Raw genomic sequence first — 72,089 nt, 5'->3', positions numbered from 1 at the left:
AAAATGTTCTCTAATTCCTGTAACATCCAAGCATAAAAGACGTGATTTGAAAATCTCAGTAGTTTTAGAAACAAAGGTATATAATACCTTCCTTCCTGCAGAGACATGTGAGCACAAGTATGATTGATTATATTATAGTTCTCTTTTTTTTTCTCTTTATCTCAAGTGTTGCATACCTTGGTATATTACTCTATTTGTTGCATCAGCTTCTGTAGGTGAGATTTACTTCTACCTGCAATGTCAAAATGGGTTATATGAGTTATTTCAGCTTACAAAAGTGAACCAGAAGTGGAGAAAGATTATTTCTAGGGGAAGATTTCTATCTCATTGTCTGTGTCTAAAAGCTGACTTGTTTTCCCTTAGCCATAAAAAATAGCATATTTCAGAGGGAGTCTTCCTTCAGTTTATATACTGGAAGAATATAGCATGTGAAATTGAAGCAAAACTCAAATACAGCCTCATACATATAAGACAGGCAGAATTAAGCTAATATTAGAAAGTGATATTAAGATGTTAGTTTCTTACCATCCTTGTACACCATTATGATAGTTGACTATAGCACACCAGAATTAAACAAATCCTAACCAAGAACTTAACAAATAGATAACATTTTCTGTAGGAAATTATTACAACATTTTATAAATAAGCATTTTCCATGTGATCACTTGTAGGGTTATCTTTTCTATAGATGGGTTTAATCACTCTAGAGCACTGTGTCTAATATCCATTATCATTATCCGGACCTTGTGATTTTGATGAGGAAGAATAAAATATCTAGATTTCTTCTTCTCTTTCCCTCTTCTCCTATTTCTAGTGTGAATTCTCTTCCTTTCTACAAATTCTATTAATAATGGAAGAATGACACATTGTGGATATCAAGCAAAAGGCTTCAAATCAAGAATTTCATTCTTTCAGAAACAAATGAAGTAAATCAGATTGGCTCAAGGGAGAATAACATCAGGATTTTTTTCCCTTCTCTGGCTTTCACCTTAGAGTCTGAACATGACTCTAAATATCTAATAAACCATCTCCCTCGACTAATTTTTAAAAATATATTTTATAAAATAAATGATAATTTAAAAATAAATAGTAATTTTGTGTTTGTTTTTGGCAAGCATGAAATAAGACTGCATTAACAATGTGTGAGTTGAGAGACTAAATTATATCAGAATCTTATATAATGAAAAATAGTAGTTTTTAAGATAAATAGCTTGTAGATATATGTTTAATGTAATATACTCACAAAGTCATCAATTTTCTTCCTTTCCTCTCCATGCTGATTCAACTTCAATAAGCAGTTCATGTAACTCAAATGGCTGCCTTTCTTTCAAAAATAGATTAGACCCAAAAAAGTTAGAATAAGAGAACCAGTATTGGGTGATGCATTCTTTAAAAATAGCAGTCAAATAAATATTAACCATAATTCCAAAATAATAACAATCAAATGCTCTTGAAAAGAGAAGAATGTATGCAGAATATATAAAATGTGATAGTGCCAGAACTGCTTCAAGCATTTATGATTTCTAGTACATGACAATGTTTTAATCAGGATTAATTGCTTTCAGGGAATAAATATTTTCTAGTTATATTTCATTGAAGAAATATCTTGTTCAAGTTAATGAAAGGATAACAGGTTATAATAGAAAGAATGCTACACACTCATTGTACATAGCAAAATACCTTCACAGAATATCTGTCTTTCCCACATACCTAATCCTTCAATTGTAGATTTGCATTATATATATGTTTGTAAAATAATAACCTCTCATTACCCAAGGTGAACAAATTTGAATAATTATCATATGGGGGAAGTATACTCAAAGGTAGTTAAAATTCCCAGGTGTAGTTCAAAAGGGACATGATTAGGTTAGAACCATCAAAAAGATATAAAGATGCTACATTAGAAGATAAAGGAAAAAATAACAACCCAGATTCTGAATTTCTGGGAGGCAGAACAGGAGATAAATGTCTTTTCCACTATAATCATTTGAAAAATATTTTAGCTCTGTGGGTGTCTCTATTTTAATCTAGTGAGACTTCTTTTAGATTTCTGTCCTTTAGAACTGTAAAATGGTAAATACGGATTATTTAAGCCAAATAACTTGCAGAAATACTTTACAGCAGATTTGGTTTAGTAAATTAATTCAACTATAGCCTTTTCCTAATGAAACTACAGGGACACCATGTTTCCTAGTTTCTGAGAATAAGAAAAAGTTGCCGCCAGCTTAGTACACATGTATGATGTACATACTACTAAGGGCCTGGAATTAATGAAGCCTTGAAATTCTAAATAATATCTAAATAAGAAGCTCCCTGTCTTTATTTTCACATTTGGGGATCACTAAGTACCAAAATTATGTTGAAGGCTAGGGTAAGAATATGGAAATGAAATCTGTTTGCTAATATTTTAAAGATAATTTATGTCATGTTGAGTTAGAATTTCTAAAGTAATTAAAAAAAGGTAAAACAGAAACAGAGAAATTAGAGAATCCAGTAAAGTTATAGTCATCAGAGGATGGTATAGAATATTATAGGAACACTAGATGGTGAAAAAGAAGATAACAAAAATGAGTTCCCTGGAACAATGCGAAACAAAATCTACACCACAGATTGTCATATAGCTAGAAAATAGTTTCCACTATGCTGTCTTTGATATTTTAGGTTTGTTTACACAGCAACTTTCACCTCTTAGGAAATGACCTTTATTAATACTCAAGGCTTTGCGGCTTATAACCCAGAAACAAATAATGCTTCTAAATTTAAACAAGCATGATACTAAGTGTAACCCAGGCTATAGCTAATAAATAAGAATGATCTTCGGGAATAGTCAAACAATCTTGAAATTTTTCATACCTTTCCTCTTCTCCAACATGAGAAGTTCTAGTCAAGATATGTAAAACCTTAATAAAAGATTTTTATATTTTTTATTGTTCACTCCAAAGCAAATACACTTTCCTCTTTGCAAGCCTGACTTTGGAAGAGTCACACCCTCACGATTATTTTATAAACAAATGTTTACTGCTTTGGCTTAGGTGTTTTCCTGCCTTTGGGTGTTGCTCTCTATTATTTTGGCAACTCCATAGAAAAACAAGATAAATCCATTATGCTTATATTGAATTGTTCAAAGTCAAGATGTTTTCAAACACTGTTTTCTGTTATCTTCTTCATTGCTAATTAAAGTTTCATTATTGCTCTTTAAATGCAACAAAAACGTGTTACTTTAATGTATATTCTCATTGAAACTGGTGATTAGAGGAGTATTTGTGATTGCTTTTTTAATTGTTTTCAAGTATTTTCCATATTGCCTTTGTTGTGGTCTTCTAGTCAGGAACAGAGGGTTACCCAAAAAGATCTTCCTAAGATATAAGATGTTAGGCAGAAAAAAACTAGATGTATAATTAAAGATTTTCATCTCTTAAGAGACTGCAAAGCTCAGAAGACATTTTGCTATTATTGGCATGGTTAAGATGACATGAATGTTTTGGATCTTAAACTAAGTGAAATTCATGTAAAATGTTACAGTTGTTCCAAACAATGATTATACCTTATGCTTTTTTGCTCCAATGACATGAAATTTCTGATAAGGTTGGAGGGTATATAGATTTTAGGGTAGAAGGGTTAATGTTAAAAAGCCAAGTGAAATTTCTAAAACAGTATTGCTTATCACATATCATTTAATTATACTTACGGTATATAAGTATATAAACATACAAATATGAATTGAGTGACAAATATGTGATTTACAAAATTCAATGACAACTAAATCCAGAAAAAAACTTCTCTATATTTATATAAACTAGTATGTCTATTAGGATTTAAAATTTTTAGAATAGATATTTTAACATTTATGTCAAAATATTTATTTTAATTGTTTATTTTTATTCAGTTGTGGGACTTGAAATCTGGGCCTGGAACTGTTCCTCAGCTCTTTAGCTCAAGACTAGTGCTCTACCTCTTGAGCCACTGTCAGTTTTTTGGTGGCTCATTGGAGATAAGAAGGTCATCGACTTTCCTGCCTAGGCTGGCTTTGAACCATGATTCTAAGCTTTCAGCCTCCTTAGTAGCTAGGGTTACAAGCATGAGCTACTGGCTCCTAGATACATAATTACTTTTTACATATTTCTAAAGTATTGAGTGGTAATCCCATTTATTTATATATTGTGTAATGATAAGCTCCATCATATCCATTAATTTCTGCATGTAACGTTTCTTTTTAGTGAGAATATAATAAAACGTATCTTCTGGGTGTGATGAAATATTTATTCTTAACTATAATAACTTTGTTTCTTGTGGTATACAATTAATATATTTACTTTTACTCAAGGAAGTCTGCTAATTTAAGTTAAATAAAACATGATTTGTAAAGTGAAAGTAATTTATGGTTTCATTGATTGTTTAAGAAAACAATTATGCCTTTTATTTTCAATTATATTTCTGTGGGAATGTGTGACACTCATTGATTTAACTTTAAAATTAATAACAGTTATATTATATCAAGTTGATTCAAACTTGTATTTGAAAATTGCACACTTAACACAAGTATACTTCCACTTTCCACTACCACATAATTAAAATAACAGTAAAGCAAAGATTGGTGTTAGCCATTCATGTGTATAATCCTAGAACTCAGGAGGCTGAGACCTGAATATTTTAGTTCAATGTCATTCCAAACAGATAAAATGTGAAAACTTATCTCCAATTATCCAGCAAGAAACATAAGGTGAGCATGTGACTCAAGGATAGAGTGTCATCAGCCATGAGCAAAACATACAAGGGAGACCATTAAACATCTAGTCAAGCCCTAAAAATGACATATACACACAACAACAACAAAATATACTACGATTATCAATAATGAAGACAAAATAGTAAAAAAAAGATCCTGAGAAATGTGTAAACATCTGGAAGACAGAAATCATTTGACAGAATTTTGATTCATGAGAGGGAAAAGTCACAGCCTCATTTCTACAATCTCATTGTAGTCATTTGCGTTGAAACCTGGCTACTGGGTAACATGTGAAAGAGTAGACTGGATTACCTGACATAGGAGAAATTGCCTTTGACTATGTACCATCCCACTCTGCAAAATTTAAAATCATGCTTGTTAATTTAAATAAAACTTATTGTTAGAGACTGTTTGGTCCACACAGACTGAGGTCCTTATTTTGAGGCTTCAGACAATTGCTTTTGTTTACAACCACTCCTGTTTTACCCCTCTTCCCTTGTGCAGCTATGCCTTACTTAGCTGGCACCAAGCCAAGTCTTTGAACTAGACACTCCTGCCTTAATGCCTCCCTTTCTCCAGCTACAACTCATTTCACATACTATCTCTGTCTTAGCATTAGTTGTTTTCTGATTAATCCCCATCAGAAAACACTTATATTCATGTAAACGCACTATAAATAACCTAGTTAGAAAAGGGAGAAAGGGTTTACCATTGGCTGAGGCTCTTATCTGTAGGTTTGCTCCCTAATAAATCTGTGCTACACTATCTCTTTTTTTCATTGCTTTTGAGTCTGACAAATGATTGATTTGGTTTGATGTAATCCCATTTATCCAGACTTTCTTTGGAAATTTTGACCTATTCCAAGGAGCCCTCATGTTTCCCCTAACTCTTCCTGTAAGATTCTTAAGGCATCTGGACTTACATTGAGCTCTTCAATCCATTTGGAATTGATTCTGGTGCAGGAGGATATAAAATGATCTAATTTCACTTTTCTGTGTAGAGCCAGTTAAACCAATTTTTTGAAGAGGCTGTTTTTCTTCCATCCTGTGTTTCTGGCTTCCTTATTAAAGATTATGAGCCTATAGGAATGGATTCATTTCTGGATCTTGAATTCTGTTGCATTGATGGAATTTTGTGCTTCCATGGGAAAGAATGGTATTACCCCATTCTGAAGAAATGGAAAGACTGGGGGGGGGGGGAATGCTATTAAGGGAAATAAACCAGATCCAATTAAATATATGCTCCATGGTTTTCCTCATTTCTAATAACTAGATATGCCCATAAATCTACAAGTTAATCCAATAGATAGTAAAAGACAAATAATTAAACTTGGATATGATTAACAGCACTCTAAGCATTCACATGGCAAGAACAATGGAAGCTATTCTTAGGAGAGGATCACAATGGCTCAATAACTATTTGCATATGAACAGATAAATGTTGCTTATTGCAATGAACTCTAAGAATCAATCATATATATGAAATACTTATATCTATATATAATTTTAAAAGATGTCACAAATAACTGACTTCTCTGTAAACTCAAAAGCAAATTTCTAAGCTTAGAAGATAAAATTGAGTTTTCAACACATAAAATAAAATACATAGGGGAAAAGATGGGAGAGAAAATATAAGATGAAAAGTATAATATTTAACTATTGAAGAATTCATAAACAATTTTCAAAACTATACAAGAGAGCTTGGGTACAGCTAAGTTGTAGAACGAGACTAATATATACAAAGCCATGATTTCAATCTCCAAACCTATAGGTCCAATAATAAGTTAATAAATAGTAATAATAAAATATTTACTTGAAATAAATGCTTTTATATTAGAGAGGCCTGAATCCTGAAACTGTAAACAAAGTACTGTCAATTTGTGTATCCATTGCAATGAAACCAAGAATGAAGAGAAAATATTTTCTTTTTATCCATTCCTTTCATTTTCTGTTTTCTTTTTTTCTTTTTCCTTTGGCACTACTGGTGTTTGAAATTGCTAAGGCTCTAACAACTTTAGATTATTTTTCAGGCAAAGCCTCCGTTGAGCAATGATCTCTTACCTATGGCTTCCACATCGTGAGATAACAGGAAAATTATATTATATCTAGCTTTCTTTGTTTTTGTAGTTTTTTTTTTACTAATTTTTTTGTCAAAACTGTCCATTATATCAGTCTTCTAAATCTCTGCCTCCTAATTAGCAAGGTATATTTCATCTAAAGTTTGGGAGCAAACTTGGTTTTAATGTAAACATTCAATATTGACTTCTGTTTTCTAGATATCATTAAATTATATTGAGGTTAGTATGGATCTTTATGATGTTGTAAGAACACACATAATTCCCTTCAAATCTTTTTCCAATTTATTTAAGTATTTCTATTATACATCACAAATACGACATTAATATTTCACAAGTACCTTATGGAGACTTCAGTTACTTTATTTTGTGACATATTAACCACAATATAATTTTATCAAGCCTATATGAATATACAATATTTACAGATACATTATTTAGAGAATTAATTCATGTTTACTTTTAATATTTTTTGGTAAGTACTTGGGTTCAAATTCAGAGCCTTGCATTTGCCAGGCAGGCACCTTACCACTTGAATCATGCCACATCCAGTAATTTTTGCTTTGATTGTTTTTGATATAGAATCTTGCATTTTTTTATTCCTAGGCTACCTAGATACTGAACTTCCTAGTTGTATGTCCAGTAATAGGTAGGATGACATCCACACATTGGCACATCCAGATTTTATTGATTGAGATGGAGGTCGCTTGTATGTTTTCCAGTTTGACCTTGAACTTTGACTATCCACGTTTCTATTTTCAGAGTAGCTCGGATTTGGCTTCTATTATTTACGTTTATGAAAAGTCTGAAAATATGAGAAAATCATCTAGAGGTTACTGCCATACCAGATTCTAGGTTATTCATTTGTTTGTTCTTTCACAAACTATTATGTGACAAACTGTTTTATATAGCGATATGGCACATCAATAATACAAATATATATTGCTAATGCCAATTCAAACAGCTGTGATGATCTAATTTCTATGTGTGGATTTGTTTCCTGGGAAAACATCCTGAGTACATAGGTCAAAAATTTGATATTCCTAACAAACAAAAATTTTCTTCCATTATGATCAGCAGTTTGCATGAGGGGTTCCATGCCTGTAGAGGAGACTGGTCACAGGGGAATTCCCTGCTGTAACTCTAAAATAAATCTTATCTTTTCAAACTAGCAGAATGGTAAAAATTTGTCAAAATTATTATATGGGAACTTTCTTGATCTGATAAAGAGTACTGCATTAGAATGAAAGTATTCCCAGTTGCTCTGAAATCAGGCAAGGATGTCATCCATTTTTATTCAAACACATAGGGGTTCCGGGAAGATGGCAGAGGAGAAGCTGGAGTCTAAACAAACTCTCGCATAGAAAGAAGTTTTAGAGTTCCAGTGAACAGTCCTAAGCCAGAGATCACACCAAGTATGCCATCACAGGACAGACAGTCAGGCCAGAGAGGGAAAATCCAGGCAAGGAGACACATCTGAGCTCTTGCCAGCTGCCGCTGCAGCAGCGGCAGCGGTGGCACCAGCAATTGCAGGCACCATACCTGAAACACAGAGAGTCCAGGACGAAGGAGCCAGAAGCAGCAGGCGAGCGGATTCTACTCAACACCAGCAAGAACCGACAAGGAGCAGACATCTTCATCATGCATTTCACAGACCAGAGACGACCCAGGAACCAAGTGGACTCTTATTTCTGCTTGCAAACTTTCTGAGAAGCTTTTGCCAGGCCACAAGAAGTACAGATAAAATTTTCATCCCATATTCTCCTCTCTCAGTTCTCCTGTCCTGAAAAGCTGTTTACTGAACAAAATGGAGCAATGATTGCACAGTGATATAAAGCTGAGCAAGCATTATCACACTAGTAATAACACCAGAAAGGAACAAGTAGAGGAATCATTATCTGAGTTTCACCAGTATCAAATGACCCATTGCTCCACATGTTTAATTGGGACAACTAATAGATGTTTTGCTAGCTGCCAGTGGCTCACACCAGCAATCATAGCTACTCAGGAGACTGAGGTCTGAAGATTGTCGTTTAAAATGAGCCCAAGATAGAAAGTCCATGAGATTCCTACCTCCAATTGACTACCATAAAGCTAGAAGTGGTAGTGTGGCTCAAGTGGGAGAGTACTAACCTTTAGCAAAGCAGCTCAGGGACAGCACTCAGGCCCCAAAACCAGCACACACACAAAGAAAGATGCTTCTAGTTCCTGGCCATGTTCTTTTTTATAATGCTTCTTTTGGTGAAGATTTTGTATGTCAAATAATCTCGATGCAAAGTAATAGCTATGCTGTCTTGGGCTTGTAGTCCTCTTCATCTTCTTTACCTGTACAATGAAGAAATTTCTTTGCCAAACTGGTTCAGTGGGAGAATCCAGTCATAATATTCAATGTACATGTGTGAAAATGTGACCATGTAAATGGAGGAGGTGCGATAGAGAAGACAAGATCAAAAAAGTGAAGAGAAGAATGATCAAATTGATGACATCGATCAAGATGTACTCACAAACCGACATATTAAATTAAAACTCCTTAGTACACTACTTGTGTATCATTTTATAAGTAGAAAAAAATGAAACCAGTGCTTCAGTGCAATCCACACATCTTAGGTATAGATTGTTCAAAGCTATTTCTTTTAAAGAATACAGGACAGAGAAGAGTGGAACAAATCATTTCCAGAATAAAACTGATCAACTCTACCCCAAAGTTAACATCAATAGTGATGTTGACCATACACCCTTGATTTCATGCACTGAGAACACATTTCCTCTCTTCCCCCAATCCTGGGTTTAAATTCAGGACCAAGATTCTGTCCCCCCACCCCCACGCTCATAGCTAATGCTCTAGCATTTGAGCCACAAATCCAATTCTGGCTCTTTTTGTTTAATTGGAGATGAGTCTCATGGATTTTCCTGCCCAGACTGACTTCAAATCATAATCCTCACATCTCAGGCTCGGAATATAGGTGTCAGCCATCAGTACCCAGCTTGAGAACTCACTTTTCCATTTTAATTCTCCTTTCCGAAACTTCATAGCCACAATCATGGGAGAAAAGATTCAGAGAGCTGCCACGCCTACTCCAGTGGAGTCTGCTTAGCATGGAAAACCAGCTTTCAGACCTGAGAATGGGGCTTCAGAGACCCATCTCTGCGTATTGGGACTTCACTGAAGTTTACCTCAGAGAATGGGGCTTTACAGTGACCTATCTCTGAGTATTGGGACTTCACCGAAGTCTACCTCAGAGAATAGGGCTTCAAAGAGGCCTACTCCTGGAAAAGCTGGCAAACCCCTGGGAAAGATGTGTTTCTGCTTTTCTTTTCTTTTCTTCACTGTATAAGAGTGCCTATTAATCTTTTACTGTTCTGCTGCTCATTGTACTTACTCATGCTCAACGTTCCTTTATTCAAAGCTCTTTCTTAAGAGTGTTGAAGACTCCAACATCTGATGAGTGTCTTAAAAATATGACTAAGTCACCAGAGTTAAGTGCTACCCTGAAACCCCTCTTAAGGAGGCGAGTAGACAAGTCATAAGTAAATATAAAAGTATTGGGGGTTTCATGAAGTCACTTCAGCAGGAGGAATTGTCTGTAAGAGATTTACAAGAAGGTGTAGGCGCGGCTAGAATGGAAAGAATGTATGGCAATTGCTGAGATAACTACTTAGGAGAAAGAACTTCCTGTTACTCTCTTTCATTTACTAAGAGACTTGCTAGATCTAGGCCTCAGTAACCTCACTATTAAAGAAGGAACAGGAAAGATCTTATGGGACAATTAAGGCCTCTATAGAAATAAGGTAATGGTTAGATGGTGACAAACATCGAAACCCATTATATTTCTTAGAGATAAGCCAGAAACAAGTGTCTTTCAGGTGACCAGCTGGTGACCAACCAAGAATGAAGTCCTGCAGCAAAATTGTGTAACCTTTTGCCTTTTCAGGCGACCAGCTGGTGACCACCCAAAAATTAAACCCTGCAGCAAGATTGTGTAACCATTTGCCCTTTCTTAAGGAGACTTTTGCTATAAAAGTTTGTTATCCTCTGCATTAAATCACACTCAGCATCCACTCCTAATGTGTGTTTGTCTGTTTGCCATCTCCCCCCCCCCTATTCCAGGTTCCTCCCCTTGGTATCTTCCATCATCCCGACAGAGCCGGTCCGCAGCAGAGAGCCCCCAATTGAAGAACATTCTATAAAATGCCCTGTCCCATACTCCTAAAAAGGGAGAAATGCTATCTCTCTCCCTTTGATGAAATGATAGATGTTAGATTATTATATGATATAATAGTAGATATTATTATAATGCTCTCAATATCTACTCCCATCCCCATTGATACCAGGCTTGGTTGTAGAACTTACTTTGACAAATGACATGTGAGAAGTGATGGCATGTGTCTTTTCTGAGCTTTAGCCCTTTGGTTTTCACTCTTTCCATCCCCTGGGAACCTCCAGCAATCAGTCTGGATCCCAGAATGGACACCATGCTGAGTGGAAGTAGATCTGGAATAGGCTTTGTAGCATGAGAGAGAGTAATCAAAATTGTAAGGTATTGCATCCTTGGGTCTGGTTTCCCATATTAAAATTAAGCTCACATTGAGGTCCCAGCTCTTGGTAGTCTAGGTCACTTTCTCTCTATTCCCTCCCATTCTTCCTGAATATTTCCTTCTCATTTTTCCTGAATATTTCCTCTTTCTCCCAGGTGACACCAGTTCTTGAGTCTCCTTATCCTAGAAACTGGTTTTAGGTTTAAACATTGTGGCTTTCTGTTTTACATTTTCTCTTAAGTGTTTCTTCACTTTTGTCTTTCTGGAGTTTTCAGCCAAAAGGTCCCAAGTGTGATGGATCTTCAGATAAAAACCCTCTGCCAGGTCTGAGAAGGTGGTACAGTGTTAGAGTGCTTGCTTTGCATGCATGAGGCCCTAGGTTCAATTCCTCAGCCTCATATAAGCTGGAGGCGACACTGTAAAAGCTGGAAGTGACATTGTGGCTCAAGTGGGATAGTGCTAGCCTTGAGCTGAAGAGTTGAGGGGCAGTGCCCAGGCCCAGAGTTCAAACCCCAAAACTGACCAAAAAAATTTTTAAACGAAGTAAGCCAGGCCCAAAGAAGCATAGGTCCCATGGTTTCTCTTATTTTCAATAATTAGTACATGTCTGAGACAAGCAGAAACTGTCAGATAAGTTGATGTTAGGCGAAATGAACCCCAAGATAAGAACTCAAAATTTTTTTCTTTCTTGTGATTGTTTCTGTCATATTTATAAGATGATTTCTTTGTTGCTTTGTATGTCCCTCCGCCACGGTATGCCCACTGTGTTCACTGCACTTGATGTTGGCATACTTTGTGCAGGAGAAGTGAAAAAAACAAATTATTTAAATTGGGATACAGGTGGATCCATTGCAGCAATGAGATGTGCAAGACGTTATGTTGAAAAACGAACTTTACAACTTTGGCGGGATGGGGGTCTCAGGAGGGACCGCTGGGTGGGGGCGGGAAGTTGGGAAGGGATGGGAAGGGGAATCAAAGGAGGCTGCCACAATGCTTGATAAGATATGTACTCATTACCTTGCCCATATAATTGTAACCCCTCTGTATGGTATTTACACAATTTTAAAAAATAAATTCCTCTGCCACATCTGCCTTGCTTGCTTTCACTCCCCTCATGTTGGCATACTAGGAGGCAAGAATAACATGAAGGTCCAGAAACATTTCGGATTGAAAAAGAAACCGCTGCATGGGATGTGAGCGGTGTATTACAAGAGATTGGGGGCTGAACACAGGTAGAAGGGATCACAGCTTCAGCCTCAGCTGTGTTCTGAATCATTGCCCTGTTACCAGCTGTAACCCTTTGATCCAAAATCTATGTGGCGAATTCTGCAATTCTTACTGAATCATCCACACACACAGACTTAGTTAGGCATCCAGTATGACATAAAATAAACATTTCTTAAATCAGAGAAATCTGTACCGGAGAAAATGTGCAGAAAGAACTTCATTTAATCAGGTTCACTTCATTTTTACATACTTATAATTTGACTGAGAGGACAACATCAAATTCTCTTAGCCTTCACAAAATCAAAATATCCAAGCAATACACCACTGTAATGAAAAAAATCTTTTTACTAAAGTGAGTATTTGGAATGGGAAAAATCAAATATTATAAAACTTAAAAATTGATCAAATACCAAAAGAAAAAGAAAGACATTGATCAATAATGAACTACCAATGTGTTTAGTAAATAAATGAAATGTTTGAGATTCTTATCCACATAGGAAATACATAGGAAAATAAAAAGGAAAGTCACTACGATCCCATCTTACACACCAGAATAGCTATCACCACGCAAATAAACAAACTCCTGGAGAGGTTGAAATATATCAGGAACTGTGTTTGGTGGTGTGGCATTGTAAACTAGTGCAACCCATATGGAGATCCTGATGGAAGTTTACTTGATACAAAAAAGACACATATCTTGAAGACCATTATTGCAAATTGGATCCATACTGAAAGAATATAAATCAATATGAACAAACATGTTCATGGCAGCAATATTCATAGCAACCAAACTGTGTAATCAACCTGGATGTTCCATTAAGAGAGAATAAAGAAAATGCACCTTTCATAGCTATAAACATGTTTTGGTATATAAGAGAAGTGGATGTTTCTACTATATCATTGCTAAATATTTTTGGATAGATACCTAATCCTAATTTCACTGAGTTTTGTGGTATTGTGTTTTTTCTTTAATGAAGGACTTCCTTATGGATTTCAGAGCAGTTACAATAGGATGAAAATATCATATAAAATGTGCATATTAGATAAAAATTTAAATATGTCAATGAACACATACAGATCATCATATAGAGTTTATAATTTGAGGCAATTTTAAGAAGGTAACAGTAGGGGGAAAATACAATGTTAGAAGCTTAATAACAAATATACAGATATGGAAAAATACCAAAAAAGGTGCAACTAATTAGTGCTAACAGTAACAAAACATTTTCATAAGTTTTAAAAATGAAACTATTAAAATAATACTTAATAACATCAAATAACTATGGCATGGAAGAAAATATAGCATATACATATTTTCCCAAAAATTTGTTTTATTTTATAACAAATGGATTAAAACAAAATGTAATTACATGTCTGAAGATGACACACTTTCAAGTGTCATTGATTGAATCCAGCAAAGGAAAGTAACCGACAAGTATAGGGTAAGAACAACCTGGTTTATGGAAGAAGACACTGAGTAGAACTTTGTGAGGAAAGAATGTTCTTCTTTTTCCTCATTAAAATAGGACAGCTACCTTTTGAGAGAACACTTGTAATGTATTGAGAGCAGTGGAGTTACTAATTTAGGTAGCAATTTATTACTTTTATTAACTAATCTTGTGATGTGATTCCTAAATGATGTGTGATCCTAGATTTTCTGAGCCCTTTTTTCACCCAGAGTTTCTAATTCCTCCCCATGCCAATGATTCTGCTACTCTCATTTTTTCTTCATTGTCAACTCAACTCCTGTGGCCTTTATTTGCATGAGAAAGAGCTGAAGAAATATGAGGATGGCCTGGTGTCTGAGGTAACATCCACTCCTGTTCGGAGGATCTGGGGAAGGATCACCATGTGGGCCTCATAATCAGATATTAATTGACTTCTTTGGAAATGGAGAAACTCACTCCCTCAGGCAGAATCTGTCATTCCTTGACTTTCTCTGAAGAGATTTGGTAATAGGGAAAAATTCAGAGAATGAGCTTTCTCACCACCCACCACAGCCTTTTCAAAATGAACAGGATCAAAATTAAAAGTGGCCTCAGTTCCCATAGGGCTAATCAAAAGCCAAGAGATCATACATTCCTCCTCACCAGGGACCGTCTGGTAGGAATAGAGTCTGGGCAAAGTCTAAGATGGAGATAAAAATGAGACTGGGCCTAAGGAGGACACAAAAGAATGACCCTCTCTTTGACTACAAGTGAGTTGTGTAGTGAGACATGACAACTTCCTTCATATATGAAAATTCACTAGGTGAGTTATCTCACTGTCACTTTGCAAGAGATCAGTTTCCCCAAAGGAGAAGTTGTTAAATGTTGTGACTGTCAGGTTGCTCTCTAGGCTGTTGTCTCTCCCACCCTTTCCTATGCCAGGAAATTGCTTCTTTTAGGCACTCAACTACTTGTCCTGACTCTTAGGCAGGAATACCGTAGGCTATTCTTTTGCCAACCTCTTTCATTTGAGGTAGAATAGGCCCAGGCACTGCTCATGCCAAGGGGTAAATTCAAGAAGGTGTGTATAAGCTCATATTTGTATTGAAATATAATCATATTCAAAGAATTAAAGAAATTAATAATTGAAAGATTTAGGGTTTATAGCCAATAAATTTAAGTAATTATTACTAACAAATCTAGAATCATGGATTAGGAAGAGAACAGTGAAGTAGATTCAATATAATTTGCAAAAGATACACCATAGCCATAACAAGAGATGAGAGTGTGAAGGAACTATTGGCATAGGTCAATTTACTATCTTAGGAGTGAAATTGGATAGGAGGCTTTTAGAATAATATCTAAAACAGAGGAACTTGCTTGGCACTGGTGGCTCACACTTGTGATCCTAGCTACCCTGGAGGCTGAGATCTGAGTATTATGATTCAAAGCATGTCCAGACAGAAAAAGCCAGAAGTGGTACATGGCTCAAGTGGTAGAGCACTAGCATTGAGCTCTAGGACACTACATAGGCCATGAGTTCAAGCTTCAGGATCAGAAATGCAACAACAACAAAACAATAATGATAAAAATAAATAAAAAAGGACTTAAAGATGTGTGATGGAATGAGGCTGATGTGTAACTTTTTATGGAACCTACAAGGAGACAAAATTTGGAGCAAAATGATATCTATTCATGACTAATCAAGGATGCAAAGCAAATGCCAAATTCCTCTTCTCAAAAACTTGCAAATGTCGGCCGGGTTGGTGGCTCAGTGGTAGAATGCTTGCCTGGCATGCATGAGACCTTGGGTTCTATTTCTCAGCACCACATAAGCTGAAAAAGCCAGAGGTGGAGCTATGGCTCAAGTGGTAGAACACTAACCTTGAGCTTAAGAGGTGAGGGACAGCGCCCAGGCCCAGAGTTCAGGCCCCATGAATGGCCATAAAAACAAAACAAAACAAAACAAAAAAACTAAACTAAACTTCCAAACATATCTTTTCTCATAATTGAGGAGAGGCTTCTTTTACAGGAATTCTTATCTAGCTCAAGGTGATCAGAACTTCAGTAGAATTTTCCTGTTGAGATGTAATGTGCCTAACTGTACTGAAGCTAATCATGGCTAGGAAAGTATGGACTGATACATTTGTTGTATTTTTCTTCATAAATATATAATATCCTCAGGTATTATATGAAACATATTTCATAATAAACAATATATTATACATTATATATAATATATTAAATATACTATAATATAACATATATATTAACAGACTTCCTAATTTTACAGTTAGGAATAAGCAACATATTAAAAGAAAAATGCTTGAATCTCTGAGTAATTTCTTTACCACAGGACAATTCCAAGTTTCATTCTTATTACCCAAAGAGCAACCTAGGGAAGCAATGCCCATGGAGGTGGTTCCCTGGATTTTGGAAACTGTTATTGCATATATATATATATATATATATATATATATATATATATATATATGTGTGTGTGTGTGTGTGTGTGTGTGTATATGTATATGTATATATGAAATATTGTTTTATACTAGTGAATATATCTGAAACTATAATAACAGATAAATAAGTGAACACCTATGTGCACACACACTCAATCACTTTCAAATATAAGAATTTCTTTTCTATGCTGCTATTCACCTACAGAGAGAGTACATGAGTTGCCATTGAATTGTCCTGGAAGTTCTTTATCTGGCTACTCTAGCTTCACATCCTTTGTTCTGTAAGTAGCCAGATGATATGTGTTCAACATACTTATTACAGGCTTAAGTATCCACCCTGACACACAGAGAAACTTGGATTTCAGAAATGCCACAAATAAGTGGGAGGTACACAGTACTTTTCAAAATTGAATAGATTATATATTTATTAGAAAGCTCGTAAGAAAAAATATTCAATGTAGGATGAAACACTTCTGAAACTATAGTTTAAATTAAGTATAACCGGGTGGAGGTAGCTCATGCCTGTAACATTTGCTAATCTGGAGGCTGGAATATGAGGATCACAGTTCAAAGCCAGGTTGAGAAAAGTCCCCGCGGGACACTTATCACCAATTAATCATTGAAAACTAAAATTGATTCTGTGCCTCGAAGTTGTAGAGAGCTAACCTTGAGCAAAAGTCATCAGAAGCAGTGCCCAGGCTCTGAGTTCAAATTCTGTAATAGATAAGAAATAAAATAAAAAATAAATTACATATATTTTTTTTACCAACTCTGTAAAAGGAAAATAGGATATGATACATGGCAACATAAGACTTCAAGTTACAAAGTTCCAGGGCATTTCCTCACTATTGATAACTAGGAGTAATCCATATAAAAAAAAAAAGATTAACGATTTATACCAAATTTCAAAATATGTTATACAAAGTAAATGCTATAAACATGCTTTCCGCAGTCTAGTAACATCATATTGTGTAAAGAATCTGATTAACTGATTCATGAAAACCAATACTATGCAGTTAAAAAATCCTATATCTCAGGTGTCAACTTAGCACAATACTTTGAAGCTATGATGTCTGTTTTGTATATTATCCACCCCTATCCATCCCACAATGGCAGAAAGCTCTTCCTGAGAAAGTCCAGAGACCTATCTACTGTGAGTGCCCAATGTAGACCTGTTCCCATTCTCTATTATTTGGACATGTGATGGACTGAATATCTGATAACTTGGAAAAGGCACAATTTGGGACTGGCTTCCAGTAATGATATTTTAGTTCTCTGAAAAAAAGGAAATTGAAGACAGAGGGAAAATTTACCAGATCCCTGAAAGATTTCTATCATTGTGCTAAAACTGTACCCTCCTACTGACACTTGAACAAATGTCAGTAATTGTCACACCAACCACATGTCCAAAAAATAACTTTCCAAATATTGACCGGTTTTTACTTTGGTAAATCAAGACACAATATTGTGGCCGTGTTTTACTTAAACTATTAGCTATGTTTGGCCCAGGGATAATTGACCTTACAAATTTCTTAAATTTTAGGTCATCACATACTCACTTCGTAGCCCTTAAACATTAAAAATACCTATCCATATAAGTCTGCATTACATATTTATTACTGTTTTTCTTCATTTGTCATGTTTTACATATTTGGCTATCCCAGGGCTTAGTTCTGTAATGTTCATTCTCATGGTTGTTATCACTGAATACATGTAATTATTTCTGTTTTTTCTCTCCAACTCTGTTTTTTTCTTTAATTCAAGTCCTTAATAGCATCCTGTTTACTATTCTCTCCCCTTCTTTGTAGAAAGGTTCTCACTATGAAGTGTCAAGTGGTCTGGACATTTCAAGCCTTGTCTCAGTGACAGAAATGATGGGATTAGGGACATGTTCTCTCATGACTGGCTTTTAGGAAGCTCACAATAAAGCAATACCAATATACATAAATAAACTTTTGTGAATGATGTGTATTCACTTCCTCAACTGCCAAAATTAAATTCATATATCAAAACATCAAATTACTTACATTATAATATATGCGGTTCAACTGGCATCACTAACACCTCCATAAATCAAATGCAAACTAAAAGCTCTACTTCAAAAACCAACTTCAAAGGCAGTGTTGGAAATACAAGAAGATAAACAACAAATCTAAAGTAGTGAGATCTTTAACCCAGGCAATGAGCAATGATAGCTGAAATTTTAACCAGGCTTGAAAAGTTCGGTTGACCACTAACTATGTGATTAGCGTTGCAGGGTTGACCTTGGGATCAAGATTGGAGGTAAAATTCAAAGGCAGCTAAGGTTGCCGCAGTATTGTAGCTCGATACAGTGTGACCCTCCCTGATAATGGTAAAGCATAGAGTAGAAGCTAAGTCAGTAAAATGTATAGGAAGGATTCTCCACTGAGAATAATAGCAGGGGGTGATCATCACTCTTGCTTTGAAAATGTTCAGCCCATCATTCTACTTTAAGCTCTAGCATAATTCTGATATAAAGACAATTATGACACAACAATGTGCCATTAGTGCTGAGCAGTGTGGGTGTATATTACACTAACATATGTAAAATCCTTAGAGGTATGGAATGGCCTGACCCTCACACTTCGTTCTATGTTGTTGAGTTTCATGGAGAAATGTTCATAATTAGGGAATTCACACTCATCTAAATCTGATTCAGTCAACTGAGATAAGACATTAGGGTCATTACTCCAGTGACGTGGTTTTGTAACCTATGAAAAAATTAACATTATTTCACAATGTATATATTTTTCTGAAAATTTATGCAATATCAAGTACAAAATATACAAAAAGACAATTATCCATCTCTTTATATTATTAAAAAATAAAGATACTTCTGAATTGTACTTTCTTGCTAGAAAATCACAGGATGACTGCTGATGTTTGCTATCTTTCGAGGTGCTCCTATACACTTCTGAATCTTGTTCAAGGAGGTGTTTTTCCATAGTTTGTTTTGAGGTGATCAGAATATCAATACTGTAACTAACAATAACCATGGAACAGCAAAGATGATGGGATACCTGGCCAAAAATCTCAGAAATCACAGGAAGTGATAGGAAAGAAGACACCAGAGGACCCACAGCCTCATTGCCAGCTTCTGGATCCCAAAATCCTGCTTAACATGCTTTATATTCAGTCTACTACAGGGGTGGGAGGTTGTCAGTGCGTACAGGTATGTCCACAAACTAAGGCATCAATCTAGCTTGTGGTTACAACTATTAACTTGAGGTATTGTTTGTATACATAATGATAAATCCCTTTTTGTTAGAGAGCCGAAGGGAGCAATAGTCATTACAACCATAGCACAGACATCCATCTTGTCTCCAAAGTCTTAATCTTTTAGTGTCCAACAGCTCTAACTTAAATACTCTTGAGGTAATAACTCATACCCTTGTCTTCCCTTGACTGTTTGACCTTCCCAGAGCACCGTTCTCAGCTTTTTGATTGCTGTTTGAGATGGCTTCCCAATCTATCCTTTCCAGGTCTAACAGTTTGACTGTAGATTCCATCACAAGTACTGTTACAGTCAATAGTCAGGAACCTGAAACATGAGAATTAGGAGTTGAAGAAAGCCTGGTCTAAACTGCAGAATCTTGTCTCCAAAGAAAAGAAATTCTATAAATATTAATCTACTATGAAACATACAATACATTAAATTTATATAATGGAACAAATAGATCATTGTTAATGGAAATAAAATTTTGGCAGAAGTTTTAAACACATACATATGTATATATATTTAAACTTGGAGAAATAAAATTTCAAGTGGTATTATATGCAAGTTTCAGTCTACCTGCCACCTACCTATTTACTGACATGCTTATTTCTGATTAGTCTTCACAAAACACTGTTTTCTTACATAAGTACCAAAAAAATTGCAAAACAAAAAGTACAAAAAGTGCAGTATCAAAATACAAGTGTAGTTTAATCCCTACCAAAATAATTTGGAGAAAACATGCATTAAATTAATGGCATTGAGTATTTCTCAAGAAGGAGAGTCTAGAAGAATGTGTATATTTTGTAAATTGTGTGTGTGTTTGTGTGTGTGTGTGTGTGTGTGAATGTGTGTGAGTTTTCCATAAGTAAATAATAGAGTCAGAAGTAGACATATTATTCTTGCTTAGTCTTTTTGCTCAAAACTGACACTCTATTACTTGAGCCACATCTCCACTTCTGGATTTTTTTTTTTTTTTTTTTGCCGGTTGTGGACCTGAACTCTGGGCCTAGGCGCTGTCCCTCAGCTCTTCAGCTCAAGGAGAGCACTCGACCGCTTGAGCCCACAACACCACTTCCGGCTTTTTCTGTTTATGTGGTGCTGAGGAATCGAACCCAGGGCCTCATGCTTGCAAGGCAAGCACTCTACCACTGAGCCACCTTCCCAGCCCTGGATTTTGGTTTCTTAATGGGAGAAATATCTCACAATTTTCTGCATGGGCTGTTTTAAACCAGGATCCTCAGTTTTTGACCTCTAAAGTAGCTAGGTTTTAAAACATGAGCCACTGGTGGACAGCACTATGATAACTTTTTGCATGTTTGAATACATTTTAAAGTAAGACATATATGTTACTTGTGAGAATGATGAAATAGTAATTAATGTTTAACAGAATTTAAAGCATACATAACTGAGAATGGCAAGTAGTTGAGAATTGTATGGAATAAATCAAAATTACCTCTGATAGTTTTCATCCGGTGCACATTAATGATTGCATTGTTGGACCCTAAGGCCATCAGATAGCTGAGCTCCAGCTGGCTGCTATGCTCATTATGCCTGCTAGTGCTTTTCACAAAAATGTGATGTTGTTGGATGACAAGGTTCATTTTCAAGATCAGAACCTGAAATATTTCTAATGATCTAGAAGCGGCAACATACCAGGACAAGAAATGTGATTAACAGTGATTAACAGCAAAAACCATCCAATCCAAGGAAGACAGAATAACTTTCTATATCTGAAAAGAGTATCACAAAGAATCATGGACTGAATATGATGGTCAATGTCTGTAATCTCTGAATTTGGGAGGCTGATTTAGGAGTAGGCTTGGGACCAGTCTAAATTTTAGGCCAACAGAAGGACACATAGTAAAATGCTATCTTAAAACAACAACAACAAAAGACTCAATGACTGGGAATGTAGTAGAGTGCTAGGGTAGCATGCATGAAGCACTTGATTTGATTCCTCAGTATGACATAAATAGAAAAACTGGAAGTGGTGTTGTGGGTCAATTGGTAATGTGCTAGCCTTGAGCAAAAAATGCTCAGAGAGAGTGCCTAGGCCCTGATTTCAAGCACCAGGGCTAATGAATTCTTTATACTCAATAGAAAATTGTGCTGTTGTACATTCATAATAAACTTTGTTAGGAAAAAGTAAAATAAATTAATGAAATATTATCTGGAATTGGACAGGACATAGTGAGATCTGAAAATGATTGCTGCCGATGGTTCCTTGATACAATTTATGTTACAGATACACTTGCCATATTGTGAATTTTTAAGAATACAATCGTGGGTTTTTTTTCTTTTTCAAAATAATTGTACTGCCAGGTGCTAGTGGCTCACACCTGTAATCCTAGCTACTAAGGAGGCTGAGCTTGAAGGTCTCTTTTCAAAGCTAGCACTGGTGGGAAAGTCTGTGAGACCCTTATCCCCAACTTAAGGGTGAGAAAATGTGAACTGGCACTTTTGCAAGTCTTGAGCTGAAGAACTGAGGGACAATGCCCAGGCCTAGTGTTCAAGTCCCACAACCGACAAAAAAAATACTAGTAATAATAGTAATTATGTAATTACTATTAAGGTGTTATGTATAAGGGCTACCAATTCATAATTTTTTCCTTTGCTAAAATAAATACATATCCATATACATTACCAACAGTCAGGATTTGGCCATCTACTTTCCTGCTGATCTCTGGGTGTAGAGGCAATGTGTAATACAAAACAATACAAATCAGTTCTGACTATAAATAATTTTTCTCTACACATCTTAAAAATCAATGCTGACAACATGAAATAAAAAATCCCTAAGTTTAAAACATTCTTCTAAACAAGTTAGAGAAATCCTGGTAAGAATAATTTCAGAGAGCTTGAACTAAGGGCCTGGGGTCTGTCTCTGAGGTTTATTACTCAAGGCTAGTGCTGCCACTTTGAGCCACAGTGCCACTTCCAGTTTTCTTGTGGTTAATTGAACAGAAACGACTCACCAGCTTCCCTCTCCAAATTGGCTTTGAACTAGGATCTAGAGATCTCTGCCCTCTGTGTAGCTAGGAATATAGGCATGAGTTCCTGGCGCCTGGTTAGAATAATAGCTTACCTGAGACAGAGGCCAGTTAATATTAAATGTCAATCATGTTTAACTTTGTAAAATAAAGTTAACTGAAATGCCTTCCACTAGAAATAAGGAATCAAATGTATAGGTGGGTTACAAAGTTCTTACCAGAAGCTACATATTTTCCTTTTTTTTTCTTCCAAAATTGTGTGGTTTCCGAATCATACCTTATCTTTCCTTGCGATTTCTTTAGTTTATTTCATACATGCCCACAGCTTCTTCAACTATCATTTATTTATGTGAAGAGCTTTCAAATACCTATTTTCAGTACAAACTCCTTGTATGCATCTTTCATTCATATACTCAACTGTCATAAAAACTTGAGAAACAGTATTCATCTCTTTTCATTACTGGATATTATTAATGAGTAAGTAAAATTTAGGAAAATAAAGAATAACATCAATAAATATAACATGAATTTAATAGTACTGTTAAACATAAATATAACGTTGCTATTTTCTGAGCAATTTAATAAAAACCTCAAAGAAAGAAATAAACTTATTTGAGTGCAGATATTGTGGTTTAAACTCTGATATTGTGGTTAAACCTTACCTTCTCACTTAAGCTTTTTCCCTAACTGGTGGTGCTCTATACTTGAACCACAACTCCCTTCCAAATTTATGTGGGGGATTATATACAGATAAGAAGCTTGTGGAATAAAAATCATTTATGTCCCTATCTTGGGGTTCATTTCACTTAACAGCATCTTATATGATTATATGGTACCCTGTATTAGTTACTTCAAGTAAGGGAAACCATGGGACCTATGGATATTTTGGCCTGGCTTATTTCACTTACTATATTTTTTTCACATCTTTCCAATTCCTAACAAATGGGATGATGTCATTCTTTCTGATGCAGGAATACTATCATATATATATATATATATATATATATATATATGTATACATACATATGTATGTATATACATACAGATATATACATACACATATATATGTGTACGTATATATGTATATGCATATATATACAAGAAAGTGTGGCACATATATATGTATATATACACACATAGGTATATATGTATATATTCCATACATATGTATATAAGTATATATCCATTCATCCACTGAGGTGCGTCTGAGTCCATTTGATATCTTAGCTATTGTAAATAATTCTGCAATATACATAGTTGTGCTGGTAGCTTAGTATGTTCTAATTTTTGATCATTTGGTAAATGCCCCAAAGTGAGATTGCTGGGTGAGCTCTAAGTGGAGTCTTGGAAAAAATTATATTAACTGAAATAAGTCAGACCCAAAAAATCATAGGTCCTATGGTTTCCCTTATTTGCAATAAGTAGTATATATCTGCGACAAGAATAAAAGTTCAAAAAGTATGTACATATGACCAGATAAGATATTCTTAAGCAAATTGAACTACAAGATAGGGATTTATAATATAACATCTGATTTTTTTGTTTCATTGTATGTTCCTCCACCATGGTATAACCCCTGTTTTCTCTGTATTCGGTGTCAGTGCCCTGTATCTTGTATACACAATTCTCTAGCTTTGGGAGGGGAAGGGAAAAAACAAATTGTTTAAATAGGGATACAGGCTGATCCATTGTAGCAATGAGATACACAATGCACTATGTTGAAAAAGGAACTTTGCAATTTAGGCAGGGAAGAGGGGAAGGTGGGAGTGGAGGAGTAATTGTGCAGGTGGGAAGGAAGGAAGGGTAGGGGAAAACAAAGGAGGAGGTAGCAAGGCTTAATAGAAAATTACTCATTACCTTGCTCATGTAACTATAACCCCTCTATATTTTATTTTTAAATAAAAACCTCTTTGAAAAAAAGGTGTCATGTACACCTAGTATAGTTGCCTACATCTGTAAACCCAGCTGATCATGAAGCAGAAATGAGGCCAGGCCAGAGAAAAAACTGCCAAGTCATCCATCTCAACAAATGAGCTGGCCATAGTGGTTCACATCTGCAATCCTAGCTAATTGTGTGGGAGACATAAGAAGCAATCTAAGATCATTCAGTCAATCTAAGATCAGACCCTGGTAAAAAGTTCAAAACTTCAAGTCAATAAAATGAACTAGAAGTATGCCAAAAGTAATTGAGCTGCTTGTTGATATAAAAATAAAGTCCTATCTAGCAAGCAGAGAATATCTGAATAGAACCCTAGTAATACTCCTCTCTTCCACCAAAAAGCCTAAATAACTTTTTCTCATTTGAACATCTAATTTCAAGGCCACTGAAAGATTAGAGATGGTGATATTCTCTTTAAAATTATGTATTCAAAGGAGACAAAGTTATTTAGGCTTTGAAATAATTGACTAAGAATTAAAATGCATGTGATTTTTGTTAGCTCCATAATTCTCAAAAATATAAAATATATTCAAGTATTTAATATATACCCATATGTGTACAAATATCCATGTATGTATGTATATACATGAATGTGCATATATGTATATATACATACACGTGGTTCATCTCTTTTCTGTGTAGCAAATGGTACAAATGAAACTGTGCAATCACTGCTCAAAGGCATGAATAAACAAAGAGAATGAGCATAGAACTCATATTTAGGAATCTATGGCTAGCCGATAGCACTGACAATCTTTTACGTCAGTTTGCATGTGTCACTTACTGCAGTACAGGGACAGTATGACAACAATGGGATACCAGACAGAAGAAAGGAGAAATGAGAGATACAAATAGTACAATACTCTTTCTGATGGGTAAGTAGGATTTCCTCTGTGTGTGTGTGTGTGTGTGTGTGTGTGTGTGTGTGTGTATTACATTTTCTTGAATCATTTCTCTCTTGAGGGGTATCTGGGCTGATTCAGTAAGCATGGTTGTGCTGAAATATTTACTATATCCTGGTTTGTAATCTTTCAAGTAAATGCCTAGGAGTAGAGTTGCTGGATCATATGTAAGTGGCTAGTCAAAACAGAGGTGAAGGGGGAAAAGGTACAAGAATGACCAGGAGAAAATGGGGGAAGTGCACAGAGTAATCGAGTAAATATCCTACAAAATTAAGAGTGAAGGTAGAGGTGCATAGAGGAAGGATGTGAATGTTGAAAGGGTTGGCATTGATCAACGTATATTGTACGCAGAAACTGCCTTGTTTAATAATACCTTTGCTACTTAAAATAATAATTAAAAAATCATGTCCCTAAAATATTATGCAATTAGAAGCCAATCATAAGAATCTGCTCAGATTACCTCTAGGGTCTATAAATCTGTTTTGGTTAGTATAATTTTTAGAACAACATTAATGATACATATCATCTAAAGAAAATTTAATGATTTCCAGCTATTTAAGATAATCATTTTTGGAGATATAGCTCAAGTGGCAACTTGTTACCTAGTGAGCAATGCTTTCAGATATTGAATTCAATGTTGATCTTGAACAAAAGTAAAAACAATTAATAAAAGTCAGGCACTTTCCATGGCACTTGTAGCTCATTAGTTTAATCCTACCTTTAATAATAAGGCAGAGATTTGGGAATCTCAGTTCAATGTCAGCTTGGATAGGAAAATCTGTGAGACTCTCATCTCCAATTCACTTCCAAAGAAAGATGGAAATGGAATCATGGCTCAAGTGGTAGAATGCTAGCCTACAGCATAATGCTCAGGAATAGAACCCAAGCCTTGACTTCTAGCCTTAGAAAAGTGCATAAACATACACAAAGGAAGTAAGTCACTCAAGTTCTCAACCTTCCATTTCCATAATCCTAACTCTAATCCTGGTCAGAACCCCGAGAGTAACCTTGATGATAATAGTAACCCAATCCTAAAATAAATGGAAAATATATCCTAAGAGATATTCATGGTCTTTGAAATGCTTTATTTGCACTTTGCACCAAATCCTACAGATTCCCTAAACTGGACTCTGAAATCGTTCCCTAATATGAATATTAACCTCAAATCTTCAACTCATGAAAACTATCATAGTTTCCACTGATCTTAACTTTTACTGAACTCCTATATCTCTAAAAAGAAGTTGCAGGTTTACTTAAATGATACTCTACTTCCTAACCCTAACTATATATCTAAACCTTACTAGAAACCTAACTCTAAATTTAACCCTATTGAACCCTGAACAGGAAAATTAGGAAAACTCTGTAGTTTTTGTTAAATTTCACACTTATTTTACTTGAAAATGTTAGCAGAAAACTCTGTTTTACCTTAAAGCTTACCCTTCCCTAACCCTAAGTCTAACCTGAACTAGAACAGTAACCCTAACCATAGTACTAATAGCCTTTGGATTCTAAAAGCCATACAAATACATTAGATTTATTCATCCTAACTTTGATTCAACTAATCTCTCTAAAAATAGTTTGTAGTTTTACTCATTATCTTGCCATTTTTGTAACCCTAACCTTAACTGGAATATTGAGGCTAACCCTCACACTAACCATATCCTAATCTTAATATAATTAGCAGGTTCATATTTCACATTCATCCTAATTCTAACATGACTTGTTATTCAAAGATAGTTTCAGTTTTACACTAAACTTATCATTGCCCTAATGCTAACACTAACCACAGCTGCAACTGAAACCTAACTTTCACCCTAATGATAGTCCAATTCTAATGTTTAAGAAAAATAGTTTAGTTTTAATCAGTTTGCACCCTGGAAATGAGTTTCAGATTGCCTTGATTCCCACAAATTTTCTGACTCTTCCTCTGAAGTTATCTTGTTCCCTAACATGAACCATTATAAAATAACTTGCCCTCAAATTCTATTATCAGGAAAAATACTGTAGTATCCATTGATCCTACATTTTCCTGAACCCCTGTAGCCTAAAACATTTTCGGATTTACTTACCATCTAGTCCATTACTTAACGCTCTTAACCTAAACTGGATGGAAATGTCTCATTTATTCATTAAAAAATGATCACTAAGAAATAAATATAATGAAAATACTTTAGTTGCATCTCAATCTACTTAAAATAGATTGGTTGTTATTATCATCAAGGTTACTACAGTCTCAATTTGGTACCAAAATATTTGTGTTCAGGAATATCAATCATTTTTAGAAAATGACTATTCAAACAAAGCTTATATTATATTTGAAATTTAAAAAATGAAAAGGATACCCAGATTAATGACCTTACTGAGACATTCAGAGATTAGAAAAATGTAGAAATATCCTCATTTATGTTGGTCAAACATGGAAGAGAGGATAGGGCAAGCCCAAAGCCACATACCAATGGCAGAGATACTTAACAAAGTCCCATGAAGTTGAAATCAGTCTTAAAAGGGAGATTTTGGCATAAAGGAAGTAGGGCATAAGAATGGAGATAGAAATGGTGGACTAATACAGTCATATAACTCAATATAAATAAGTGAGAATATAAGTAGGAGACTGGAAGGGATATGTGGGGTTCGGGTAAAGGAAAAAAGAAAAATGGAAAGGTTGACAATTATCCAGATGCATTGTACATTGAAATGCACATATTCTCTATTCAACACTGACATGATGAAGCAAAACCCCTTTGGACAATTATCTAAAAATTAATTTTTTTTGAAATTTTAATGTTAATGGACCAGATGCATAAAACTTTAGAGATAAATAAGAGGATAGCATTCACATATTGTTGAGGCTTGTGCTCCTTTCAATATACAAAAATTAGTGTGACAAGTCTACTCCGAATGTAAATTGTGTTTTGCCAATTCTTCTTGCCAGTTGCTTAAAATATAGAGAACCAATTTCCAATATCCCTACACTTCCAATAAAAAAAATCTTATAGACCTTTGGGTTTTTCACTTGTTTCTAAATATCTTAATGTAATGTATTGGAACTAATTTCATTCCACATTTAAATTTAACTTTTAGATCACTAAATTCTTTTAAAATCATTTCACTCCATCACAGGTATGGACAGATAACTGATGTGGGCAGAATTAGAACTATTCAGAAGGTTGTAAATAGATGCTTACCTAGTTTTCTCTCTTCTGGAGCATAGAATATAGATTGTCTTAATTGGAAAAAGTTTGCCTTCCCAGGTTTTCTGCATATGAACATTACATCAACATTTGGTTATTAGAGGATTATTCAAGATTAGCTAAATGTTGATTGATAATGACTGAGCTTGACAGAAAGGTGAGAGAAAACAATCTACACTTCAATGAGGTTCTGACTTGTGTTTCACAAAGGGTTATGAAAGCTCTCCATTAGAAATCTAGCAGCTGTGCTTCTAAAAAGTCCTTGCGTGGTTAGACTTTCTGATGTCTCAATTCAAGTACTTCTCCTTGGAGTTCCATACTATTCAAGATGCTGTATTAGATCCTTTGAGCAGACAGCCCTTGGTGATGAAATTTGAGCTTTTCAAAATTGCTCTCCCAATTCCATCCACAAAATGCAGACAAAAAGACAAAAAAAATTGAAAAAAATTGTATCTGTTGATAGTGCATATACTTTTATTTTCCATTACAAACATAAAATGTAGTAAAATGTTTCATAGCAATTACTCTGGACTAGGTTATGGACACATTCTAATGTAAATAATATACTGTGTTCAAGTAAAAAGTTTGAGGATCCAACATTTTAATATGCCTGTGGTCCTAAAACCAATACCTTACTGATATTGACTGATAAATACAACTTCTCATAAGTACAGAAGTTTTCCTTGTATCTTTTTAATATATATTATTATTATAAAGACACTGTACACAGGGGTTACAGTTACATAAGGAAGGAAGTGAGTACATTTCTTATTGAGCATTATTACCCAATCCTTTGTTTTTCCCCTACCATACCTTCCCTTCACATCACCCAAATCCTCCCTCCAACCCCCCTCTGACAGTATATACTCTGATAGGATATTCTCCTGCTCGTTTGGTTGTTGAGAGTCTACAAGAGCAAGCATTCCATGGGGAGCAGGGTGACACCATACGGCCTTTACTTACTGAGATTTCCAAATGACTTCCTATCACTATTACTGCATTTTGCAAGTAGAATCTCATGTCTTAAAACGTACCAGTTTTAAGAGATAAGAGGAGTGGTAAAAGAACTCTTAGAGACAAATACATCTTCAACATATTTGGTTCCAAGAATTCCGTCTAAGGCATATTCAACAACTAGTGAAACTTATGTTGACTGTAACTATGTGTCTTTCTCCATGTGTGCATGTATACATGGGTATATGTATGTGTGTATTTGTGAGCATAGTAACATACATGTGTACACATATAAGGGCACATACATATATGCATATATAAACAAATGTAAATATATAAATATATTTGCATATATATATCAAGCGTTCAGTGATTTAATGTATAGTTCCTAACACATTGTCATTCTCACAAAGTGTACATGATAAACTGCTCTGAGGATCTGTGCTCTATGACGGGTATCCTTTGTACTCACTTCCCCACTATCATGTTTTTCAGTCTACTTTCCATAGAATAGTTTTGTTTTCATTACATGTAGTTACTCACTGATACTCAAAGGAAAAGGTTGTTTGTAAAAGGAAACGTACTTTTAGATCACAGGTTGAAAGTATCTTATCTATCCCAATTATTCCTATGACATAAAATTTATAATAGTAATAAAATTGAAAAGGAATTCCTAGATCTGTTGTTTTACCATTTAGAATGGCAAATAATAATATCACATCACAGTTGTAACTCTTCAATAAGGCAAAGTAACTGATTGTCCATATCATGTTCCCACAAACCAGTGGATCCTGAAGGATAATAGTAGACCACCAGAAATTCTAAGCAGCAGACATGAAGCATGAAAGAGAAAGTGAGGAAATGATAAAGAGTATAAGAGAGAGAAAAATATCATAATAGTGAAAGTGCATAACAGATAAATAAGAGCTGTATGAGAATATTCATATGCCTATCTTTTGACACTACATGTACATTTGAAGGTATTTGTTGCATAATAACCAATCAACATAAAATATAAAGCGTTTCATGGAGGTCGGAGGAAGATGGTAGAGGAGAACCTGGAGGCTAAACAAGCTCTCACATACAAAGCAGTTTTAGTGTTCCAGTGAACAGTACTAGCCTAGACAATCACACCAAGTGTGCCAACACTGTACACAGAGTTTGACTAGAGAGGGAAGATCCAGGCAAGAAGAAAGATCTGAGCACTTGCCAGTAGCCACGGTTGTGGCAGCATCTGTGGCACCCATAGCCACCATATCTACAACAGAGTGTCCAGGACAAAGGCGCCATATGCAGTGGGTGAGCGGATTCTACTCAACACCAACAAGAACTGAAAAGGAGCAGATAAATTCATCCTGCAGATCACAGACCAGAGATAACCAGGAACAAAGACTCCTGCCTGAGTAGAATCCTGACATTCTCACTCCTTCTCATGGAGCAGAGGAGGGAAGGCTGCCCCTCCCCCTCCCACCAGACATCATCTTTGATACTGAGAAAGGCCAGGCTGAGCAACTAGCTCCAAGTCAGGCCTTGGAAGAAAACAAAAGAGTCATTTAGCAGGTCACAGGTATCTGACCTGACCTTCCAGGCTCAGATCCACCCAGGAGAAAGTCACCTAGCCCAAGCAGAGAGAGTTCTGCCCCCCAGAGGAGTGACTATCTTCACTGGGTTAACAGAACCAGAGGCTGCCCCTACCTACAGCAGCCTAGACAATCAATTGAAATTCAATAAACATAAACCTTGAGAATGGCTACAGGCTGGGGTCTGGGAGTGTCTCAGGAGCTAGCCCCTCAGGGAAAACCTACTGTTTGCTGAAACACCTCAACCCTACCCCGAACATAGCCTCATTACAGCATCTCCAAACTAGAGGAAACAGCCATCTTTCTCTTTCGTGATACTCAAAGCAGATCTCCCTCCCACTGAACCAGACTGAAGGAGGATCACAAAATCCTGGATAAAGCGGAGCATTTTATTGACTGCTCAAACAAACTGATGTAAGAAATCAATCAGGCCACAAGAAAACCAAACACCATAAGCAGACCAGAGACTCCACGAAGAGACTGGTTACAGACACAGGGGAGATACAGGATCTTCCCATTCCTCACACACCCCCGAAAATTAAACAACTCTTTTTGGTACCATTTTTTTAAATTTTAAATTGTTTTCTATTAATCGTTTTTTTCTTCTTCTCCTAATTTTTATTTTAGGGGTGTGTGTGTGTGTGTGTGTGTGTGTGTGTGTGTGTGTGTGTGTGTGTGTGTTTGTGTGTGTGTGTGTGTGTGCTTATTAAAAAAAATTGCTATTGACATTTTGGTCCTTTTTAAATTGTTTTAACTTTTTTTGATTCTTTTCATTTTTTTGTCTTTCTTTTTTTTTTTTTGAGTGACTTAATTGCTGTTTTGCCTCATCCCCAGATAAATACCCTTTATCGTTTATTAGAACTTATCCCCCATTGTGTACATAATTAATCCAGAAATGTATTACTTAATTCACAAACTTTTAGGCTTAACTGTTTAATAGCAGTATTATATCTTTATACCATATAATTTTCAAGTAAATATTTTAAGAATTTTTATTTTTTAGTTTTTCATGTCTCCTTTCTATCATCCCCTCCTGTCATCCTATCCTTTTCTTCTCTCAATATCACTTCTTTAAAGTTACATAATTTTTAAATGTTTCACTTTTTAAATTTAAATTTTTGTTTTTCGATTTTTGATTATCTTCTTTTTAATTTCTCTCCAATCATTCTGTCCAATCCCTTTCCCTTTCTGAGATTAGGACTTGGTTAAATTTACTTTAACTTCTCCACATTTTTCTAATCCTATTTTTCCACACATTTCTCCCTGAACATAATAATTTCTGATTTGAAAAATTCATCTTTGCTGTTCTTAGCCCATTAATGCATAGTTTTTTTGATGTTGAATAGATTGTATCTGTTACACTAGGTTCTATCTGCAGCCATTTTGACTTTGCAACTACAGGACTTTGGTTGATGCTTGCCTTAAAATAGTGTTTTAGCAAAAAAATTGGTGTCACTTTCATATCAAGTGTGCAGAACAAGCCGGAAAACACGAGAAAAATGGCAAGTCTGGGTATCTCAACTCCCATTCATGATAATCCAGTGACAGAACAGTTAATGAATAATCCGGAGGAGAGTTCCTGCAAAGCACTACAAACACTACTGGTAAACGTGGTGAATGAAAAGAATGAAAGCTTTCAAAGGACTCAGTTTGAACGTGATAGGGAGAGACAGAGGAGGCAAACCAAACATTAGTACAGGAATTTCGTGACTGTGAGGAAACTATTCAAAGACTGATACAGTAATTGTGTGAACAGGTTGAGAACTGTCAAAGAGAAATAAAGGAATTGCGTGAGCAGGCTGAGAACAGTCAAAGAGAAAGAAAGGAATTGTGTGAGCAGGCAGAGAACAGATGAAGAGAGACACAGGAATTGCATGAGCAGACTGAGAACAGTCAAAGTGAACTACAGGAATTGCATGAACGTGAGGAAGATAATCAAAGCATAACACAGGAATTGTGACATCGGGATGAGAATAGACAAAGATCAATAGAGGCATTCATGGAATCCATAAACAGACAACTGAAAGAATTCAGGGCGACCACACAGGGAATGCTGAATGGAGCCCCGACAGCATGAATGGGAGTCCAAGTAATCCATAACCAATCAACTAAATGATTTGAGAACACCAAATTAAGGAAGTAAAGAAGTTCATAGAAGATCTAAAACAAGGCTACACAAAGAATTTGAAGCCATCAAGGCCGACCAATTAGAAGGAAAATAAATAAACCAAGTAAAAAGACAACAGTAGGTTAGAGCATGCAGAAGATCGAATCTTGGAGATTGAAGACAGCCTAGGTATTATAAAGAAAGAACATACAACTATCCAAGACAAATCCAAGAAATATGATAGATCTATTCAACATTTAGAATACACAATGAGAAGGCCTACTCTGAGGACAAATGGTGTAGAGGAGCCCGTAGAGACAGAAGTTAATTGTCGAGTAAATTTTTTTAACAGGATCCTAGCAGAGAACTTCCCAAACACACAAAAAGATAGGCCTATTCAGATACAAGATGCTTGTAGAACCCCAAATAGACCAGACCAGAACAGCACTTCACATTGTCACATTATAATCCACACAGGACCAATTCAGATCAAGAATAAGTTCTTAAAAATGTCAAGGAGAAAAGATCAATCATCTATAAAGGAAAACCAATTAGAATCACCTCATATTTTTCAGCATAGATAAGTAAAGCAAGAAGAGCCTGGCAGGCTGTATGCCATGCCCTGAAGACAAACAATTTTCAACCAAGAATAATGTACCCAACTAAACTCTCCTTCATAACTGAAGGTAAAATAAAAACCTTCCATAGCAAAGAAAAACTGAAAAATATAGCTCCACAAAACCAGCCCTATAAAAAATACTTAAAGATGACCTACACACAGAAAACCAACAACACCACAATAATGGCTAAGAAACCACACCCAAAATGAGAATCCAAGAACCATACGAAAAACCAAGTTTCCACAGCCCCCAAGGAGGTGGATAGCATGGCAGGAGCTACCAAACACCTCTCAGTCCTACCTCTCAACATTAACAGACTTAAAGCTCCAATTTAGAGAAATAGACTGTCTAGTTGGATTAAAAAGCAAGATAATTCTATCTCCTGCTTTCAGGAGGCACACTTTACCTATAAAAGCAAACACATTTTGTTAATGAAAGGATGGAATAAAATCTACGAAGCAAACGGCTGCCATAAACAGGAAGGAGTTGCAATAATAATATCAGATAAAATATGCCTCGAATTAAAATTAAAGAGATAAAGAAGGTCGCTACATATGACTTATGGGTTCTCTACTTCAGGAGGATATTACAATTCTAAATATGGAATTGCCAAACAATAGAGCACCAAAATTTATCCAAGAGACACTATTTTCCCTTAGATCTCACATAGATCCAACAACATTAATTGTTGAGGATCTTAACACACCACTATCCCCACTATATAGATCAAATCAGCAAAAAAAATCAACACGGCAACCACAGATTTAAACAACTGCATAGAGCAAAGAGATTTAAAAGACATCTACTGAATATTTCACCCAGTAGCAACCGAAAACTCGTTTTACTCTGCAGTTCATGGATCATTTTCCAAAAGAGATCACATTTTAGGTCACAAAACAAACATGTCCAAATTCAGAAACATTGAAGTTACACCTTGCATCCTCTCAGAACACAAGGGAATAAAATTAGAACTCAACACCAAAAAAGTCTTCTAACACATGGAGGCTGGACAACACACTGTTTAATAACCAGGGGGTCATAGAAGAGATTAGAAAAGAAATTCAAATGTCCATGATATTCCACAAAAATGAACACACAAATTACCAGCTCCTTGGGGACACTGCAAAGGCAGGACTCAGTGGCAAGTTTATAGCTCTGAGTTCCTACACCAAGAAATTAGAGAGATCTGAAACCAACCACTTAATGAGACATCTGAACCACCTTGACAAAGAGCACCAAGATAAACCCCAATTCAATAGATGGAAAGAAATAATTAACATTAAATCCGAGTTAAACGAATAAGAAATAAAAAAAAAAACAGAATGAATCAACAAAAAAAGAGTTGGTTCTTCGAAAAAATTAAAAAAATTGACAAACCCTTAGCAAATCTTATCATAAAAAGAAGGAACACACCCAAATAAATAAACTCAGATGTGAGAATGGAAACATCACCACAGAAACAACCAAGATTCTGAACATTATAAGGGAATATTTTCAAATCTTTATGCTAATAAGTTTGAAAACTTGGCAGAAATGGACCTTTTGCTAGCAATTATCAACATGAAAATACTAAACCAAGATGAGTTAAAGCATATTAAGGGGCCCACATCAAGCATTGAAATAGACACAGCAAAAAGAGACCTCCCATGTAAGAAAATCCCAGAACCTGATGGATTTACAGTGGAATTGTACAAGAGCTTCAAAATAGAGCTCACACCAATACTACTCCAACTCTTCAATGAAATTGAAAGAGAAAGTTCACTACCGAACACATTCTATGAAGCCATCATAACCATCATCCCGAAACCAGGCACGGACTCATCAAAGAAAGAGAAGTATAGACCCATTTCTTTGATGAACATTGATGCAAAACTTCTCAACAAAATTTTGGCCAATCGACTTCAACAATTCATCCAAAAAATCATACACCAATATACAGGATTTATTTCAGGGATGCAAACCTGTTTCAATATACACAAATCAATTAATATAATTTATCACATCAACAAGAGCAAGGATTAAAACCACATGGTTATCTCAACAGATGCAGAAAAAGCATTGGACCAGATCCAACACCCCTTTATGATGAAGGTTCTGGAAAAATTAGGAATCCATGGAACTTTCCTCAATACAATAAAAACTGTATATGGAAAACCTACAACCAGCATTATAATTAATGGTGTAAAACTAAAGCCATTTCCTCTTAACTCGGGAATGAGACAAGGATGTCCACTCTCTCAACTTCTCTTCAATTTAGTATTAGAATGCCTAGCTACAGAAATAAGACAATATGCCAACATAAAAGGGATCCAAATAGAGAAAGAAGAAGTAAAATTCTCTCTCTTTGCAGATGACATGATCTTGTACTTAAAGAATCCCACGGACACTACTCCCAAATTACTCAAGCTGATTCAAACCTGGAAAAATAGCAGGGTATAAAATTAACCCTGAAAAATTAATGTCTTTTCTGTACGCCAACAATGAGAAAAGTGTGGCTCAAATCAGGAAAGCTTTTCCATTTGTAATAGCCCCACAAAAAATAAAATTCCTAAGATTTAACTTAACCAAAGAAGTGAAGGACTTATATGATGAAAAATTTAAAAATCTGATAAAGGAAATCAAAACAGAACTTAGAAAGTGGCAAAAACCTCCCATGTTCCTCGATAGGAAGGATGAACCTTGTGAAAATGGCAATATTTTCCAAGGCTATCTACAAGTTCAATGTCATACCTATCAATATTCCAACCGCATTCTTCAAGCAAATAGAAGAGGCAATCCAAAAATTCATATGGGACAACAAAAGACCCCCAATTGAAAAAAGCGATCCTTAACAGAAAGAACAGTGTTGGAGCAATATCAATAGCAAATTTCAAACTCTACTACAAAGCCATAGTAATTAAAACAGTTTTGTACTGGCACAAGAAAAGATCTCAGGAACAATGGAATAGAATTGAAAACCCAGAAATGAACCATAATCATCTAATATACGATAAAGCATCTAAAAAGATAAAATCAAAGAAAGGCTGTTCAGTAAATGGTACTGGCAAAATTGGTTAATCACTTGTAGAAAATTAAGGCCAGATCCTTATATATCACCCTGTACCAGAATCAAGTCCAAATGGATCAAAGACCTCGGGGTCAAAGCAGATATTTTGAAAACATTACAGGATGGAATAGGAGAAACCCTAGGTCTCCTTGACAAAGGCTGAAATTTTCTGAAAAGAAATGCAAAAGCACAACAATTGAAAGAAAGGTTGGACGAAGACGAATGGGATTGTATGTAATTGCAGAGCTTCTGCATGGCAAAGGACATAGCTAGCAGGATCAATAGAAAGCCCACGGAATCGGAGAGGATCTTCACTAGCCATACAACTGACAAGGGTTTCATATCTAAAACAGACCTGGAAATCAAAAAATTAAATCCCCCAACAACAAATACTCAAAGAAAATACTGCCCAATAAATAAGTGGGCTAAAGCCATAAATAGAAACTTCTCTGAAGAGGAAAGGAGGGTGACCAATAAAGATATGCAGAAATGCTCAACCTCCCTAGCCATAAAAGAAATGCAAATCAATCAACACTGAGATATCACCTCACCCAAGTTACAATGGCTATAATCAAGAACTCTAATAACAACAGATGCTGGAGGGAATGTGGACAGAAGGGAACCTTACTTCATTGTTAGTGAGAGTGTAATCTTTTTCAACCACTTTGGAAAATAGTATATGTTCCTCCAAAGACTCCACATAGGGCTCCCCTATGACCCAGCAATCCCACTTTTGGGCATTTACCCAAATGAACATAAACAAGACCATACTAAAGCTACCACACAGATATATTTATTGCAGCATTACCATAGCTAAGATATGGAACCAACGCAGATGTCCCTCAGTAGATGAATGGATCAAGAAAATGTTGTATATATACAAAATGGAATTCTATGTCTCTATCTGAAAGAATGATATTGCCCCCATTTGTTAGGAAATGGAAAACTTGGAAAAAATTATATTAAGTGAAGTAAGCCAGGCCCAAAGAAACATAGGTCCCATGGTTTCCCTTATTAGCAATTACTAGTGTATGGCTGAGACATGCAGAAATTGTTAGATAAGTTGATGTTAGGTGAAGTGAACCCCAAGATAAGAATTCAAATTTTTTTTCTTTTCTGTAATTATTTCTAACATATTTATAAGATGACTTCTTTGTTACTTTTTATGTCCCTCCCACATGGTATAACCCCTGTTTTCACTGTATTTGATGTTGGTATAATTTGTGGAGGGAAAGGGGAAATTTTTTTTAAATAGGGATACAGGTGGACCCATTGCAACAATGAGATATACAAGATATTATGTCGAAAAACAAATTTTACAACTTTGGTTGGGGGAAAGGGGAGGGGGAAATGGGTGAGATGGGAAGGGATAGTTAGTAGAAACAAAGGAGTATGCAACAATGCTTGATAAGAAATGTACTCATTACCTTGCCCATTTAATTGTAACCCCTCTGTCTGGTATTTTCACACTTAAAAAAACACAAAAAAACATAAAATATAAAGTGATTTTTATAAAAAATAAAAATGACTCAGAATAAATTATCAATGCAAAAACAATCTTTACAGAAGCAAACTCTCAGAGATATTACATGACTTTGAAAAGTATAAAGTGGCTGAATTTAATATAAATTTAGAAGTATGACCATTCAAAAATATAAAAAGATATTCTTTATTTCATTATATAACACAAAACAGAAAGTAAATGTTGTCTCTCAGGTGCTGGGAAGGTGGTTCAGTGTACAGTGCTTGCCTTGCATGCATGAGGTCCTGGGTTTGATTCCTCAGCACCACATAAGCAGAAAAAGATGGAAGAGGTTCTGTGACTCGAGTAGTACCACTAGCCTTGAGCTGAAGAGCTGAGAGACAGCACCCAGGACCCAGAGTTCAAGCCCCAAAACCAACAAAAACAAAATAAAAACAAAACAAAACACAGTCTCTCACTTTTGTGTGCTTAACATTGTAACACTAGTGCTTCAGTCTAGGGCTAAGATTTTAGGTGTGGACATTTATCAACACTCCTGATTCAGATTCTAATTGATAAAATTTGTTCTTATTAATTTTGCTCTTTGTAAATTCACATATACCTATAAAAAGTGTGGCCATCCCAATAACATTCTCAAAGTACTTCCTAATGATGACTTACAAAAAGTTGTTTTATATTACAACAAGGAAAACAATGCTACAAATAAGGAAAACCAATACATAAATATTAATGATTAATAAAATAAAAAAAACAATTACCACTGTTTCCAGTATTTGTAATGTACTACATATTTGATTTATTATTTTCTCATATTGCTGTACATTTAAAACTGCCTAAGTCTATGATGTTCAACAAGAATTTTGTAGGCTATGAGTAGCCTTTAAATATTATTATTATTATTATTATTATTAAGATTATTATTTATGGTTCATCTCATCATTTGTATATGGTTTATACCATCATTTGTTCCTCACTAACATATAAAGTAAAGAAGCCTTTAAATTTTAACAGAAACTGTGCAGTTAATGTCTTAAATCTGCTTCTTTACACAAACACTTTGCAACTTCTCATTAAAGCTTCTATAAACTCTGAAATGTACATATTTAGTAGTATGTACCATGAATATTAAATGCTTTATGAAAAAGTTTTACAACCTGCTAAATAGTCTTAATTTTTGTATATATGAGCAAATTCCCAAAATTAAACATATTTAAAACATTAAAACTTTTAACAAACCTTAACACTTTCTATAGTGTTCATTATGGCAGGTTCCTTGTACAGAATAATTGAATTCCTCCTCCTACACATCTGTTGAACAACAAATATTTGGTATTATTTTGTTTTTGACATGTCAAACTTGACTTTATTCTTAAATGTGCTCTTATGTAAGAAATACATGGTTCTAAAATTTCACAACAATTCTTTTGAATTTAATTTTTGTGGAATTGTCTAGGTTAAGAAAATCAATTACACTTTATGTATAAAAAATGTTGTGCTCAATTCAGTAGCACATACACTAACATTGGAACAATAAAGAGAAGAATAGCCCCTGACTGAGGATGACACTCAATTTCGTGAAGCATTCTAGATTTTTAAAAGAACAGATGCTGGAGGGGATGTGGACACAAGGCAACCTTAATGCATTGTTGTTGGGAGTTTAAACTTGTTCGAAGACTTTGGAAAGTAGTATGGCAGTTCCTCAAAAGACTACAATAGAGCGCCCCTAAGTCCCAGCAATCCCATTTTGGGCATTCACCCAAATGATCACAAACAAGACCATACTAAAACTACCAACAAAACTATGTTCATTGCAGCATTATTTACCAAAGCTAAGATACAGAACCAAACCCAAGGCCCCACAGTAAACGAATGGATCAAGAAAATGTGTGTGTGTGTGTGTGTGTGTGTGTGTGTGTGTGTGTGTGTGTGTGTGTGTGTGTGTGTGTGTATGTGTGTACTGGAATTCTATGCCTCCATCAGAAAAAATGACATCACCCAGTTTGTTAGGAAATGGAAAGACATGGAAAAAATTTTATTAAGTGAATTAAGCCAGGCCCAAAGAAGTGAAGTAAGCCAGACCCAAACAAAGATAGGTCCCATGGTTGCCTTAATTGCAATAACTAGTATGTGTCTGCTACAAGCTGAAAACATCATATAAATTGATGTTAGGCAAAATGAACCCCAAGATAAGGATACAAATGGTTTTCATTTCTTGCAATTGTTTCTAAGATATTTATAAGATGAATTCTTTGTTGCTTTGTATGTTCCTCCTGCAAGCTAAAGCCCCTGTTTTCACTGTATTTGATGTTGGTATACTTTGTGCAGTGGAAGGGAAACACAAGTCGTTTAAAAAGGGATGCAGGTGGACCCATTGCAACAATGAGATGAACAAGTCATTATTTCAAAAAATGATTTTGGCCGGGTGCTGAGGGATGTGGACAGTGGGGGGGGGATGGGGGAGGGGTTGGTGGGTGTGGGGGGTGGGAGATGGGCAGGGATGGGAAGAGGAAACAAAGGAGGAACAAGTGGACCCATTGCAACAATGAGATGTACAAGTTATTATGTCAAAAAATGAACTTTACAACTTTGGGGGGAGGAGGACAGGGTGGGGAAAGTGGGGGAGTGTGGGAAGGGATGGGAAGGGGAAACAAAGGGGAGGCAACAATGCTTGATAAGACATGTACTCGTTATCTTGCCCATGTAATTGTAACTCCTCTGTCAGTATTCTCACAATAAAAAAAATGTACTCAATAACTCACGCATGTAATTGTAACCCCTCTGTATGGCATTTTCACAATAAAAAAAAAGAAACATAGGTCCTGTGGTATCCCTTATTTGCAATAACTAATGCATATCTGGGATAAGCAAAGAAGGTATGGTAAGGTGAAAAAAAGGAGTAGGCAACAATGCTTGATAAGAAATGTACTCATTACATTTTCCATGTAATTGTAACTCCTCTGTATGGTATTTTTACAATTAAAAAAAAAGGAAAAAGCATGTGCATATGACTAGATAAGATGATGTTAAGGTAAATGAACCCCATGATAAGGACACTAGTGGTTTTTTAATTCTTCCTGTGGTTTCTAATATATTTATAATGTACGATGTGATTTTTATATGTGCATCCCCCACAGTTAAACCCCTGTTTTCACTGTATCTGATGTTGGTGCACCTCCATCTTGTATATACACTTCTCTAATTTGGGGATGGAAAGGGAAAAAACAAAATGGTTAAATAAGGATACAGTATGACCCATTGCAATAATGTGACGCACAAGATAGTATGTTGAAAAACGAACTTTACAATTTAGGAGGGTGGGGGACGGGACTGTACTTGTGGAGGTGGGTGGGAAGGGATGGCGGGGGGAAAACAAAGGAGGAGGTAACAATGCTTGATAGGAAATGAACTATTACTTTTTCATGTAACTGTAACCACTCTGTACAGTACTTTTACAATAAAAATATAAAAATGTTATGGGATGGAAGAGAATATTTTTCCTATTTTACCCATATAATATCGTTAACAAAGAAATTAATGAAAAACACTGATATGTAGATATTTTGAATAAATGTGTTTGTGTATGTGTGTGTGCGTGCCTGCTCATTTTCGTTCTCAGAGTTTGAATTCAGTGCATCAAGGTCCCGCTAGGCCATTCCTCTCTAGATGGATGAGCTACTATATAAGCTACATCTCCATTCTTGGCTCTTTGCTAGTTCATTAATTTTTTTAATATTTTTATTATTTTTTTTATTGTGAACATACTGTACAGAGGGGTTACAATTACATGGGCAAGATAATGAGTACATTTCTTATCAAGCATTGTAGCCTCCTCCTTTGTTTACCCTTCACATTCCTTCCCAGGCTCCCCCCACACCCCCTACCCCAGCCTCCCCCCCACGCCAAAGTTGTAAAGTTCGTTTTCGACATGACAACTTGTACTTCTCATTGTTGCAACGTGTCCACCTGTATCCTTAAACGACTTGTTGTTCCCCTTCTCCTCCACAAATTATACCGACATCAAATATAGTGAAAGCAGGGGTTATACTGTGGGGGAGGGATATACAAAGCAACAAAGAAATAATTTTATAAATGCGTTAGAAAAAATTTCATGAAAGAAAAAAACATTTAAATACATATGTAAGGGTTCATTTTCCTAACATCACATTATCTGACCTTTTCTGCTTGACTCATACATATACTAGATATTGCAAATAAGGGAAACCATGGGACCTATGTTTCTTTGGGCTTGGCTTACTTCACTTAATATAATTTTTTCCAAGCCTTTCCATTTCCTAACAAATGGGGCAATGTCATTCTTTCTGATGGAGGCATAGAATCCCATTGTAATTTTTTTTAAATAATCTCACGAATATTTTTTTGTCCTGATTGGCTTCCAACGGTTATCCACAGATCTCAGGTTCCTGAGCAGATACCCGAGTAGACAGGATTACAGGTGTGACCAACCAGCACAAGGTTTTCAGAATAATTTAAAAAGTAGACGAAAATTTACTTCATGGAGGCTTGTTTATCATCTCCCGCTTTTAAAGCATTTTGGAGTGATTATATGTGAATTTATTTCATTTTTGGATTCTTAAAAGACAGTAAGTGATGGTATTTAAACGTTTTAATCTTTTTTTTTTTAATTGGTCATTCGGCATGAACTCTGGGCTTGGGCGCTCTCCCTGCATCTTTCAGCTGAAGGTGAGTGCTCTACCCCTTGAGCAACAGTGCCACTTCTGTTTTCCTAGTAGTTTATTGGAGATAAGAGTCTCACAGTCTTTCCAGCCTGGGCTTGCTTTGAAGCGCATTCCTCAGATCTCAGCTTCCTCTGTAGCCAGGATTATAGGTGGGAGCCACCAGCTACCGGCTAGTTTTAGTACCTTTTTTTTTTTTTTATTTTTTTGGGGGGTCCAGTCGTGGGGCCTGAACTCTGGGCCTGGGCACTGTCCCTTAGCTCTTCAGCTCAACGCTAGTGCTCTACCACGTGAGTCACAGTGCCACTTCCGCCTTTTTATCTTTCTTGCTTATGTGGTGCTGAGGAATCGAACCCAGGGCCTCATACATGCAAGGCAAGCGCTCTACCACTGAGCCACCTTCCCAGCCCTTTAGTACTTTTTTAAAATATATACTGGAACTGTGGAACAGAAGAAATTTGTCTCTCTTTAGACCTCAATTTATGAGCTCAGCTCTGAGCATGAAAACCCAATATCACCAACACTGTGTTGAAGACAAAATGTGACAGAAAACAATTACCGTGGACAATAATTGCTATGCTATTATTTCTTGGACAGCATGAATATTGAGTTGAGAGAGTAAGGGAATGTAGAGGATTTTATCCACTTTTTTATAGCTTACTTTTTGAAATTTTGAATCATTTCCTTCCCCACTGTGTGTCTTTGGGCCATGCATTTAGTGTCTTTAATTACAATATTTTCTAACACTAAAATGGTATACTAATATTAGAATTATAGCAAATGCTTTCTTAAGAATTAAGAGAAAAAAACTTGTGAAATACTTAACATAAACTTCTAGGAATAACAATTACAACTACAGGGGCAAGATAATGAGTATATTTCTTATCAATCATTGTTGCCTCCTTCTTTGCTTCTTGTTCCCATCGCTTCCCATCTCCCCCCACACTCCCCATCCCACAATCTCTCCCCCCCACCAAAGATGTAAAGTTCATTTTTCGACGTAAGGACTTGTACATCTCATTATTACAATGAGTCCACCTGCATCCCTATTTAAATGATTTGTTTTTTCCCTTCCCCTCCACAAGTTATACCAACAACAAATACAGTGAAAGCATGGGTTATACCATGGGGGATGGACATACAAATCAACAAAGAAATCATCTTATAAATATTTGAAACAATTGCAATAAAGAAAAAAAACAATTGAATCCTTATCTTGGGGTTCATTTCAGCTAACATCAACTTATCTGACATTTTCTGCTTGTCTCAGACATATACTAGTTTTTGCAAATAAGAGAACCATGGGACCTATTACCTATGTTTTTTTGGGCCTGACTTAATTCACTTATTATAATTTTTTCTAGGTCTTTCCATTTCCTAACAAATGGGGCAATGTCATTCTTTCTGATGGAGGCATAGAATTCCATTGTGTATATATATATATATATATATATATATATATATATCATATATATATCATATATATCATATATATATATCATATATATCATACATATATATCATATATATATCATATATATCATACATATATCATACATATATATCATATATATATCACATATATATATATCATATATATCATATATATGTATATATATACATCACATTTTCTTAATCCTTTCATCTAGTGAGGGACATCTGGGTTTGTTTCATATTTTAGCCATGATAAATAATGCTTCAATAAACATAGTTGTCCTGGTAATGGACAAGGGTCTCATATCTAAAATATACCTGGAACCCAGAAAAATTAAATTCCCCAATGACAAATCCTCAAAGAAACAATGCCCAATAAATAAGTGAGCTAAAGACTTAAAGAGAAAATTTTCTGAAGAGGATAAAAGTATGGCCAATAGACACATGAAGAAATGCTCAACCTCTCTAGCCATAAAAGAAATGCAAATCAAAACAACATTGAGATACCATATCACCCAAGTTAGAATGGCTATAATCATGAACTCTAAAAACAACAGATGTTGGTGGGGATTTGGACAGAATGGAACCTTAATGCATTATTGTTGGGAGTGTAAACTTGTTCAACAGCTTTGGAAAGTAGTATGGAGTTTCCTCCAAAGACTCCACGTAGAGCTCCTCTATGATCCAACAATACCACTTTGGGGTATTTAAACAAATGGTCACAAACTAGCCAGCAGTTTTTTTTTAAAATACTAAATAGTATGCAATCAGTATTACAAAAGCCATTACATGTAATGAGAAACCAGAAGGCATGTTCTCTATTGACCATGCTCTGCTTCAAAGTCAGCCAGGTGGATAACTTCTCATGCTGTAAATCAAACTGGTTTTATTATGTCTTGACAGTATAAAAACATCAGGGACAGAATAATGACGGAATGTTGTAGACTGAGGTGAAGTCCATATGAAAATGTGCAAAACTGATGAAAACGTAAAAGTCTCTGAGTAGTATATTGTGTTTTACATCATTTAAGTTAAATTGCAAAAATAGGGAAGACCGAGAGGAATGAATTCTCTATTTGATAGCCAATCAAAGGTCCTTAGAAGATTGAACTCTTTCCTCATTCTTGTAGAGGCATCATCAGATGAGAGGAACTCTATTGTTTTTGTGCTTCTTTCCATTTATACTTCAGTTTGAAATCTGAACTACATGAGACTGAAAGAAACCTAGAAAAATTAGACACGCAGGCATGGAAAGAGCCAGGAACGAAAAATAAATAAAATACATATAGCCTTGTAAAAGGTCTAACTAAATTTATTTATATAGTCTTAAGTGTAAACAAAAAATGATTTAAACAATATAATATTATTGAAAATTAAAAAATGTTAGGAGTTGCTTAATTTTTTTCTTTCTACTATATTGAATTAAGTATTGATTTTGTATAGAGAGATTAAAGATGAGATTAACAAGAAATGATTAAAAATGGACAAAAGTTCATAATAGACACATTTTCCAAAAAGTCCTGAAAAGCACCAGTTTGTTTACAAAGTTGTGTTTAATACCACTTCTATGCTAGGTTAATGCTTTGTGAACAGAAGTCATTATAGAAATGCAATTGAAAATTACTAGGATACTACTTCATAACTATAATAACTCTTATCAAAAAAATCAAAGGAACCAGGTATAGTGAAAAGGCTTGCAATTCCAAGCATTTAGCAGTTTGGAGTAAGAGGATTTGGGTCTAAGGCCAGTCTGGGGTTCTGCACATTGTAAAAACCTGCCCTTAAAAAACTCAAAATGTAATAATGTTGGTGAGAGTGTGAGAAAAGGAAATTTTCTACACTCTTGGTCAAAATACAGGTTAGTATTCTCATTTTAGAAAGTAATTTGCAGTTTTCTAAAGAAATGCAAAGTTGAAATACCATCTGACACAACAATCATTTGATTATTTCTCTCTGGGTAACTCGAAAATATATCTGTAGTTATTTGTTATTCACATTGTTCACAACAGCCACCCAGATATAAATAGAAGTTAAGTGTTCAACAACAGACTAATAAGGCAACTGTGGTGCATGCACAAATATATTTTTCTGTTTCATCTTTAAAATAGCAAGAGATTTCTCCAATTAGGCATAACTTACAATGACCTGAAAGATGTATTCTAAATGAAGAAAAATGTTGTCTTCTGATATTTATAAAACTACACACACACACACACACACACACCAACCTCAATAATTATGAGAGAAATTTTTATTTAAAGTAAAGCAAACTGGAATTGCTGGGGCATTTAGGTCACAATGTAGAAGATAGTAAATATACAGGATGACCAAGTATACAATTTTAATGTACAACATGAGGATACAGAGGACAACACTGGCCTAAGATAGGAATGAAGCTAAATGAGTAGTTGTTCTTCCTAGTAGGGGCTGCTCTTTTAGATGTTCTTCCTTCAGTAATGGATGACATGAACGTAATTCTTTAAATATACCTGCCTGTTTGCAGAAATAACAAACAAGGTAGCAATAATGTTGTATGCTCAACATAGAACAAAATGTCAAATTTAAATACATGAGATTATCCTAGATGTAAACTATTAATTCCAAATAAGGGAAACCATAGGACCTAGGTTTCTTTAAGTCTGGCTTACAGAACTTAATATGATTTTTTCCCAAGATCTTCCATATCACTACAAATGAGGTGGTATCATTCTTTCTGATGGAAGCATAGTATTCCATGTGTGTGTGTGTGTGTGTGTGTGTGTGTGTGTGTGTGTGTGTGTGTGTGTGTGTGTGTGTGTGTGTGTGACATTCTCTTGATCCATTGATCTACTGAGGAGCATCTGGGTTGATTCCTTATCCTAGCTATGATAAATAATACTGTGATAAACATAATTGTTCTTGTAGCTTTAGTGTGATCTGGTTTGTGATCACTTGGGTAAATGCCAAGAAGCGGAATTACTGTGTAATAGGGGAGCATTATTGTGTACATCAAGGATAATCGTAGTAGATGAGAAGAATAGCTCAATAGCTATGTACATATGAGGGTGTATTGTGATTCCAAGGGAAATGATCTCCAAGATATTTTATTTCTTGTTGTTCTAAATGTAATATGTGATTTCTTTTTATCCTTTTGTGTTTTCCACACCTATCGTTTATCATCTGGAGTAACTGTATTTGATTTTGATACCCTGGATATTGTAACTATGTTGATCCGAACTAGTTAAGGGAAAGGGAAAAAGCAAAATGGTGAGACAAATGACAAAAGGGGGAACTTATGCAACAGTGATACTCACAAGACAATACGTTGGAAATAATCTTGGGGGGGGCATTGGGATGGAAGAGGGAGAAAAATGGGGGAACGGATAACAAGTTATAAAAGAAATGAATTCATTAACTTACTTATGTAACTATAACCCCTCTGTACATTAACTTGACAATAAAATTTAAATATAAAACATAAAATACATGATAGCAAGCAGCAATACAGGAGATGTGAGTGGGGAAATACTGTACTATACAAAGAAGAGTAAAACAGCTATGGACAGCAGTAATTTGACTTTAACTTAGGAAGTAATAAACTAGCATGCAGATTTTCAGCCTCATGTCAGTTACTAAAAAGGGAAAACAAAATGTACAATCAGTAAACCAATAGAGATAAAATAGAAAACTAAACAATTAAGGTGAAGAAATGACTTGGACCAAGAATAAAAAATGACACAATTAGTAAACAAATAACAAGCTGGTAAGTTATAAAATATTACTAATAATTCTAGTAATGTTTTCTTAACCTCATAACTTGTTGGAACTATACTTCAAATCACAGTTTAATAGTATATCATTTTAAAATTAGGTTACTTCTAATTGATTTCTTAATATTGAATGTTTAATATATAATTTTAATTTCAGTAGCTATAGAAAAGAAAGTGAAACTATGTTTAATAATATATAGCATGAATTGTAAAATTGAGAAGCATTAGAATTTAAACGAATAACATCATTATTGTTTCATTTCTGTGAATTAATGTAATAATTCAAAGTGTTTTCTACACTTCGCTCTCATCTTAACATCAAATAATAAATTATTGCACATGACATCGTATTAGGTGGAAGGGTTCAGCACTGTGTTAATATTCACACCACACAGTACATCAGAGTTTGGCTCCTCTCATCTAGCTTAAATTGTGGAAATTTGATTTCTACATGCATGTTAAATTCTTGCCAAGGTGACATCTATAAAATTATAAACAATTATGTATATGAGGAGTGTTTCTGATGATAGTTAAAAGTCACATTCATTAATTAAATTTTATTGTTTTCTACCAAATAAATATTTATAGAGAGACTGAATTTCTGAGTTGAGGATTATTTTATATCCCTGCCATTGTTTCTATAGTTGGATTTAATTTTCCATAAAGGGTTAAGTGTATTATATTGGATATATGAAGGTAAACTGAATGTTTATTCTATCAATATTTTGCCACTTGTTTAATCCCAAGTTTAAATTATCCATATGTTTGAAGTAATGAAAACAACAGATATAAAAAAGATAAATCAGTGTGTAGTAGATAAGTATTTTCACCTTTATTTTGATAGTTGGTCCTCTTTTACCCTACAGAATATTATAAGGAAAATGTGCTCAAGGCTGACCACAACTGTAGAATATTATGGTTTGGTCTATCATAAGAGAAGGAAGGATGGGGTACCTTCCTTCCAAAAGTCTGCTCCAAGGAATGTGATCTGTTTTATGTTGGTGACTTGAAAATGAACATTTTTCACAGTCAACCTTGAAAAGCCATCTTGATAGACCATTTTTTAAGTGGTTACATTGGATTATCCATGGCTTTGCAAGGATGCCGGATTGCCTCATTTTGAGACAATTAAAACAGGAATTTATTCAGCTATTCTTTGTATCTTTAGGAAAAAATCCCATTGACTCTAGGTCTGGGGATCAAAGGGGTCCAGAGAAGCTACTACCATGAATAGTAATCCTAGGCCTCTAAAAACAAAACAAAACAAAACTCCAGTAGGAACAGCAACTCAGGGCAACTATCACAGCCTACATGAAGTCAGACAAAATACGGAAGCTGAGAGTCATTTATCTGATAACTAATATATTTTAATGAGGCAGACTGAAATAAGACTTCAGAGAGAGGGTCAAAAGACTGATCAGAGACTAATATTGGTCACATGAAGATTGGAAAATACAATTCCTTGTACAGTAAATAAATCTTAGAAAGCCTGTGCATATAAGAACAAGACAGCAGACCAAATTCCAGATATGTGCATTCTCTTAGAGGTCAGCTTAATGAATTATCAATGGAAATCTTTGTATTCTTAAACATTTGACCACATGTAGGAGAAGGCCAATTGCTGAAGAGAAAGAAAACATCATCACTCAATTACGAGGTCCAATATCACATTAGGAAGGAATCAAGCACAGATTTGTAATAAAAAGAGAAAAAATATTCCAAATGAGGGTTTCATTTGTTTTGATGTAACAGTTTCTGATTTATGTGCTAGCAAATACCATACAATTGATCCATTCCCACAGCTGAGTTGATATTTACTGCAGTATTCCCACATGAAGGAAAAGAGAAAATTTAAAAATGTCTGATGAAATGAGTTGAGGGTGAAGTGTTCTAATAGTGATATCTGAGCTTTAGACATAGATGAAGAGGGGGATTTTCTTTTTTAAAAATCCCCCATTTTTAGCCTGGTGCCAGAGGCTCACAGCTGTAATCTTAGCTACTTAGGAAGCTGAGAACTGAGGACTGCTTTTCAAAGCCAGTCTGGCAGGAAAATCCCTGAGACTCTTATGTCCAATTGAGTTGAAGAGCTCAGAGACAGTACACAAGCCCAGACTTAAAGCCCCTCGACCAAGACCAAAAAAAAATCTCCCTTTTGTTGGACTGCCTACATCTTTTCCTAACATTCAACAAAGAAGCCATTTTATCACCCACAACATTTAAATCCTGTCCTAGCTACTGCAAATAGAATGGTTTGTTATCTTATGTCAAAAAGTTCATATTTTCGGGATCAAATACCAGCAATGGTAACATTTTTTCCAGTCCTTGAACTCTGGGCCCGGGCCCTGAACATGGTTATGCTTGTAGCGTTAATGTGAGCTTGTTTATTTATTGGATTACTGCCCATGAGGGGAATTACGGAGTCATAAGAGAGAACTATGTTTAGTCTTTTGAGGAAACTCCATACTGTATTCCAGAGGAGTGGAAGAAGTTTAACTTCCCACCAACAGTGTAATAGAATTCCCAATTGGAGACGGGTGCTGGTGGCTCACGCTTGTAATCCTTACTACTCAGGAGGTTGAGATCTGAGGATCATGGTTCAAAGCCAGCCCAGGGAGGTTCCCAATTGGTTACACCCACGACAGCATTTGCTATTATTAGTTTTCTTGATAATGGCCATTCTAACTGGGAAGGGGTAGAATCTGTCTTGTTTACTTGTAGATTTGTAGGCACCTTCTAGCTACTATAAATGAATGAATCAATGAAACCTCTATTTTTCTGCATCTGCATTCCTTTCTCTTACCATAATTTTCCCAAGCCTTTCATTTTCCTTAAAACTGGTGAAAAGTCATCCTTTCTAATGGGTGAATAGAATTCCATTGTGTGTGTGTGTGTGTGTGTGTGTGTGTGTGTGTGTGTGTGTGTGTGTGTGTGTGTGTGTAAGATGACTGTAGGCCCATGAGTTCATTTTTAAGCCTAATTTTTCATCTGTAATTCTCTAATTTCATATTAAATTTGGATTGCTTTCTCTACTGCATTGAAGAATATTGTTGGGATTTTGATGGGTAGTGCATTGTCAATTGTTTGGGGGCAGTAGTGCAGTTTTCACAATGTTATTTGTGAAAGCATTGAAAGATTTTTCATTTCCTTGAATGTCCTTCAATTTCCCTTTTTAAGTTTTTAAATTTTCACAGTAGAGGTCCTTCACATTTTTGGTTAAATTAATTCCTAGTTTTGTTGTTGTTGTTGTTTTGTTTTGTTTAGATTTGAGTTGATTTTGAGGCTAATACATATGAGATTGTTTTTTGGATTTCAACCTGGGTGTTCCCATTGTTGGTAACAAAGAAAGACTACTGATTCTTGTGGGTTTTATACCCTTGCTACATTGCTAAAGGTTAGCAACACCTTTACTAACTTGAGGAAGGTAGGTATATGGTCTCTAAATACAGGATCATTTCATCTGTACAAAGGGATCATTTTACTTCTTCCTTATTTGGATCCCCGTTATGTTTTTCTCTTGCCTATAGCTCTTGCTAGAATGTCCACTACTATATGGAAGAGTAGTAGAGAGAGTGGACATCCTTGTTTCATTCCAGATTTTATTTTATTATTTTTTGAGTTTGCAAAATCTGGTTTAAATCAAACTGAGGAGCACATTGTGAAAATACATATACATAAAAATCTAATAAATGATAGATAAACAACATATTACTTTACAATAGAATAACCACAAATTTGAAGGCTCAAATTGAGTCTGTCAGTTGTAAATACAATTTTATATTTGGCTCAAATGGCTACTGAATTTCAAATGGTGCCAAGTCCTTCCAAAGCACTTCTTGACCCCCTCAGCCTTGGGCGGAGTTTCACCACAGTCTCAGTCGAAATCCCAGTCATCCCTTCAACTCTTGGGGCCAATGGAATCATTGGTATCCAAACACAACTGGAGGCCAGGGATTTCCAGTGGCCAAAAGTTATTGCACAGAGAACTCCATTGTAAGCCAGACTCATGCCTAAGAAGGTGTGAGATTAGCCCTTTAAACAGTGGTGTAGCATTAACCTGGTCTATGTTAAGAAATAGCTCCTTAGTGAGAATGTACTAATTACTAGTTGTCACACCAACAGAAAAAGGCAACATGGGAGCTTCACATTTCACATGAAAGATGAGCATTAACTGGGTCTGGCTTCACTCACGTAGAGTGATTCTTTTATTTTAGACCTAAGAGAAAATGAGTTCATAGCAGTCATTTCTTCATATAAGATTTGTGTAGCATTAAAATTGTTTAACGCTAATGATGAGGCCATGCAGGTAAAAAAATGTGTGATTCTCCACTGCCAAAACAGAAACACCCCATTTCGACTCCTGTCCAGTTTCCAAATTATATATATATATATATATATATATATATATATATATATATATATATATATATATATATACATACATACACCTTTGTTATTGCACATCTTTCACACAAATCTGTGCATGTATTTTATATAATATATATTTAAATACACTACACATAAAAAGACTATGGCACTTTACAGAATACATGTTTAACAAAGATCATTCATTACACCACAAATGTTTGAAATGATACAAAACCCTTAAATTATTTAATGTAACATTGTGAATTAAAACACAGGTTTAAAGCATCCACAGACTCCAAGACAAACATTTCTGCTTTAGAATTTATTGAGAAGCCCAGCTTATCACAAATCTTCAAGAAACAGATGCTAGAAAAATTAATAAGACTTTTCTGGTATTAGCAATTGTGTTATTAGAAAAATAGTTGTGGGTCAAGTGGTTTTTAAAGAGCTGTGTAGAAGAGTTTTAGTCTAGAATTCATTCCAGATTTTAATGTCTTCATGTGTCCACTGTTAGGTACATTCTTTGTCATATGCATAATCTGTATAATATTGAGGAAAGTTGCATGCATTCCTAGCTTCTCAGACCTTTTAATCATAAAGGAGTATTGGAGCTTATTAAAAGATTTCAAAATCCATATAAAGATCATGTGGTTCTTGTCCCTGCTTCTGCTGATGTTGTGTGTTACATTTATTGACAAGTATGTTGAATCCAATTGTACCCTACGATGAATCCTGTTCATTATACCTCAAGCAGCACCATTGGTTGTTACTGGAAGTAACGGTTACTGGATGTGGAAACTGATCCCAGGAGAGGAATGGAACATAGAGGAATGACAAAGTTCAAGTTAATATGTGCTTTCCTTTTTACTGTACAAGAAAACAATCCCAAGGCTTGAAGGAAACTCTGTCCCTGACTTTTTCGAGTGTGTTATTTACTCATATTAAACTTTTCTGTAAACTTTTAGTTGAATATTACAAAAAGAAATAATGTGTTATTTGAAGGCCAGCATAGAACAAAAAGAAATAACATTGTTTTAAAAGTGTTCTCCTGCAAAGAAACAAAGACATGAAAATTTTAAAATGCCTTATGCGTGGATATTTCGTTCCTGTGATGATCCTTTTGTTGCAGGAGTCAGTTATCAATTACTTAGTATGGTCCTGAGTTCTCCTTAGCAATAAGGATTCCAAAACGCAGAATCCAGTGAGAATGATCAACAAAAGGAGCCCCTTCTCTTAAAAGAGTATTCTTTTAAGGAGGGTCCCAAAGAAATATCTCTGTTGCTATTGTTTGCTTGTTTGTTTAGTTTGTGCTGGTTGTGGGGCTTGAACCCAGAGGCTGGACCCTGTTCTTGAACAGTTGCCTTTCCTGCCCACCTGCCCCCAAAGCCAATACTCTACTGTTGAGCCAAAACTCCACTTCTGGATTTCGGGTGTTTAATTAGAGATAAGAGTTTGACAGACTCTCCTGCCTGGGTTGACTTTAAACTAAGCTAGTAAGAAAGCTATGTGATATCAACTGTATAGACTTCTCTTTTGAAATAAGAAATATTAGATGAAGTTTATTGTAAAGCTAATATTTGACAATTTTTAAAAGAAGAGATTATGTCCAGCAAAAAAGCCATAACTTAAATAATTCAGCAAAAATAGGTACACTGAATCATTTTGGAATTATTTTTTCTGCTTGGAAAGATTATTGAACTTGTCGTTCCTTTTGTGGAAACTTAAAGTCACATTTCACTTTTTTTGTTGGTCGTGGGGATTGAACTCTGATCCTGGGCATTATTCCTCAGCTCTTCAACTCAAGTTGAGCACTCTACCACTTTAGCTCCAGCACCACTTCTGGGATTCTGGTGGTTAATTGAAGAAAAAGGTCTCATTGACTTTCCTGACCAGGCTGGTTTTCAACCACAATCCTCTAGTCTCAATCTCCTGAGTAGCTAGCATTACAGGCGTGAACCATCAGCACCTGGCTCATATTTGCATTTATGTGCACTTAATGACACTATGTAGACAAAGTATGGAAATTTGAACCAAATGATGACATTGCAGCTTTTCAGAAAAATTGAGATAGCAATAAATATGTCCTCCTTTTCCATGTTGTTACATTAATGACTCATGAGACCCTTACATTAACATCCTCTGCCATCTGTATAGGTGTATTTAGTATCAGGAAATGTTCATAGAGAAAAATAGAAAGACTGAGATTTTTAGAAAGCAAAGGAGATTGAGTAGGAAAGGACAGCACAGAAGGAGATACATTTATCACACAGATATTAAGAACTAGCCTAAGTCATTTAGACTGCTAAATGCAATGAGGAATAAGCTTAGTTGATAACTAGTTCTTCAATAACCAAAAATGGTTCTCAAGAACAGTTTCTGGTACACCTTAATTACTATCATTTATTCCTTCCATCGAGTTATTCCTTCTATTCTGTCACAACTGTTAATTAGCCTCTGCGTTTTTGGTACCATGATTGACCAAAAAGATTTCCAAATGTCACTTAGACTACCCTTCTCTCTGTGATTAGCAGTGACCACACAAAATCCTGGCATCAGTTGCTTTGACCTAATGATCAAAACTTTTTTATCAACAGAGTATGCTATTATAAGTAAAGTACATGAATAAGGGACTATTGTCAGGTGTCAGTATGGAAGGAGCAATTATATGTTCAAAGTATGGTTTCTTTATTTTGCATTTGCTAACTAAATGGTTTTTTTTAATTGTGAAAATACTGTACAGAGGAGTTACAATTACATCTGTGCAAGATAATGAGTACATTTCTTATCAAGTATTGTTGGCTCCTCCTTTGTTTCCCCTTCCTATCCCTTACCATCCCTCCCATCTCTACTGCACCCCCCTCCAAAATTGTAAAGTTCGTTTTTCCACATAACGACTTGTACTTCTCATTATTACAATGGGTCCACCTGTATCCCTATTTAAACGATTTGTGTTTTTTTTCCATTCCCCTCCACAAATTATACCAACATTAAATACAGTGAAAGCAGGGGTTATAACGTGTGTGTGGGGGACATACAAAGCAACAAAGAAATCATCTTATAAATATATTAGAAACAGTCACATGAATGAAAAAATATTTGAATATTTTTTTTATTGCCAGTCCAGGGGCTTAAACTCAGGGCTAGGGAATTATTGCTGAGCTTGTTTTTTTTTCTCAAGGCTAGCACTCTACCACTTCAGGCACAGCACCAATTCCAGTGTTTTTCTGTTTATGTGGTACTAGGGAATTGAACCCAGGGTTTCATGCATGCTAGGCAATCACCGTACCATGAAACCACATTCCCAGAATCTTAAATGAATTTCTTAAGAAAGCATGACATTTTGATTCTGTAACTATGTATCATAATTTTGGCCAGGTGCTAGAAAATGATGTAGAAAACAATTCAATATGAGAAGTCCAGTAAAGCTGGATGGAAATGAATAACCGTCATGGTCTAGCCAGGGTACAGAGGAGCTTATTTCATGGAGCTGTTTCAACAGGCTGAGTGAGACAGCTCCTGACCCACAGCCCATCTCCAGAATGAGAGGGCCACCATGGGGTCTAGCCACATGGAGACAATGGGCCACCTCCTCCAGCATACATTCAACCAGTTCATGTGAGAGAGAGGGAGAAAGAAAGTGAGAAGTACACTTAAGCCCTGTGCCGGTGGCTCAGAACTCTAATCCCAACTACACAGGAGTCTGAGAAATGAGGATCATGGTTCATAGACAGCCCAGGAAGGAAAGTCTGTGAGACTCTAATCTCCAAAGATCCACCAGAAATCTGAAAGTGGTGCTGTGGGCTTAAGTGGTAGAGTGATAGTCTTGAGCTGAGGAGCTCCTGAACAGCACCCAGACCTAGAGTTCAAGCCCCATGACTGGCAAGAAGTGGACTTCCCACTACAAAAAGTGGACTGAACAGCACCCATTTAACTAGGGAGCGTGGTAGAGAAGTCAGGCCTAGCTTCCTGTGAACTTGAGGTCATAAGTAGGTCACCCAGCTTCTCCATGCTTTGTTTTCCCCAGTTGCAAAACTCAACACAGTGAAGGATACCCTTCCTCATGGGGATAGGGTAATGATGAAAGAGAGCCATGTTTTGTTTCATAATCCCACACCGGTTGCCCCATTCATAACAGGGGCCACCTGAACCCTTTCCAGGTATCTTCCTGTCATATGCTCACAGAATTGGCGAGAACATTACCTGAAGGCCACTCCCTCTGTGCCTAGCCATGTTTCAGAGATCTCTATATATAAATCCCTTGTTTCCTCACAACTGTCCTGTGAAGAGACTGAGTTCCAATGGTTGTGGTCCTACCCAGAGCTTTATCTGTGGTCAAGAATCGGCTGCCATGGCCTAAGCTTTTGTGATATCCATCCAAACTGATGACTAAGCATGGCTCTACATGTCTACCATCCCAACTACAGAGGACCAGGACTGGTGGAGCATACATGTCACAGATAGGAGGATCGCCTGAGCTCAGCCCAGCCTAAGTATATATTGTTTGTTTCTCAGAAATGCACAAGACAGAAAGGTGGCTCCTCAGAGCCAGGGAGACGAAACAAGCAGGGGGTCATTGTGCTCTCAGAGGGGTTTCTGACCCGAGTTGGGAATGGTGTTGGGGCGGCCACTCACCTGTGCTGCTGGGAGACGCTTTTGGCAGCTGATCCAGGTAGAGCAAGCAGGGATGGCGGTGGCATGGCAGACACATGGACCCAGAGCAGAGGACCAGGGGCAGGGACCAGGTCAGGGCCTTAGGCCCGCTGAGATTTGAAATCCAGTACCACAGGAAGTGGGGGAGGAGGGTGGGACATGTCAATTTCCTACTATTCTCTAAAGTTACCTTGAGTATCTTGCTCACCACTCAGCCACCTCTACCTTCCTTAACTGCTGGTAGTGGTGTACTAAAAGAGGGAATCTAGGTGCTACCAGGCATCATGGAATGTGGGCGTTGACACCATTCTTGTATCCCATTGGTCACAAAGAAACATGAAATAATGGGGGTGTGGCTAGAATCCTGTGATGCAATCAGCATGGGCAGAGTCAAGTTGACAGGGGCTCTCCCAGCCCTTTTCCCAGGGAACTCTGTCCCATTCAGTTGGGGACAAGAGGGAGACCACTTTAGCTGGATGGCTACACAGATTGTTATTTATGTCTGTTTGTTGCCAGTCCCGAACCTTGAACTCAGGATCTGGGCACAGTCTCTGAGCTGCTTTTGCTCAAGGCTGGCCCTCTACCACTGGAGGTACAGGGCTTCTGGCTTTGTTGGCACTGAAATTGGACAGGGTCTCAAGGACTTTCCTCCTCAGGGTGATCTTGACCATGATCCTCCCATCACAGCCTTGTAAACGTCAAGGAGGAATGTTGATAGCCACTGGTGCCTGCCTAATCATTGGTCTTGCTGATGTTCTTGGACAGAACAGTGAGTTCCCTGTTCTCGGGTTTAAGCGGGGGGAGCTAGAACCCAAAGTTCGAATCCTGGGGCTGCCACCTCCAAATGGCAGGAGATCCTAAGACACTCATTCATATCCATATGAATACAAATGGGATGGGATGTATGTCATGATTGAATGGGCAGTTCTTGAATGATTCTAGGATAAAATTATACATAATTATAGGACACTAATCGATTTTATTTAATACTTTATTAAGCATTTAAACAATCACATTCATAAAATGGAGGAATAATGAAATACCTAAGAATTGGGCCTCACATACTATAAAGGTGCCATTTTTCTGCCAGGACTGGGATTTGAATTCATGGTCTGGTTAACACTGTTGTACTGTGTAGGAAGGGGAATCTGGCCTCCTTGAAGTCAAGAAATTCAAGTCTGTTCCTTAGGCCTGAAATCGATCCCCACTATTCATGTACAATTTAAATATTTGATTTATATTTATATACATACGTTGACTCCATATTGCATTCAGTGTAGTTATTGTATTTTTTTGTTTTATTTATGTATTGACCATTTATTTTACTGATTATTATGACACATAGAACATTGGTTACACATTGGGCCTCACATACTATAAAGGTGCCATTTTTCTGCCAGGACTGGGATTTGAACTCGTGGTCTGGGTAACACTGTTGTACTGTGTAGGAAGGGGAATCTGGCCTCCTTGAAGTCAAGAAATTCAAGTCTGTTCCTTAGGCCTGAAATCGATTCCCACCTATTCATGTACAATTTAAATATATGACTTATATTTATATTTATATACATATGTTGACTCCATATTGCATTCAGTGTAGTTATTGTATTTTTTTGTTTTATTTATGTATTGACCATTTATTTTACTGATTATTATGACACATAGAACATTGGTTACATTGATTACATAGGATATAGGCCTGCATATGTATTCCACTTCATATCTGACACCAGGACATTCACAGAAAAGGAAAACGGGTCAGCATCAGCTTCTTACTCAACGATTCATTGGGAGTGCTGGTATCTGAACTCATGGCCTACAGGGCCAAATTCATGAATGGTTGAGTGTGAACACGCCTTCCTGGGGCAAACTGAGCTGACAGGCTGTTCCCAGGACCTGAGATCGAGCCCAGGAGTTAACAAAATATGAACAGATTGAGATGCAGATGACAGTATACTAATAAATATATATCTTTATAGAGTGCCAGAGATGTCTATATGTTATTGTTATAAGACTACATTCCTACCAATTCTTGGGTATGTATTATGTGTCCATGTAATTAATGTTATTGTTTTCATCGTTACACTATTAATTAAATCAATCAGTGTCCTGAAATTATTGTGTTCCTGTAAATAATAACATTCTTTAATGCTTCATAAATATTAAATAAAATCAATCAGACTCCTGAAAACACTCTTTAATTTTATAGGAGCATCATGATTAACTCTTTCAACTGTGAAATTGACAAAATTCCATTGTTATTCCTATGGATGGGAACCAGTTTCTGCCATTGGTTGGTCAGGTCCTATGTTGCCACGTGGGCCTATGGCTTCCCTAATAGTCCGCCAACCTTCAGCAATGCAAGGTGAAGTACCCTTTGCAACAGTGTCATTCAGACCTAGGAGGGTTACCGTGCAAAGGAAGAAAACGTAAAAAGGCCACATTTTTTTCTGTGCATTGTTTTCCCTGAAAGGCCTGATCCCATTAGCAGCTGTGGGTCCAGTGGCTACATCCCAGCCTAGAGTGATCAAAGCTGAGGTAGAATTGCCACTACCTGAGTTCAAGCCCTGTGCTTGACAAAATAAATAAAACCATACAAACATGCATACATGCATACATATATACATACATACTTACATACATACATACATACATACATTAAAAATATTTAAAATATTATGAGGATCCGTGGCTTGTAATTCTTGCCATTTTTTTCTGCCAGGCCTGGGATTGGAACTCAGGGTCGAGGGAAATCTGGAGCACATTGGGGGATGGGAAGATCACCATCCTGGAAGACAATAAAGGCCTGTTCCTAGGGCCTGAATTCAAAAATAATATTTGTATACATTTTAAAAACATGATTTATATTTACATGCAAATGTTTACTGTATGTTGTGATTAGTGTATGCTTTATGTTTTATTTATTTCTTATGCATTTGAGTAAGTATGATTACACATATAACATTTTTTGCATCCTATTACATAAGACATAGATTTGCTTATGTATTCTACATCATTCCTGAGGCCTAGGATTTTCATCGATAAGGAAAACAGTGGGACAATTGGGTTTTCCCACAAGATTAAGTTTTTGCCAGTTCTGTGCCTTGAACTCAGGGTCTGACAGGCCCACTTCATGAAAGGGTAAATGTTAGCACACCAGTCTGATGCAAGTGAAGTTGGTGGGCCCATTTGAGGACCTGAGATCAAGACAAGGAATGGCCAATATATAAACAGATAGATGTTTAGATTGCAGTGTGTGTGTGTGTGTGTGTGTGTGTGTGTGTGTGTGTGTGTGTGTTTGTGTGTGTGTGAGTGTGCATGTGTGTGTGTGTACTAACATATGTATATGCATCTACAAAGGTATACAGAGAGAGACAGACATTTATGTAGATTCTACTGTATAACCCTATATAAAGAGTGATGTCTATATCTTATTTTCACATATTCTATTACTACCAATTATTTGGTCTAAAATTATGCCTCCATTAATTAATCATGGTAGGATACTTAATAAAGAATTAATTAATGATCTATATTTATTGCATACAATCTTATACTGGAATGACTATCTAATTATTAATTCAGTTAGCACATTTCAAACATTTTATTAGTGTTCCTATAGATAGGAACAAGTTTCCTAAGATCTTCAGCCATGTGTAGGTGGCAGGCCGAGGATTGATCTCAGGGCCTAGGTATCTGGGTTGGACTGATGCTTCACTGACAGCCCCCCAGCCTTCATCCATGCAAGGTCACATACAATTTTCAAGCCAAGTCATTGAGCCCCAGGAGTGTCACAGTGCTAAGTAAACAAAAGCAAACCTGTTGTGTAAAATTACCTGGTTTTTCATCATCAATTTTCGTTGGTTTGCTGTATTTTTGCCAGTGCTGGGAATTGAACTCGGGTCCTAGTATCCCTGGGTGGGTGTAAAAGCTGCATCCCAACCTAGGGTAATCATGGTTTAAGACACAATAAAATGCTTCCTTGAGCAAAAGGAGATCAGGGAAAATGTCTAGACTCACAGTTCCAGCCTCAGGTCCTGCCACAAAAAAGAGCCAGTAACTCCATGTGTCTGTGTATATATGCATGTATTTGAATTGGTGAAGATCCAGAGTTGCTATGAAGAATGGCACCTAGCTAGGAAATTTGCTTTGAATAGAATGATTACTTAGCACAGAGTGTGCATTCAAGACAGTGCATGTTCTGGGGCTCCCCACACTGTTCCCAGTTAACCTGAGGGGGTCTCCATACCCCAGGTTGCTGGAGGAAATCTGCCTCATTGTTGGAACAGGCAGACAATAAGCCTCACTCCTGTGCATCTGGGTAACAAACAATTCATCCAAGCCAATTAGTGAGGATGTGTGTGCCCATGCTGTTAAGGTTAGGAGAAAAAGGCCTCTTTGAACCCCAAGCAATCTCTCTCCCCTGTGCTCTGTTTTGACTGGAAGCTTTCATTTGTGCCACCTGCCATGGCAGACCAAGTTCCCTACACTCATCCTGTCTTTGTTAGACTATGTTTCAGTGTTGAAACAAACTGCTACCATTAATTCAGAAGTCCTTCTCATAGACAATTAGGGAGCTGAACAGAATGAAATGATTCATTATTGGCAACGGTGCCTCCGTTTGTGTGTGTGTGTGTGTGTGTGTGTGTGTGTGTGCGCGCGCGCGCATACACCATCCTGGTGATTGAACTATGGACCTAACCACTGTACCTGAGTTTCTCCTGTATAAGGACAGTACTCTTACCACACAGCCACTTCAGGATTTTTTTGTAGGGATGTGGTACTGAGGATTCAAACCCAGGGTTTCACACACACAAAGCAGTCTACCCCTAAGAAACATTCCCAGTACTCCAATTCAGGTTTCTTTCTTTCTTTTCCTGTAAGTTGGAGGAGTTGAAGTATGGGCCTGGATGCTGTCTCTGAGCTCTTCATCTCAGTCTAGCACACTACCACTTGAGCTACAATGACCCTTCAGGCTTTCTGGTGGTTTATTGGATATAACCATCTCAAGGAATTTCCTGCCAAGGCTGACTTTGCACCGTGATCTTGGATAGTTTTGAAATGAGATCCTCAGCTTCCTGAGCAGGCAGAATGATGACCTCAGCTAAAGACATCTAAGCCATGACACTTTGCTGCAAGTGGGTCCTTAACTCAGCATGGTAGAACATTAGCCATGAGCCCAAGAAGAATGTCAGCATCTATGCTCTGAGTTCAAGGTTCATGATGGAGTAACCTAAATCAAAACAATTGTCTGCAGGAGACAAATCACTAGAGTTTAGTACATATGTAAATTTGGCCCTGCCTTGCGGACATATCTGAGACTCAACTTTCTCATCTGCACATTCATCTTACTTTTGTAGCTCTTATAAGGACCAGATGAAAGAATACAACTCGTGAAGGACTTAGCACATAGCACCCTGTGAAGGACTCAGCACTCAGTACCCCATGGACAACCCAGAAATACTCAACACCCAGCACCCCAGGAAGGACTCATCACATAGCTATATCCCACAAACTGTCATTAGAATCGCTATCACCATTCTTTCAGATACACATCACAAACGGCACTAGTTCACATCTAATGGTTTAGAGGGATGTTTTGTGGGGGAGAGTCATCAGCCTCAGGGATTTCACTCATAGGTTAGAGGTACTGTCCTAAGATCTTTTCCTCAAGGCTAGATCTCTACCACTTTCAGGCACAGCTCAGAGTCTATGAGACTTCCTGCCAGGGCTGAGTTTTCAACCTCCAGTGTCTGATCTCACCCCCTGAGCAGCTAGGGGTGAGCCAGCCGTGTCTGGTTCCATGATGCTGTGCTGCAACTATTGACCTCTGGCTAAGTCAGGTTACATGACAGCCGTCAGTTTCAGACTCCCAGCTTGCTCTGTGATGAGGTATTTGAAATCCTGGCTTTCTATAATTGCAGGCAGAACATTCTACATTCTACCTTGTTTTTGGTTCCAGTATTGGGGCTTGAGTAAGGGCCTAGACACAGTCCCTAAGCTTTCATGCTCAAAGCCAGTGCTCAACTGCTTGACAGCACTACTTCCGGGTTTTCTGTGTCTGTAATAATGTGGAATTGAACACAGGTCTTCATACATCGAGGCGAGCATTCTACCACTGAGCTCCAGGAATGACAAGTGTAGAAATAGATATGTAGATTGTAACATATATACATATATATGTATGTATATATATATGTATGTATATATGTATATATATATGTATATATGTATGAAACAAGACTAAGAAGTGTGTATATTATTTAATTATATATATTATATTACTAACAATTATCAATAAATTATTCCTTCCTGTATTGAAGTATTATGGTTGAATACATAAGAAAGTATCAATTGAAAATTATTCAATATAGTATAATTACTGTGTATAATTTTATAATATAATCATACACTAAAGTAATTGTTACTTTACAACATTCCATTCATAAGGATGTATATCAGAATGCATTTCTTAGGATATACTACCATTCATAGGTGGGAGTCCTGGGATTCACACCCCAGGCCTAGGTTTCTGCTTTGGGCTATGGCTTCCCAGATAGCCCACCAAAATTCAGCAGTGCAAGGTCATGTACACTTTCCGAGCCCTGCTTGTCATGCAAAGGAAAAAAAATGTAAAACCGCCTCTGATACTTCCGAGTTTTAACCTTCTCCTTTTTTTCCCCCTCTCTTTTCTTCTTTTTTTTTTCTTGGTTTTGGGGTCAGAACTCTGAGTCTCGGTGCTGTCCCTCAACTCTTCAGTTCAAGGCTATCACTCTACCATTTGAGCCATAGCACTACTTCTGGCTTGTTTCTGCTTATGTGATACTGAGGAATTGAATCCATGGCCTTATGCATGCAAGGCAAGGACTCTATTACTGAGCTACCTTCCCAGCACTTCTTTTTTTTTTTTTTAACAGTCCCAAGATTTGAATTTGGATCCTAGGATCTCAGGATAGACTGTGGGTCCAGAGGCTGCAACCCAGCCTAAGATTATTGAAGGTGAGGAAGAGTTACCACGAGCTGAGTTCAAGCCCCAGGCCTGGCCAAAAAAAATAAGGCCCTGGCTTGGAATTTGCACCATTTTTCTGGTCGGCCTGGGATTTGAACTCAGGGTCTGGGTAACTGTGGCACTGTGTGGGAGAGGAAGCTCACCGTCATTGAAGACAAGAATTTCAGCCCAGTTTCCAGGGCCTGAATTCAAGCCCCAGCACTGAAAAAAATAATATTCATATATGAGATCTATTTACATACATGGGTTTACTCCATATGACATTTATGATCCATATTTTTTATTTTATTCAGTATTATCACATATATAACATTTATTTCATCTTATAACATTGATTTATTTGAATATGGTTTATACATCATACTGAGACCCAGGACTTTCATAGAGAAGGAAAAAATGTGTAAAAATTGACTTCTGACTCCACATACAAAATTTTGGCCATGCTGGGATTTGAATTCACAGCCCACAATGTCCAATTCATGAAAGGATCAGTTGTAGTACAAAAGCCTTTGTCAAACTGAGCTGCCAACCAGTTCTTAGGACCTGGGAACAAGCCATAGTAGTGGCTGATAGATAAAGATATAGGTGTAGATATAGATATGGATATAGATATAGATAGATAAATAAATATTTATTAAAGCATTAATGTAAAAGTAGTCAATATTCTTTACTTGGGAGAATTATACAAAATAGATAAAATGGAAGACATAATCCAATACTTTTTGTGTGGCCTTCTATAAAACAATCATGAACTAACTGCAAATTCAATTGTTACTTTTATAACATTCCATTAAACATTCACATGAATAGGAAAGACTTTCTCAGGATCTCCCTCCATTTGTAGGTGGCAATCCTGGCATTGGAACCCCAGGCCTGGGCAGTTTACTTCAAAATGCAAACCATTGGAATGACACTGTGAAGATATCAGTTTCTCACAATGGAAAAAAGAACAAGAAGAAAAGAAAGCCAGGTGTCATTTGTTCCTGCCTGTATTCTTAGCTCATCAGGAGTCTGGGAGGTAGAGAATGCCAGTTTGAATTCAGCCAGGACAGGAAAGTCCACAGCTCTCTTATTTCTGAGAGACCAAAGGAATAAAAACTCATCATGAGTGGGGCTGTGGCTCAAGGAAAGAGCACTACCCTTGAGCAAAAAGAGCTCAGGGACAGTGCCTAGGCTCATAATACAACCTCTGCACCTGCCAAAAAATAAGTAAAATAAAAAACAAGTAACTCCATGTTTCCCCATGTATGTATGCATGTATTTCTATCGGTAAAGGGCCAGAGTCCCTATGATGAAAGGCACCCAGCTAGAATATTTGCTTTGAATAGAATGATTTCATAGCACAGACCGTGCTTTCAAGACAGTGCATGTTCTGGGGCTCCCTTAACTGTTCCCAGTGTAGCCTGAGGTTTTCTGCACACCCCAGGGTGCTAGAGGAAGTCTGCCTCATTGTTGGAACAAGCAGACAAAAGGCCTCACTCCAGTACAGCTGTGTAAAAAACAACTCCATCCAGGCCAATTATTGAGGAGGAGTGTGGGCAGGCTATAAAGGCCAGGAGAAAAAGGCCTCTTTATACCCCAAGCTATCTCCCCAGTGCTGTTTTGACAGGAAGCCTTCATTTGTGCCACCTCCCTTGTCAGGCCAAGTTCCCTGCATTTATCGTGTCTTTGTTATACTATGTTCCAGCGTTGAAATAACCTGCTACAATTATTTCAAGGTTCTTTTTGGCAGGAAACAAGGGAGCTGAACTTAATGAAGTGATTCATTATTGGCAACGGTGGCTTCCTTGGTTGCTGGAAGCTTGCTAAATCTAAGCACATGTGTAATATCACAATGCTCCCTGACATTTAGGGCTGGTAATGTTCATCAAGTTTTGAAACCTTTGACCTCTCCTAGTTTGGCCCCGGAAGACTAGGTTTTGGGGTTGAACACAGGACCTGGGTGCTGACCATGAGCTAAGAATAGAAGCTCAGTGTTTTACCATTTGGTGTCATACCTTCACTTCTGGTATCTGTGTTTGTGTATGTGTATGTGTGTGTGTATCTGTGTGTGTTTGTGTGTGTGTGTATGTCTGTGTGCACATGTATGTGTGTGCACACACTTGTCCTGTAGCTTGAACTCAGGACCTGAACACTGGACCTGAGTTTCTCCGGTACAAGGATAGCATTCTATCTCTTAAGCCACACAGTCATTTCAGGCTTTTTCTAGTATGTGGTACTAAGGAATGAAACCCAGGAATTCATACAGGCAAACCCAGGGATTCATACAGCACTCTACACCTAAGACACATTCCCAGCCCTCCACTTCAGGTTTCTTTCTTTCTTTTTTTTGGAAGTTGGAGGAATTTATGTCTAGGTCTGAGTCCTGTCCTTGAGTTCTTCAGCTAAAGCCAATCGCCCTACCACTTGAGCTACAGCACCCCTGGAGGTTTTTGGTAGTTCACTGGAGAGAGGCCTCTCAAGCAATTTCCTGCCCAGCCTGGCTTTGGACAGTGATCCTCAACTCTCAGGCCCCTGAGTAGCTAGGATGACAGGTGCAAGTCAACAGCACCCAGCTTCCAGTTCAAGTTTCTAAGTGCTGAAAAGGAGATTATAGTCTCATGGGATCTTTTGTGTCTGGGATAGTTTGAAACCGAAATCATCATATCTCAGCTTCCTGGGTAGGCAGGATGACAGACCTCAGCTACAGATACCTAGACTGTAGCACTCTATTGCAAGGGAATCCTTGGCTCCACGTGGTAGAGAGCTAGCTATGAGCCCAACATGGAAGGGTCAGGGGCTAGGCCCTGAGTTCAAGATTCATGACCCAGAAAAATAAACCCAAACAATTGTCTGCAGGAGACAAACATAATTTTGGCCCGGACGTGGGGACATATCTGAGCCTCAAGTTTTTCTATAGCACAATTATCTGACTTGTGGAGCTCTTACAAGGACCAGATGAAAGTAGGACTCAGCACACGAAACCTCATGAAGGACTCATTACATAGCTGTATCCCACACAATGTCATTAGAATTAGGGTGCTTTCATCAATATCACCATTCTTTCAGAAACACGTTACAAACCACACAAAGCTCACATCTAATGATTTAGAGGGGTTTTTTGGGGGGAGGTGGAGTCAGCCACGGGGATTGCATTGAAAGCCTGGTTACAGTCCTAAGATCTTTTGCTCAAGGCTAGAGCTCTACCACTTTGAGCCACAGCTCAGAGTTTCGCAGACTTCCTGCCAGGTCTGGGTTTTAAACTCACCAGTGTCAAATCTCAGCCCCTAAGAATCTTGGATGACAGGGGTGAGTGAGCCAGCAGCATCTGCTTCTGTGCAGCTGGGTTGCAACGGTTACCTCTGGCTAATTCAGGTGAGACAGCACCTGTCTGCACCAGACTGCAGACTTGCTCTGTGATGAGGTATTTGCAGTGATATCCTTATATAGTTCCAGTCAGAACATTCTATTTTTTTGGTGCCATTTCTGGGTCTTGAGTTAGAGTTTTGACACACAGACTCTAAGCTTTCATGCTCAGTTAGTGCTTGAGCAACAGCACGACTTCTAGATTTATCTATGCAAACAGTAGTGAGGAATTGACCCTAGGACTTTGCATGAACTAGGCGAGCACTCTACCACTGAGCCCCAGTAGTGACAAGTGTATAAACAGATAAATGTGTAGATTGGTAGATAGATAGATAGATAGATAGATAGATAGATAGATAGATAGATAGATAGATAGATAGATAGATAATGGATGGATGGATAGATAGATGTAGATGCATAAAACAAGAGACATGTCTGTATACTATGAAATTGCATATACAATATTACTACCGATTATTGGCAATTAAATTATTTCTTGCTTTTTTAGCTATCATGGTTGAATACATAATAAAGGATTAATTGAAAATTAGTCAATGTAGTATAATTGTTGTGTATAATTTTATAATCATACACTAACTACCAACTTAATTGTTACTTTTATTTATTTATTTATTTTGGTCGATTGTGGGGCTTGAACTCTGGGCCTGGGCGCTGTCCCTCAGCTCTTCAGCTCAAGGTGAGGGCTCTACCACTTGAGCTACGGCTCCACTTCCAGTTTTCTGGTGGTTTATTGGAGATAGGAGTCTCACGGTCTCTCCTGCCCGGGCTGGCTTTCAACCGCGATCCTCAGATCTCAGCCTCCTGAGTAGCTAGGATTACAGGCGTGAGCCACCAGCGCCCGGAAATTGTTACTTTTATAACATTCCATTTGTATGGATGTATATGGGAATGGGTTTCTTAGAATCTCCACCATTCATTAGTGGCAATCCCGGCATTCGACCTCCAGAACTAAGTTGCCAGTTTCGGTATGGCTTCCTTAATAGCCTGCCAAACATCAACAATGCAAGGTCATGTACACTTTCTGGGACTTGTCATTTAGACCCAGGATGGTCACAATACAAAGGGAAAAAAAAGTAAAACCACCTTCTTGAACTTCTCAGTTTTATGCTTCTCCTTTTATTTTTATTTTTTTTGCCAGCCCCAAGATTTGAACTCGGGTCCTCGGATACAAGGTTCTGCTGTTGCAGAAATGCCAAGACCTGAGTGCAATCCCTGTGCTCGGCTAATAATAATAATAATGATAATAATAATAATAACAACAATAAAGCCCTGGTTTGGAATTTGCACCATTTTCATGGCAGGCCTTGTATTTAAACTCAGGGTATGGATAACTTTGTGGCACTGTAGGTGATGGGCAAAGGCTCACCGTGCTTGAAGACAAGAAATTCAGAGCAGTTCTCAGGGCCTGAATAGAAGCCCCAGCACTGGAAAAATGAATATTAATATATGAGATCTATTTACATACATGGGTTTACTGTATATGATGCTTATTACCCTTATTTATTTAGTATTATGATACATATAACATTTTCAATTACATCATATCACATAGGATATATCCGCATATGGATTATGCATCATACTGAGACCCAGGACTTTCTCAGAGAAGGAAAAAATATGTCAAAATTGGCTTCTTAATCCACGAATAAATTTTTGGCCATGCTGGGATTTCAAACCAAGGCCTTCAATGGCCAATCCATAAACGGGGTCACAGTCTTAGCACACCAGCCTCCGGCAAACTGAGCTGCCAGGAGTTCTGAGGACCTGTGATCAAGCCATAGGAGTGCCTTATAGATTGATAGATAGATATGTATATATATATATATATATATATATATATATATATATATATATATATATATATACATATATACATACATACAGAGAGACTTATCGGTGCTGGGGTGGAACCTGAGCTGAAATTGTTGTATTCAATGACAGTGAGCTTCCTCTGCACCACAGTGACACAGAATTGCCCAGGCCCTGAGTTCAAATTCCAGGCCTTCCAGAAAAATGGTGTTAATTCCAAGCCAGCTTCTTAATTTTTTTTTGTCCAGGCCTGCGGATTGAACTCAGCTCATGGCAACTCTGCCTCAGTTTCTATCATCCTAGGCTGGGGTGCAGCCTCTGGACCCATAGCCGATCTTGAGATCCTAGGACCCGAGTTCAAATCTTGGGACTCGCAAAAAAAAAAAGGAGAAGTGGTGAGAAGGTGGCTCAGTATTAGAGTGCTTGCCTTGCATGCTGAAGGCACTGGGTTTGATTCTTTAGCACCACATAAACAGAAAAAAGCTGGAAGTAGTGCTATGCCTCAAGTGGTAGAGCAATAGTCTTGAGCTGAAGAGTTGATGGACAACACCCAGATTCAGAGTTCTGGCCTCAGTGTGGTCTTGTTTGTAAACATTTGGGTAAATGCCCAAAAGTGGGATTGCTGGATCATAGGGGAGATCTATGTGAAGTCTTTTGAGGAACCTCCATACTGCTTTCCAAAGTGGTTGAACAAGTTTACATTCCCACCAACAATGAAGTAAGGTTCCTTTCTGTCCACATCCCCTCCAGCATCTGTTGTTGTTAGAGTTCTTGATTTTTGCTGTTCTAACTGGAGTGAGGTGATATCTCAATGTTGTTTTGATTTGCATTTCTTTTATGGCTATGGATTTTGAACATTTCTTCATGTGTCTATTGGCCATCCTTCTTTCTTCTTCAGAGAAGCTTCTCTTTAAGTCTTTCGCCCACTTATTTATTGGGCAGTTGTTTCTTTGAGGATTTGTTGTTGGGTGGTTTAATTTTTTGAGTTCCAAGTATATTTTAGATATGAGACCCTTGTCCGTTGTATGGCTAGTAAAGATCTTCTCCCAATCGGTGGGCTTTCTATTGATCTTGTTAGCTATGTCATTTGCCCTGCAGAAGCTCTGCAACCTTATGCAATCCCATTTGTCCAACTTTTCTTTGATTTGTTGTGCTTCCGGGTCTCTATTCAGAAAATTTCGGCCTGAGCCAAGGAGACCTAGGGTTTCTCCTATTCCATCCTTTAATGTTTTCAGAGTGTCTGCGTATAGTTCAAGGTCTTTGATCCATTTGGAGTTGATTCTGGTGCAGGGTGATATATAAGGATCTAGCTTTAGTTTTCTACATGTAGTTAGGACTTGGGAAAATCTTACTAAGTAAAATAAACAAGCAATAAAGAAACAGATTTCATGGTTTTCCTCCTTTTTAATAAGTAGGAAATGTCTAGGATAGTCCTAGCAGATGAACAGAATTTCTCAACAGCTATGTATATATGACCATATAAGATGATGCTGAGCAAAATGAACTCCTGGATATTGAAATAGAGGTTTTTCTTTGCGGTTGTTGTTTTTAATGTACTATGTGATTTCTTTTTTCTTTTGTGTTTTCCCCTATGGTTTATCCCCTGCTGTATTTGATTTCAGTATCCTGTGCATTGTATATACATTTATTTTTTTTCTTTTTTTGGGTCCGTTCGTGGGGCCTGAACTCTCGGCCTGGGCGCTGACCCTCAGCTCTTCAGCTCAAGGCTAGCACTCTACCACTTGAGCCACAGCTCCATTTCCGGCTTTCTTCTTTTTGCTTATATGGTGCTGAGGAATCAAACTCAGGCCCTCAGGCATGCAAGGCAAGCGTTCTACCACTGAGCCATCTTCCCAGCCCTATACATTTATCTTAATTTGGCAAGGGAAAAGGCATAACAAAATGGTGAAACAAAGGACAAAGGGCAAACCAATGCAATAGCAATACTCACAAGACAACATGTTGCAAATTTACATTACAACTTGTCAGGAGTATTGGGGTGAAGGAAAAGTCTGAGAAAAATGAGGGAGGGTATAAAAAGTTCTACATGTTACGTATTCACTATTTTACAATTACTACGACCCCTTCTATATATGACCTTGACAATAAAATTAAATTTAAAAATGAGCTGCATAAAATATAATTTCACTGTGTTGGTATAGTAAATATTATTCTATGTGTATTACCTTTTTTAAAAAATGAACATTTTGGCTGCTAATTTGAATTAATTACCCCTTTCTTTATCAGAGGGACATCAACTGGAATGGTATCAAACTATACAATGTTTTCAGAATATGCTTGCCATTATTTTGAAAAAAAACATTTTTTAATCTTTTCTCATACTAACTTAGAAAACAGTTCAATTCTAACTTTCAAAACTTACTAATTGTTAAGAGGACAGAATATGTATGGTCTTCAACATGCCTATGACTACTATCTACTCATTTTCAAATTCTGAACATGCCATACCAGAGACATTCAAAAGAGTACCTGTTTGCCTTTTATTTAAAT

General features: G+C 36.7%; 2 long non-coding RNA genes and 1 other non-coding gene across 4 annotated transcripts in view; 1 reads left to right on the top strand and 2 right to left on the bottom strand.

Annotated features, from left to right (window-relative positions):
- The window catches only part of LOC138828794 (uncharacterized), a 1,377-nt gene extending 59 nt beyond the window's left edge, over window positions 1-1,318 (bottom strand). The window contains exons 1-3 of the long non-coding RNA XR_011372363.1: window positions 1,244-1,318; window positions 177-232; window positions 1-17 (exon numbers count right to left, since the gene is read on the bottom strand). The exon at window positions 1-17 is cut by the window's left edge and continues 59 nt beyond it. This is a non-coding gene — a long non-coding RNA (uncharacterized lncRNA). The remainder of the gene's footprint in view (window positions 18-176; window positions 233-1,243) is intronic.
- Window positions 1,319-16,896: 15,578 nt separating this feature from the next.
- Window positions 16,897-57,671, bottom strand: LOC138828793 (uncharacterized). Of its 2 annotated transcripts, none has more exons than XR_011372361.1 (3): window positions 57,380-57,671; window positions 19,866-20,017; window positions 16,897-17,169 (listed from the first exon to the last, which is right to left on the bottom strand). It is a non-coding gene; the product is annotated as an uncharacterized lncRNA (long non-coding RNA). The 2 variants fall into 2 exon arrangements; XR_011372362.1 differs by lacking the exon at window positions 57,380-57,671 and adding an exon at window positions 28,710-28,782.
- LOC138828808 (U6 spliceosomal RNA) lies at window positions 39,998-40,099 on the top strand. Its single transcript, XR_011372370.1, has one exon. It is a non-coding gene; the product is annotated as a U6 spliceosomal RNA (small nuclear RNA).
- Window positions 57,672-72,089: the final 14,418 nt, after the last annotated feature.

The sequence above is a fragment of the Dipodomys merriami genome, unplaced genomic scaffold (genome assembly GCF_024711535.1).
Source record: "Dipodomys merriami isolate MVZ:Mamm:240054 unplaced genomic scaffold, mDipMer1.0.p SCAF_164, whole genome shotgun sequence".
Classification (NCBI taxonomy): domain Eukaryota; kingdom Metazoa; phylum Chordata; class Mammalia; order Rodentia; family Heteromyidae; genus Dipodomys; species Dipodomys merriami.
The sequence above is the reverse complement of the archived record's forward strand: the minus strand, read 5'-3'. Positions and strand labels throughout refer to the sequence as shown.